The sequence below is a fragment of the Anabrus simplex genome, chromosome 7 (assembly GCF_040414725.1).
Source record: "Anabrus simplex isolate iqAnaSimp1 chromosome 7, ASM4041472v1, whole genome shotgun sequence".
Lineage (NCBI taxonomy): Eukaryota > Metazoa > Arthropoda > Insecta > Orthoptera > Tettigoniidae > Anabrus > Anabrus simplex.
In genome coordinates this window covers 309720913-309781860 of record NC_090271.1, presented here as the reverse complement: position 1 = coordinate 309781860, position 60948 = coordinate 309720913, and the positions used below count along the sequence as shown (strand labels likewise).

General features: G+C 40.9%; 1 protein-coding gene across 2 annotated transcripts; it reads left to right on the top strand.

Annotated features, from left to right (window-relative positions):
* Positions 1 to 6574: 6574 nt before the first annotated feature.
* Positions 6575 to 46553, top strand: LOC136877608 (uncharacterized). Of its 2 annotated transcripts, none has more exons than XM_067151773.2 (2): positions 6575 to 8000; positions 44777 to 46553. In XM_067151773.2, the coding sequence occupies exon 1, from the start codon at positions 6591 to 6593 to the stop codon at positions 7962 to 7964; it is 1374 nt and encodes a 457-aa protein (XP_067007874.2). In that variant the 5' UTR covers positions 6575 to 6590; the 3' UTR covers positions 7965 to 8000; positions 44777 to 46553. The 2 variants fall into 2 exon arrangements, 1 of the variants encoding a protein (XP_067007874.2); XR_011018607.1 differs by lacking the exon at positions 6575 to 8000 and adding an exon at positions 29437 to 30718.
* The last annotated feature ends 14395 nt before the right edge of the window (positions 46554 to 60948 follow it).

Here is a 60948-nt window from a genome sequence, read left to right as displayed (position 1 = left end):
TGATATCACCCTTATTAATCCTCGTATTGAAATGATGCACATGAGGAAAAAGGCTTAGAAATTAATTTCCATTAAGGCAGGTAAATTTACATTAAGTTTGGTTGTGTATATTTTGTGGGAATGCAAAATCACGGTTCTGTTTCGTATAATCCCCCAGTCAATTCAGGGATTTAGAAACAATATTTGCCCTAAAACCTACCAAAGAACAGGTGGATTCTAAATGTAAAGTTTGGTGGAAATATATCCAGTAGTTTCCAAGTTATAGACAAACAGACAAACAAACAAACAGACAGACACCAGAACTGAATATATGCAGATGGTCATTATTACACCTGAAACGGATAACTGTACGGAAATTTCGCCAAAATTGTCAATGTACAGACACACTCTAGAAGTGCAGACCTTTATTTCGATATTTACTGCTTTGAAACTGTACGACGTATCTACAAACGGACTTCACCATCAGACGCCCCTTTCAGTGTTCTACATGGTTGGTCCTATGACATCTTCTCGTATCTCTTATATTTATGGGTTAGATTGAGTTAGAGTCATTGAATGGGGTGAAATTTTGTACAGTTTTCACATACTACTTTATATTTTTGATACTCATGTGACAGCTAGAATCATAAAATTTGGCTGTAACATGGCTAATGGTCATGTCAATGTGCGTGCCGAATGTCACGATTCTACCTTTCCTATAAGTGTGCCAAATGATAACATATACGTGTAAAAGTAAAAAATCAACTTGAAATCGAGAAATACAGCTGTATTTAACGTATTAGGGATAGAAATATGACGAAAAGTCATAGGACAAAAGTTGTAGATCTCTCCAAAATGAAACGCCATTTGCTTTCTGACTTGTGATACGACTTACTGATTAGCCACCAATTACCCCGAAACGAAGGTCTGCACCGTCGTTAAAATTGCATCCATATTTCGGAATTTTCCTGGGCCAAAAGTTATACATTTGCATAGCTTAGAATATTTCCTCAAAGAAAAGAGTGTCCAGCATTCGGGATTATCACTCGCATACATACGTCGTAATTAAGGAAAAAAATAATACAGTTTAGTAAGTTGAAATTAATAGAAAATGGATTATAACTGAGGACATCCGGATGACGACAAATATGCAAATACCAAGTGAATGTATTGGAAAATCAAATGCTCCTCAATAAATTATGCCGGTGTGAGTTATGGATATAAGAAAGCGGTAATCGGAGATAAATTTAGGCGCAGGGATTCTTAGGTAATCAGATAAGAAGATGAATATTTGTGTTATTACTTAAGCTATTCGAGGACGGTTATAACCTCCAATGATATTCCGCCAATATCTCGCAGAATGGCCGATTGACGGCTCTCTTGCTTTCTACCCAAGGAACAACCACGAATTTAAAGGAATGATGAGGAAAATGGCAATACGTTACTTCCCTGCTGGCAAGCAGTCAGAGACGTTGCCATTGTAACCCATATATTCGTTGTCTGTCTGTCGGTCACTCAATGCAGAGCATGGTATCGGCAGAAAATAGTAAATTTCTCCGTCATTTGAAGAGTAAGGTAAATTATGAACATAACGAAAGTTGTTTATAATGAAGAGGTCTTTCACATACGGTCAACAGAGTTTACAGAAAATCAATAGTATAAGAGAAAATGGAGGAAAACCGTTCCTATAAAACCCCCGTCTTTTCAAAGATTTTAAAATGATATGCATATCGAAACCTTCCCCGGGATGAGTATACTCTAAATATGAAGTTTGGTTGAGATCTATCCAGCCGTTTCGACGTGATGGTGGAACAGACAAACACAAACAAACAGACAGACAAACAAACAGACATGAAAAGTAAACACCACTGATTCGGTCTTGAGTTGATCTAAAACGGATAAATATTTGAAAATTTGGCAAAACAAAAGGAATTACAGACAGCGGACCGAATACAACTTTATTTATAAGATATGGATTGTTACAAATAAAATATGCATACATGTTTCAAATCCACTGTGATTTCTGAATTTGATGTTTCGTTTAAATAACTAATCTACTGAATTTGTAAATACAGCTTAGAACGAGACTGAAATCCTTCCTCATGTTCTTGGTTTCTGCCTCAAAGGGGGACTCTTAAGAAACAACAGGCACAATAGACTAAGAAGAAGGATACCTGCCTGCTTTAGAAATACAAACCGTTTGGAAATTTATGAAGAAGTAACCTGTACATGAACTGAAGGTTCCATTAAACGAGAGGACCTTGTAGTCATTCATAATAAATCTAAGGCTGGTATTACACTGTCAGAGAACCTCGATTCAAAAAACTTGGATCAAAGAAATTTGACAATTTGATAAAAAGACTTCGATGAAAACCATCTTGGATCAGTGTTTGACGAGATTATCCATTGCGATGAAAGAAGCTCAGCGATATGGAAAATTAACTTTCAAGGGCCATTATGATTAAAAAAAATTGTTTTTCTCAGGACCGAATACTTGGCTGAACAGATTAAGGCAATTACTGAGAATGTTACATTTGTATTTTCTACGCCTGGTGAAACTTAATGTTACAAGTACAACTAGAGCGGAAACCTGCTCAGAATCCATCTTTGTTTACACAGCTTTCTCGGAAAGAAGACTGTGGAATTTGTCCAAGATATTTAATGTAGTGTAATAGCATATCTTTGATTACAACATGGCGTCAAACATTGATCAAATTATTTGATCATTACGAAAAGCAGCCCAAAGAGGTTTATACAGAAAATAAAGGGACTATGAGTCTTGTTTTCGTGAGTTGTGACACAAGTAAAAACTTAATAATTTTGGAAGTAGCCTACTGGTAAGTTGTTTGGTGCGCGGAACAATCACGAATTTATCTATGAATATTTTTAAAAAGGATTCGAATCCCTACTAATGTTCTACAGGAAATGTAATCTGCGATTTTGAGAGATTCACTCCAAAAAGTACAAAATCACCAGTACAATTTAAAAAAGTTATTTGAATAAATAGAATCCATGGTGGGGTAGCTGCCAGAAAATAACAAATATTGCAACAGTTTAACAAATTCGGAAGAAAATTAATGAAATGTATTTTATTATTGTCAGTAGGCTGAACCTTTGTGGTTTTCCCTAGTATCTGGACAGATATCCTAAATCGATTTTCGCTTTTATTTCTATAGAAACCTCACAAAAATTATTAGAACACCACAAAATACGAAAATCATTACAATTCTATTTTTTTTCTACATTACATCACAGCCTTCTGTAACAGTTCTAACGTCAATCCATAGTCCTTCTCTTTCATACAGCCAACTTAGTTCACACGAAATACCTCCTCCTACCTTTCAGTTATACCACAATTGAAACAATGCTTGTCACAAAGTAAATTTCGAAGTTACACAAGTTCAAACGTAAAGGAACTTTTATCTTTTTCTTCGAGAGTTCGTAGTGACCACTGGTGAAACGTTCTGCTCATTAGCGACAAGAACGGAAGGATTTTCATCTTTGTTAGCATTAGCGACAGCACAATTCGTATCCTGACCATTATCGTGAAAATACTGGTCTCGTTCTCAAATTTTCCATCAATGCGGTACTCAGTAAACGATGATGCTTCTAAAATATAAAAATTATGGTCGGGGATACAATTGGAAAGAAGGACCAGTACCTCGCCCAGGTAGCCTCATTTGCTATGCTGAACAGGAGCCTTGTGGGGGGATCGTTTTCCATGTAATATTATTAATAATAATAATAATAATAATAATAATAATAATAATAATAATAATAATAATAATAATAATAATAATTAGTGGACCCATGCTGTTCCGCATCATTCGTTATTATTAGGTAAGATAACGTGTCTGTACGTAAAATTGATCCATGCGTTTCCCGGGTACTTTTTTGAATGTGCACTTTTAGGTTTATTCTGTATTACCTGTGAATTATGTGCCAAGTGAATTTTTGTAGATTTCTATTATTGTGAGATTGATTTACAACTTACGAAATATTTTATAGTTTTGAAGTTGATGTTGCATATTTAATTTTAAAGTTTCAGTTTCAGATTACCTTGTTTCGCGTGGAAGTTTGTCCTCGTTCCATCTTATATTGTCGGGAAGTAGGTGTCCCCTTCACATCAGTAATAAAAAGTAATAATTGTACGTAGTCCTTCACTGTTGTGGCGCCAGGCCTCATGGCTAAATGGTTGGCGTGCTTGCCTTTGGTCACAGGGGTCCCGGGTTCGATTCCCGGCAGAGTCGGGAATTTTGACCATAATTGGTTAATTCCCCTGGCACGGGGACTGGTTGTGTGCGTCGTCTTCATCATCATTTCATCCTCATCATGACGCGCAGGTCGCCTATGGGAGTCAAATCAAAAGACCTGCAACTGGCGAGTCCAAGTCTTCCGACATATCCCGGCACTAAAAGCCATAAGTTACGCCATTTCATTTACTGTTGTGGCCAGCCGAGAATTGAACTTCCTTCCGCAGGAGGTAACAGAGATATCAAACCACAGATTTAAAAGTAGATGCTCAAAATATCTCCATGAGACGAGCTCGTAGAGCGACAGTTTCCTTCTTGTCCTCCTCCAGATTCTTCTTCTTCTTCTTCTTCTTCTTCTTCTTCTTCTTCTTCTTCTATCACACATCAGTAGTGTTAGAGAGTACTCAGCTGGGGTTCCCTTCATAGTTATCCTTATCCCGAACCCCATTTTGTAATGTTTTTCGCCCACAGTATTAACATGAAAACTGTAACATATGTCAGTGTGAGAGCCGGGCTGAGTGGCTCAGACGGTTGAGGCGCTGGCCTTCTGACCCCAACGTGGCAGGTTCGATCCTGGCTCAGTCCGGTGGTATTTGAAGGTGCTCACAGCCTCGTGTCGGTAGATTTACTGGCACGTAAAAGAACTCCCGCGGGACTAAATTCCGGCACCTCGGCGTCTCCAAAGACTGAAAAAGTAGTTAGTGGGACGTAAAGCAAATAACATTATTATTATTATTATTATTGTTATTATTATTATTATTATTATTATTATTATTTCAGTGTGAGAAATTTTTGGAATTTGATAAATTAATTGTAAATAATAAGAGGTATTTTTATTATTATTAGATGTGACTGCCTGTTGCCATTTCTTGATGGATGCAGTACTTTTGTATCCATCTCTTGGCACAGGCCAGAGCAAAGTGTAGCTTCCACTGAAGTCCCAGTCTCATCCATGGCTGTGACAATATGGAAGCTGCTGGGGTCTGACTGATGTTGAGTAATGACATTAGAGCACATCCAGTTCGTCTGAGTGTTATGAAGGGTGTTGCTCATAGGGCCAGTCGTGCTACAATAGCATAGTCTGCCCCAGCGAGGAAAGCAATGGCAAACTACCTCACTCCTCATCTTGCCTAGTATGCCTCATTTGGGCTCTGCCATTGGTTTTTGCAGCTTCCCTATAACTGCATAGCCTTTGGTGGTGCTATTTGAGGATCCAACCAGCCTCCGGGCTCATGACCTAACAAACAGATTAGATGTGAAAAAGACCAGAAAATTGTTCACGCAAAGCTCACTTAAAAGTTGTGCATTTCCTTCTTTGACAGGCTGCCTTCAGTTTTTCTCTCATCGTGGTTCTTCGTTCTTCTGTCCACTTGGCTCCTGTCTTCTTGCGGTTTCTCTCTGACTCTATATTATCATTGTAATTCACTGTATTTTAATTTCTTCGTAGGTGTTATATTATTGTACTCAGGAAGCAAAAATGTTCATTTATATTGTATATTATTATAGATATTTTATGTACAGTAGGATAACATAGTAGCATAGTAATTTATTTCAGTCTCTTTTTTTCATTTATTCATTATTTTAATGTTTTTATTTTACGTTATTTATGTATTTCACTGGGTAAGTGTGAGACAGAGACACGTGTCCCTAACTTAGCCAGTTAAAATAAACCATACCTATCAATTTACGTGTTGCGCTTTAGATGTGATGTGCACGATTCCAGCTGTCATTGGGACTGTCTCCGATTAGCCAAGACAACCCGAAAAATGAGTATTCAACATTAAACTCGGTATTTTGGACATTTTCTTTTCAACCCACAGAGTCACAACTAATATCAGCTACCACAAGAATTACGGATACGATATTAATATCGGTAAATTTCGATGATTTTTACATGTCGTTCCCTCCCAGCCCACAACCATTGGGGTGATAGAAGTGTCACCCCCTCCCCACAGTATTTTTTAATTCAAATACATAGTCAAAAGTGTACTAAGTTTGGTTGAGAGCATTGCTGGAACATACACACGTACATTCATTATCTCGGTCCTTGAAAGGGTAATTAGAAAATGAAAAGATTATGAAATTAACAGAATGGCACGAAATCTACTTTCAGAGTTACCTGCATATCTCATGGGTCGAGTAATGCAAATCGTGGGCTAGCGACAGGCTTATGTAATATTGTGTGAGTAATAATACTCTCCCTTATGTAACATAGGATAAGTTCTAGATGTGAAGATAACATTCATAGAGTTACAGAGTAAATCAAACGCATAAGACCTTAATAACGCTCGTTGCTGATTTAAAAGGCCAAACCTTGAGAGCCAATGAAGCAGTCGCACTGCTCCACACAGTATCACCATGCCTAGCGAACAGCTGCTCTCTGAGAAGGAATGGACCACCGTGGTGAGGCGGGAGCTAGGAGACGCACAAGACTTCAGTATCATTGATGTTGACGCTGGACCTCTCAATGACAAGATAAACGGCTTCATGGGAGATCACATCCGAGTAGTGGTCACAGTATCAGTCATCAACAAGGAAACCAACAGAGCACAAGAGCGAACATTGAAATTCTTTCTGAAAAAACTTCCAAGAAAATACGAATTTCAGACTGATTACGTCATCTCAAGTCTTGTTTTCGATAAGGAAACAAGTATGTATGCTAATGTTCTGCAGAACTACAAAGAAGTTCTTTCGGACGTTCGAGAGAATATCTTGGCCTCTGCTAACAACGATGACCGAGAAGAACTAACTGGCAAAGAAACATTATGGTCTTCTAAATGTCTGTTCACGGGTGACGAAGTTATTGTCTTGGAAGACTTGGCAGAAAAGGGATTTCGCATTTCAGGATCGGCTTGTGTTATGGACTTCAACCACTGTGTTGTCACTCTTCGGGGATTGGCAGCAATGCATGCTGCTTCTTTCATCGTAGAGGTTAGGAAGAGGAAGATGTTAGGTGATCATTACACGCTTCTTGATGACTATTCTACTAGCCTGACCGAAAATTTCATTGTTAACGAAGGTGAAAACCGTGTCAAATTTTGGTTTCTATCCTCTCTGGATGCACTAAATAGTTTAGTTCCTCACCTGACAAAATACGGCAAGCAGTCTAAGCACTACCAAGAAGTGAAGCAGAAATTCCGAGCGACCTGTGAAAATATAGTCAATTTCGTGAAACCATCTAAGAAGTACAAGAATGTTATATGCCATGGGGATTTATGGTCAAACAACATTATGTTCAGCTACGATGAGGATCAGGAAACTCCCCGGGAAGTTCGGTTTGTTGATTTCCAGATGGTACGCTACGCACCGCCGGCGACAGATGTGATGATGTTCCTACAAACCAATACAGATCGCGAGTTCCGGAAGGCACATTTGGAGGAGCTGCTGAAGTTATACCATGAGGAGCTGAACTCTGAATTGCGGCGTTATGGACTGGACATCACTGATGTTCTGGCATGGGAAGTGTTCAGGGAGAGCTGCAGCTACTATCAGCGGTTTGGGCGCATCATGGCTGCTCTGTTTCATCACTTTATTCTGCTGCCCACCGACATACTGAACGATGGTATTGGAGGACCTGACGGCTACGACACCTTTGTGTGTGGAACCCGAGAAAAGGAAGTTCAACGGGCATTCTGCGAGTGTGAAGGCTATCGTCATCGCCTGAATGCAGATCTGGAGGAGATCATTGAAAGCATGATACTTCAAGACGACACAATTCTAAACCAGGGGTGACAATGAATCACACAGTTCGTTATCAAGTTACTACAGGTGAGAGGAATTTTCAATAATATCTGAGAGTTAGTCATTTTATTATGAAATTAGTCTTCCTCCAGAAGCTATCTGAGTTGAAAATTTCACTATCACTGCTGATCGGCATATAGGGCAGTCGCCCAGGTGGGAGGTTCCCTAACTGTTTTTCCTATCCTTTTATTGAATGATTGCAAAGACATTTTCAATTAACTGAACATCGACCTTGGTAAATTATTCTAATTCCTAACTCCCCTTCCTATAAATGAATATTTGCCCCAATTTGTCCTCTTGAATTCCAACTTTATCTTCATATTGTGATCTTTCATTCTTTAAAAGACACCAGTCAAACTTCTTCATCTACTAATGTTATTGCTTTTCTTCGGATTTTTTTCCAGTTCTCTAATCAAGTAATCCTGGTAAGGGTCCCGTACACTGGAACCATATTCTAGTGGGGGTCTTAGCGGGGACTTATGTGCCCTCCCATTTACATCCTTGCTAGAACTCGTAAGAACCGTCATAACCATGTACAGATATCCCATACTACTGCACTGGTTAATCCCTTTAGAACAGGTGTTTCAAATTAATAATAATAATAATAATAATAATAATAATAATAATAATAATACTCTAATATATAAAAATTAATGTTTGTTTGTTCGTCTCGAGTGGACTCAAAAGCAACTGGACCCGTTTCGCTTAACATTTCGCAATTTGTTCTAATCACTCCTGAGAAGGTTTAGGAAGTGTTTGAACGAAATCCGATAGGTAAATTTTCATGATGAGTGATTTTATGTAACTTATTTAGTTACAATAAGCCTCCGTGGCTCAGACGGCAGTGCGCCGGCCTCTCACCGCAGGATACCGTGGTTCAAATCCCGGTCACTCCATGTGAGATTTATGCTGGACAAAGCGGAGGTGGGACTGGGTTTTCTCCGGGTACTCCGGTTTTTTCCTGTCATCTTTCATTCCAGCAACACTCTCCACTATCATTTCATTTCATCTGTCAGTCATTAATCATTGCCCCAGAGGAGTGCGACAGTCTTCGGCAGCCGGCACAATTCCTATCCTCGCCGTAAGTTGTGGTCTTCTTTCATCCCATCCCTGACCCGGTCATTGACTGGAAAACAGGTTGTAGGTTTTCATTTCATTTAATTACAAAGCCGAAAGAATATCTGGATCGATCTTGCTGGACAGCGACTTAGTCTGTATCATGACAGTCTGATAAGAAATGGTGTATATGGGAGGGTGGGAACACACCGCCATGTTTTATGAAGTACTTTTCTACATCTCTTCCTAAACCAAATTACTATAAGTGAGAGGAATTTTCAATAATATCTGAAAGTTAGTCGTCCAGAGCAGGTGTTTCAAATTAATAATTAAAAATCCACAGCCTGTTTTCAGTCATTCGACCGGGTCAGGAATGGAATGAATGAAGCCCCGTCTAGCGGCGAGGATAGGAAACGTGCCGGCTGCCGAAGCCTGTCGCACTCCTCTGGGGCAATGATAAATGACTCACAGATGAAATGAAATGTTAATGGAGAGTGTTGCTCGAATTAAAGATGACAGGGAAAACCGGAGTACCCGGAGAAAATCCAGCCCCACCTCCGCTTTGTCCAGCACGAATCTAACATGGAGTGACCGGGATTTGAATCACAGTATCCAGCGGTGAGAGTCCGGTGCGCTGCTGCCTGAGCCACGGAGGCTTCTCATATTAATAATAATAATAATAATAATAATAATAATAATAATAATAATAATAATAATAATAATAATAATAATAATAATAATAATAATAATAATACCGTATTCTAATATATAAAAATGAATATTTGTTTGTTCGTCTCGAGTGGACTCGAAAGCAACTGGACCGATTTCGCTTAAAATTTCGCAATTCGTTCTTATTACTACTGAGAGGGTTTATGGAGCAATTTTAACCAATCTTGTAACACTTATGACTATCTGCAGGCAAACACTGTAGGGGTAAGACATCCCTAGCACCCCTACGGGTGGAAGTGGGAAGGGGGTGGCATATAAAAGTATTCGAAAAATACTGTCGTATCCATGATTTCCTGGGTCGCTGAGATTAATAGTGACACACTGGATACCACTTAATTCAAAGTTCGGACTCCATCGGCATAGGGGGTGAGAAAAAAATGTCCGAAAATGACCTAGATGATGCATGTACAATATGTGTGCATGTTCCAGCTTACCACTCGACCAAACTTGGTACTAATAATATCTACTATGTGGAAAATAAAATACTGCGGGGGAGGGGTGGGGGCGTGGGTGGAGGTACGGGCGAAATATACCCCTAGCACCTCTAGAGGAGTGGGTGAAATGTGAAATGCAAAGTAATCGAAACGACCGATATTAGCGTGGAATTCATAGTTTGCGTGGTCGCTAAGATGACATGTGAAACACTGGACGCCGTGTAAGTCAAGTTCACCCTCCATCAGAATGGGGATTGAGAAGGGGTGAACAAGAATACGTCCAAAAAGACTGATATTTGTGTTGAGTCCACAGTTTTCGGGGTGCCTAGCCTGACTGGTTATAGTACCAGTAACAGTGGTAATAATATACTGTACATCATATCTACAGCACAAGGCATAAATACATGCAGTTGTAACTTATTTTTATTATTTGTTTGAAAGGATCATCTACTTCCCAGAAAATCTGGGCAATCACAAGGAAACAGTGTAAAGCGAAATTTTAATCTCAAACAGTTAAACACATAACAATAACTCTTAATTTACGAAAGAAAAACTATGTCAACGTCACTATAAATACATCTACAAAAAATCACTTCAAACAGTTAATACAAATCCTAACGTTAAACATTCAAATAAAGTGCCAGAGCACAGTCGGGTACTACAGCCCGTAATAATGAATATGATGATGATGATGATGATAATAATAATAATAATAATAATAATAATAATAATAATAATAATAATAATAATAATCTATATACAGTATATAAAATAAGAGTTTTGTCTGTACATTGCTCAGAATTTAAAAAGCATGGCATTTCTATATAAGTCATGTCCACAGTAACAAGGAAACGCACTTTTATAATTTTTCGTAATTTCTGTCTGTCTGTCTGTCTGTCTGTCTGTCTGTCTGTCTGTCTGTCTGTCTGTCTGTCTGTGTGTACACGAATCACGAGAAAACGGCTGAGGGGAATTTAATGAAAATCAGTATACAAAGCCGGCGAATAAGTCGCTGTAATTTAGGCCATAAATAATTGTATTCACCCTGATCGAAATGATAGTTTTTGGGAAGGCCTAAAATTTAATTCTCAAATATTTGTTATTAGTTGTCCCATCTTAAAGCAAATCGAGGAATAAGTCGCTATAATCTAAGCCATAAATAATTTTATTCACGCTGAATGAAATGGTAGTTTAGGGGAAGGTCTAATTCTGAATATTTATGTTTTTAGTGGTCGTATCGATAAATACTACTACACGACTAACGTTGGCATATATAGTATTAAATTTACGATCATTCATGTCTGATACATTGTTGCCGTACCGGCTATGATCACAGAGATATTCATGAATTTGAATTTCTCTTACTAAGTCCATATCAGCGCCGAGTCACGAGAAAATGGATAAACGGAATTTAATGAAAATCGGTATGTAAAGTTGGAGAATAAGGAACTACAGTCTACGCTATAAGTCATTTTATAAGATGCCTAATATCACAGAGTCGAAAGAAAACTAAACGTGAAGGCCTACCATATACCCTAGAAAGCTGATAAAATTGTTCAACAATAACATTACATTGACCATTGTTTATTGTGATGTGCTTTTTGTATTCTGTAGCGACTAATCTCCGATAGACAGGATTACTGATGCGTACCAAGTATTTTTTTAAATTTGCTTTACGTCGCACCGAAACAGATAGGTATTATTGCGACGATTAGGTAGGAAAGAGCTAGGAGTGTGAAGGAAGCGGCCTTGGCCTTTTGCCTGGTGTGAAAATCGGAAACCAAGGAATACGATCTTCAGGGCTGCCGACAGTGGGGTTCGAATCCACTATCTCCCAGATGCTAAGGGCCTCTAACTACACGGCCAACTCGCCCGGTTGTACCGAGTGTAACAGCCTGCCTGAATATTGGCAGGAAGTAGCTGAGGAGTTAAATATCTTCTTTAACATGTCAATCCTCTGGTTCATAAATTTTCTGATACTACTGGTACGTAACACACTGGTTCATCATAGCATTCTAGAATATTCAATCCCTATTCTGAGGCACGGATTGGAATGAGCAGTGTGCATATTTAACGGAATAATGACAGAGGAGTGTTCACGACTATCTGCGGCCTGGTCATTGCAGCCCTGGAACTTTGGACTGTTAGATCGGCACCGTAGTTCTGTTCGTTAAAAGTGAGAAAATGTGCGGTTTTTCATTTGATCGAGTATTTTTTTTATGATAGCATTGCTTTTAATCGCCACATTCCAAGTGACGTTTTTGTAATGACCTATGTTGATTTAAGTTAGGAAAACCACAAAGTCAGTTTTTCTGAGAATCCCGTAGCGAAGCACGGGTACATCAGCTAATAATAGTAGTAGTAGTATAATTGGATGGTTCTGCGGCACCTCCGCCGCCGCACGCCTCCTCCTCCGCCGCCGCCGCCGCCCGCGGGAAATTTGAATTTTGGCGGGAAATTTGAATTTTGGCGCGAGATTTGAATTTGTAAACAAAGCCACGTGCTTTTTGACAGCTGTCATCGACAACAACGCATCGCTAACCTCACTGCTGCCATCTTGACGGGCCTAAACCTCACTAGTGCCAACTTAACCTAACTAGCATGAGGTAAACAAAGCCACGTGTTTTTGACAGCCACGTGCTTTTTGACAGACAACAACGCATCGCTAACCTCAGTACTGCCATCTTGACGGGCCTAAACCTCAGTAGTGCCAACTTAACCTCACTAGCATGAGGTAAACAAATCCACGTGCTTTTTGACAGCCACGTGCTTTTTGACAGATTTGTAAACAAAGCCACGTGCTTTTTGACCGACAACAACGCATCGCTAACCTCAGTACTGCCATCTTGACGGACCTAAACCTTAGTGGTACCAACTTAACCTAACTAGCGCGAGGTAAACAAAGCCACGTGCTGTTTTGACAGCTGTCATCCGCCATCTTTAAACCACAAAGCACTGTGCTGCCCTCTATATCGCAGTAGCTGCAAAATTCGTCACCTGTCATCGGCAGTGCTGCCATCTTGACGGGTCTAAACCTTAGTGCTACCAACTTAACCTAACTAGCGCGAGGTAAACAAAGCCACGTGCAGCTGTCATCCGCCATCTTTAATCTATAGAGCCCAGTGCTGCCTTCTTTAGCTACTTACCTTTGAAATGTGGTGGCGGATAATTTGAAAAATGCTTTTTGACAGCAGCCATCTTGCATCGCAAACCTCAGTGCTGCCCTCTATGTAGACAAATCCACGTGCTTTTTGACAGCTGTCATCCGCCATCTTTGAGCACTGTGCTGCCCTCTTTAGATGTTAAATTCTTCACCTATCATCGGCAGTGCTGCTATCTTGGCAGGCCTAAACCTTAGTGCTGCCAACTTAACCTTACTAGCGTGAGATAAACAAAGCCACGTGCAGCTGTCATCCGCCATCTTTAATCTATAGAGCACAGTGCTGCCCTCTTTAGCTACTTACCTTTGAAATGTGGTGGCGGATAATTTGAAAAATGCTTTTCGACAAGCAGCCATCTTTAATCCAGAGAGAACAGTGCTGCCCTCTATGTGGTGGCGGCAAATTGAAAAATTCCACGTGCTCTTGTTTGAAAACAAACTCACGTGCTTTTTTGACAGCTGTCATCTGCCATCTTTAATCTATAGAGCACAGTGCTGCCCTCTTTAGTTTGAAAATGTGGTGGTGGTAAATTCCACGTGCTCTTGTTTGGAAACAAAGCCATGTGCTTTTTTGACAGCTGTCATCCACCATCTTTAATCAACAGAGCACTGTGCTACTATCATGCGGGCAATTTCATCACCTGTCATCCGCCATCTTTAATCCACAGAACACCGTGCTGCCCTCTTTATGGCTACTACCTTAAGCACGTAGTAGCGGGCAATTTGAAAAGTTCTGTTAGCTATCATCCGCCATCTTTAATCAAGAGAGCACCGTGCTGCCATCTTTAGCTAGATACCTTTGAAATGTGGTGGCGGCAAATTGAAAAATTCCACGTGCTCTTGTTTGGAAACAAACTCACGTGCTTTTTCGACAGCTACCATCCGCCATCTTTAATCAACAGAGCATAGTGCTGCCCTCTTTAGTTTGAAATGTGGTGGCGGCTAATTCCACGTGCTCTTGTTTGGAAACAAAGCCACGTGCTTTTTTGACAGCTGTCATCCGCCATCTTTAATCCAGAGAGCACCGTGCTGCCCTCTTTATCGTAGTAGATGTAAATTCGTCACCTGTCATCCGCAGTGCTGCTATCTTTAGCTAGATACCTCTGAAATGTGGTGGCGGATAATTTAAAAAGAGAAATTCTACAGCGGCCCTCTCTCGACGCTAATTGCATAAGATGGCGGCTATACATGACTCCTTAAGGGTGCTTACGCAAGATGGCTGCTATACACAGGTTCTTATGAGACGCCCTTGGGATGCTTGCTCAAGATGGTAGTTATACATGGCTCCTTATGAGATGCCCTAGGGATGCTTGCGCAAGATAGCGGCTGCTCTTATGGGACGGCTTAAGGGTCCTTGCACAAGATGGCTTGAGACGCCCTAAGGATGCTTGCGCAAGATGGCGGACGCAAGATGGCGGCTATACACGACTCCTTATGAGACGCCTTAAGGGTGCTTGCGCAAGATAGCTGCTGCTCTTAGCTTAGAGGCTAACGTGTCGTGCTAGTTCGATTCATTAAATTTGGGGCTTAAATGCATAATGTTAAATATCTCGAAAACGGTGCATCGTAGAGCAAAACGGACAAAATTTTTCTACCCAATACCTCGGTTAGCAGTATAGGGAACAAGTAAAACATAGTCTAATGATGAGATCAACGGTTCGGTTCTAACTTAGGCCCTTTGGCATTAGCTCTGTTTCAGCTTGTAATGAAGCAAAATTTTTCCACCTGATACCTAGGTTTGCAGTATCAGGAACAAGAAAAATCATAGCCTAATGATGAGATCAACGGTTCGATTCCTACTTAGGCCCTTTGGCATTGACTGCTATCTATTTCTATAAGATGGCGGCTATACATAGCTTCTTATGAGATAGCTTAAGAGCGCTTGCACAAAATGGCTGCTGCTCTGATGAAGAAAGCTAGCTTTGCATCATGCAGGTATTTTTTTACAGCACTATACCTCATACCTTTGAAATGTGGTGGCGGGTAATTTGAAAAATTCGACGTGCTTTTTATTCACAGCGGCTATCTTTAGACAATAGCGGCTATACATAAGCTGTTAAGGCCTCCTCTTATGTCAAGGAATAGCTCTATCGAACAAGTTTAAACCTACATCGGAATAGCTAGAGTAAGCACGTGCTGCAGTGATGACGTCATTAAGCATGTTTAGACTTGCAAATCACAGAAGAAACGTAACAAGGCTGGAATCGAAAACTGCACTCTATGCTGTTAACTTTATCATGTGATCGGAACATTGATTGAAGTGTTTAGAACACTAAATAAGTAGAACCGAACACTGTACTCGATACAACATGTCAGGGGATACCTTTGTTCTAAGAAGATTAGATTACCGCACATTCCTTGTAGGGCTAATAGGCTAAAGGGCTAATGGGCAAAAGGGCTAAAGGGCTAAAGAGCTAATGGGCTAAAGGGCTAAAGGGCTAGGGTGCCTCTCCTCTCTTTATCCGGGCTTGAGACCGGCTCTACAACTAGAGGCGGAGTTAACACCCTAAGGAAGGGTGAATGTTGGGAAATAATCTATACGAATATAGCTACTCGATCGACTAGATGGATGACTTAGGTGAGGATAAGCGCTTACTTAATAATACCAACACGACGTAATTCATGCTCTATTTCAAAAATATCTTCTTTGTACTGTGTGTAACCAGCATCATGATAGGCTCTTAGCAGTTGTAAACGTTTTACCAGTACGTTGGGGTCTTTACAGTAGCTTATATCTACATAGGGTAACAGAGGCTTGTTGTGAACTTTGAGTCTATACGCAGACAGTTGATGTGCAGGGACTTGTTTTGATATAATACGTGCTTCAGCAGTAGCGTTTCTAGGTACAAACATAACTTGTTTCGATAGCGATGAAGCGTTGAAATTTCCTTCTTCTTTACCTTGCATCTCTTCTTGAGATGTTTGCACTTCGACAGAACGTGTAGTAGGCTTAGGAAATGAAGTAAAATCATCAAGCTGTAATGGCAATGAATTTTCTTCTTCTTCTACTTTCCCTTTACTACTGTTTTGATCAACATCATTATCCTTATTATCATAATCATGATCTTGCCTCTCTTTATCTTGAAGTTTGTGCTCAGTAACAGAACTTGCAGCAGGCCTAGACAACAAGGGAGAATTAAAAATCTCTCGCAGAGGTGTACCTTTTAAACATAAATCAGTGTTTGCTGGAATATGGTCGAGCTCTTTGTATTTCGTTCCCGATGAAGCTACATTACACGCGGCTTCATGACGTTGAGCGTTGTATGCGTTCTTGAACTCTCTTCTACAATGTTTGCATTGAAAAATCGTCCTACATGATATCTCATGACGTCTCCTGTGATAGCTTCGGGAAAATGCTTTTCCACACTCTTCGCAAATATACCTAGAAATAGGTTTTTCCATGACGGACTTTTATCTTCTGCTAACAGATTCTTCTTTAAATCTACTCGACATTTGTTACTCTCAACTTCGATGATGCGAACAGCTTAGCGATTAACAGTAAACTAACACAAAAGCGTATAACCAAGGTAGCAACAGTAAGGTTTAAGCCCATCAAGATGGCAAGAGTGAGGTTAGCGACGTTCTGCTGTTGGATTTTAAATTCCACGCTATAACATGCATAAGGTGGCAGCCTTGAGGTTTACTGCCGTAAAGATGGCAGCAGTGAGGTTAGCGACGCTCTATTGTCCTTCAAAGTGAGGTTAGGGTCCGTCAAGAAGACAGCTGTCAAAAAAGCACGTGGCTATGTTTACCAAACAAGAGCACGTGGTCGTGACGTCACGGTCACGTAGTATGCTGCTTCAGCATGCAAAGTTCAATGTCTACACCTACGTAGTTAACACTCTGCTATGTTCACAAAATTTTTACACATAACTATTCTTTATGCTTTAAGTTCGTGCACATAGGTTATGTTAAGATAGCAGCATAAGTGCAAGCGATGGTCGCACGCTCGCGTAGAGGTTGTTTAGTACGATAGTTGATGTATGCATTATCAAAAGGTGATATGTACACGCTTTTAAACCTTGCTATTCTTACTGCTACTATGTTCGCAAGATTTTCAAACATCGCTATTCTTTATGCTTTAAGTTCGTTCGCTTAGGTCATTCTAAAGTAGCAGCGCAAACACATGTGAACGTTGTACATTCTAGCGGGATGTGTTAATATAGTTGATGCATGCAAAATCGAAAGGTGTTGTGTACACACTTTGAAACTTAACTATTCTTCGTGCTTTAAATCCGTGCACATAGGTTATGCTAGGATAGCAGCAAAAACTAGCGGGAGAAGTTTTGTACTCTAGTTGATGCATAAATAATCGATAGGCAATGCGTACACGCTTTAAAAACATTGCTATTCTTACTGCTGCTGCTATGTTCACAAGATTTTTATACATCAGTATTCTTTATGCTTTAAGTTCATTCGTATAAGTTATACTAAGTTAGCAGCATACTTATAAGGTTGTTGCACGCTCTAGTGGAAAAGGTTTAGTAAGAAAGATGATGCATGCAAAATCGATAGGTGATGTGTACACGCTTTGAACTTGGGTATTCTTTGTGCTTTAACTTCGTGCACATAGGTTATGTTAAGATTGCAGCACACACACAAGCGATGATCGCACGCTGTTGTGGAAGAAGTTTAGTACAAGAGTTAATGCGTGAAAAATTGACAGGTGTTGTGTACACGCTTATTCTTTGTGCTTTAAGTTCACGCACATAGGTAGCAGCACACAATTGCGAACGTTGTACACTCTAGCGGTAGACGTTTAGTACGATAGTCGATGCATGCAAAATCGATAGGTGATGTGTACACGCTTTGGAGTATAGCTATTCTTTGTTGCATGCAAAATCAATAGGTGATGTGTACACGCTTTGGAGTATAGCTATTCTTTGTGCTTTAACTTTATACACATACGTTAGCAATACATGCAAATCAATAGGTGATGTGTACACGCTGTTAAACATCGTTATTTTTTGTGCTTTAAGTTCGTGTATAGGCTATGCTAAGATAGGAGTACAATCTAGCGGAAGAAGTTCAGGGTGATATGTACGCGCTTTGAAACATGGTTATTCTTTGTACTTTAAGTTCATGCACATAGGTTATGCTAAGATAGCAGCACAATCTAGAGGAAGAAGTTTAGTACGAAAGTCGATGCTTGCGAAATCGATAAGTAATATGTACACGCTTTGAAACATGGCTATTCTTTGTACTTTAAGTTCATGGGTATAGGTTATGCCAAGATAGCAGCACAATCTGGCGGAAGAAGTTCAGGGTGATCTGTACACGCTTTGAAACATGGTTATTCTTTGTACTTTAAGTTCATGCACATAGGTTATGCTAAGATAGCAGCACAATCTAGAGGAAGAAGTTTAGTACGAGAGTCGATGCTTGCAAAATCGATAGATAATATGTACACGCTTTGAAACATGGCTATTCTTTGTACTTTAAGTTTATGCGTCTTAGTTATGCTAAGATACCAACACAATCTACCTGCAGAAGTTTAGTACGAGATTCGATACATGCAAAATCGATAGTTGATGCGTACACGCTTTGAAACATGACTATTCATTGTACTTTAAGGTCATGCGTATAGGTTATGCTAAGATAGCTGCACGATCTAGCGGAAGAAGTTTAGTACGAGAGTCGATGCATGTAAAATCGATAGGTGATGTCTACACGCTTTAAAACATGGCTATTCAAACTGCTGCTCTGTTCCTAAGATTTTTAAACATAGCTAATCCTAATGCTGCTCTTAACGACGTAGAGCTAAGGATTGATTACGTGACCGTGACGTCACGACCACGTGCTCTTGTTTGGTAAACATAGCCACGTGCTTTTTTGACAGCTGTCTTCTTGACGGACCCTAACCTCACTTTGAAGGACAATAGAGCGTCGCTAACCTCACTGCTGCCATCTTTACGGCAGTAAACCTCAAGGCTGCCACCTTATGCATGTTATAGCGTGGAATTTAAAATCCAACAGCAGAACGTCGCTAACCTCACTCTTGCCATCTTGATGGGCTTAAACCTTACTGTTGCTACCTTGGTTATACGCTTTTGTGTTAGTTTACTGTTAATCGCTAAGCTGTTCGCATCATCGAAGTTGAGAGTAACAAATGTCGAGTAGATTTAAAGAAGAATCTGTTAGCAGAAGATAAAAGTCCGTCATGGAAAAACCTATTTCTAGGTATATTTGCGAAGAGTGTGGAAAAGCATTTTCCCGAAGCTATCACAGGAGACGTCATGAGATATCATGTAGGACGATTTTTCAATGCAAACATTGTAGAAGAGAGTTCAAGAACGCATACAACGCTCAACGTCATGAAGCCGCGTGTAATGTAGCTTCATCGGGAACGAAATACAAAGAGCTCGACCATATTCCAGCAAACACTGATTTATGTTTAAAAGGTACACCTCTGCGAGAGATTTTTAATTCTCCCTTGTTGTCTAGGCCTGCTGCAAGTTCTGTTACTGAGCACAAACTTCAAGATAAAGAGAGGCAAGATCATGATTATGATAATAAGGATAATGATGTTGATCAAAACAGTAGTAAAGGGAAAGTAGAAGAAGAAGAAAATTCATTGCCATTACAGCTTGATGATTTTACTTCATTTCCTAAGCCTACTACACGTTCTGTCGAAGTGCAAACATCTCAAGAAGAGATGCAAGGTAAAGAAGAAGGAAATTTCAACGCTTCATCGCTATCGAAACAAGTTATGTTTGTACCTAGAAACGCTACTGCTGAAGCACGTATTATATCAAAACAAGTCCCTGCACATCAACTGTCTGCGTATAGACTCAAAGTTCACAACAAGCCTCTGTTACCCTATGTAGATATAAGCTACTGTAAAGACCCCAACGTACTGGTAAAACGTTTACAACTGCTAAGAGCCTATCATGATGCTGGTTACACACAGTACAAAGAAGATATTTTTGAAATAGAGCATGAATTACGTCGTGTTGGTATTATTAAGTAAGCGCTTATCCTCACCTAAGTCATCCATCTAGTCGATCGAGTAGCTATATTCGTATAGATTATTTCCCAACATTCACCCTTCCTTAGGGTGTTAACTCCGCCTCTAGTTGTAGAGCCGGTCTCAAGCCCGGATAAAGAGAGGAGAGGCACCCTAGCCCTTTAGCCCTTTAGCCCATTAGCCCTTTAGCCCTTTAGCCCTTTTGCCCATTAGCCCTTTAGCCTATTAGCCCTACAAGGAATGTGCGGTAATCTAATCTTCTTAGAACAAAGGTATCCCCTGACATGTTGTATCGAGTACAGTGTTCGGTTCTACTTATTTAGTGTTCTAAACACTTCAATCAATGTTCCGATCACATGATAAAGTTAACAGCATAGAGTGCAGTTTTCGATTCCAGCCTTGTTACGTTTCTTCTGTGATTTGCAAGTCTAAACATGCTTAATGACGTCATCACTGCAGCACGTGCTTACTCTAGCTATTCCGATGTAGGTTTAAACTTGTTCGATAGAGCTATGCCTTGACATAAGAGGAGGCCTTAACAGCTTATGTATAGCCGCTATTGTCTAAAGATAGCCGCTGTGAATAAAAAGCACGTCGAATTTTTCAAATTACCCGCCACCACATTTCAAAGGTATGAGGTATAGTGCTGTAAAAAATACCTGCATGATGCAAAGCTAGCTTTCTTCATCAGAGCAGCAGCCATTTTGTGCAAGCGCTCTTAAGCTATCTCATAAGAAGCTATGTATAGCCGCCATCTTATAGAAATAGATAGCAGTCAATGCCAAAGGGCCTAAGTAGGAATCGAACCGTTGATCTCATCATTAGGCTATGATTTTTCTTGTTCCTGATACTGCAAACCTAGGTATCAGGTGGAAAAATTTTGCTTCATTACAAGCTGAAACAGAGCTAATGCCAAAGGGCCTAAGTTAGAACCGAACCGTTGATCTCATCATTAGACTATGTTTTACTTGTTCCCTATACTGCTAACCGAGGTATTGGGTAGAAAAATTTTGTCCGTTTTGCTCTACGATGCACCGTTTTCGAGATATTTAACATTATGCATTTAAGCCCCAAATTTAATGAATCGAACTAGCACGACACGTTAGCCTCTAAGCTAAGAGCAGCAGCTATCTTGCGCAAGCACCCTTAAGGCGTCTCATAAGGAGTCGTGTATAGCCGCCATCTTGCGTCCGCCATCTTGCGCAAGCATCCTTAGGGCGTCTCAAGCCATCTTGTGCAAGGACCCTTAAGCCGTCCCATAAGAGCAGCCGCTATCTTGCGCAAGCATCCCTAGGGCATCTCATAAGGAGCCATGTATAACTACCATCTTGAGCAAGCATCCCAAGGGCGTCTCATAAGAACCTGTGTATAGCAGCCATCTTGCGTAAGCACCCTTAAGGAGTCATGTATAGCCGCCATCTTATGCAATTAGCGTCGAGAGAGGGCCGCTGTAGAATTTCTCTTTTTAAATTATCCGCCACCACATTTCAGAGGTATCTAGCTAAAGATAGCAGCACTGCGGATGACAGGTGACGAATTTACATCTACTACGATAAAGAGGGCAGCACGGTGCTCTCTGGATTAAAGATGGCGGATGACAGCTGTCAAAAAAGCACGTGGCTTTGTTTCCAAACAAGAGCACGTGGAATTAGCCGCCACCACATTTCAAACTAAAGAGGGCAGCACTATGCTCTGTTGATTAAAGATGGCGGATGGTAGCTGTCGAAAAAGCACGTGAGTTTGTTTCCAAACAAGAGCACGTGGAATTTTTCAATTTGCCGCCACCACATTTCAAAGGTATCTAGCTAAAGATGGCAGCACGGTGCTCTCTTGATTAAAGATGGCGGATGATAGCTAACAGAACTTTTCAAATTGCCCGCTACTACGTGCTTAAGGTAGTAGCCATAAAGAGGGCAGCACGGTGTTCTGTGGATTAAAGATGGCGGATGACAGGTGATGAAATTGCCCGCATGATAGTAGCACAGTGCTCTGTTGATTAAAGATGGTGGATGACAGCTGTCAAAAAAGCACATGGCTTTGTTTCCAAACAAGAGCACGTGGAATTTACCACCACCACATTTTCAAACTAAAGAGGGCAGCACTGTGCTCTATAGATTAAAGATGGCAGATGACAGCTGTCAAAAAAGCACGTGAGTTTGTTTTCAAACAAGAGCACGTGGAATTTTTCAATTTGCCGCCACCACATAGAGGGCAGCACTGTTCTCTCTGGATTAAAGATGGCTGCTTGTCGAAAAGCATTTTTCAAATTATCCGCCACCACATTTCAAAGGTAAGTAGCTAAAGAGGGCAGCACTGTGCTCTATAGATTAAAGATGGCGGATGACAGCTGCACGTGGCTTTGTTTATCTCACGCTAGTAAGGTTAAGTTGGCAGCACTAAGGTTTAGGCCTGCCAAGATAGCAGCACTGCCGATGATAGGTGAAGAATTTAACATCTAAAGAGGGCAGCACAGTGCTCAAAGATGGCGGATGACAGCTGTCAAAAAGCACGTGGATTTGTCTACATAGAGGGCAGCACTGAGGTTTGCGATGCAAGATGGCTGCTGTCAAAAAGCATTTTTCAAATTATCCGCCACCACATTTCAAAGGTAAGTAGCTAAAGAGGGCAGCACTGTGCTCTATAGATTAAAGATGGCGGATGACAGCTGCACGTGGCTTTGTTTACCTCGCGCTAGTTAGGTTAAGTTGGTAGCACTAAGGTTTAGACCCGTCAAGATGGCAGCACTGCCGATGACAGGTGACGAATTTTGCAGCTACTGCGATATAGAGGGCAGCACAGTGCTTTGTGGTTTAAAGATGGCGGATGACAGCTGTCAAAACAGCACGTGGCTTTGTTTACCTCGCGCTAGTTAGGTTAAGTTGGTACCACTAAGGTTTAGGTCCGTCAAGATGGCAGTACTGAGGTTAGCGATGCGTTGTTGTCGGTCAAAAAGCACGTGGCTTTGTTTACAAATCTGTCAAAAAGCACGTGGCTGTCAAAAAGCACGTGGATTTGTTTACCTCATGCTAGTGAGGTTAAGTTGGCACTACTGAGGTTTAGGCCCGTCAAGATGGCAGTACTGAGGTTAGCGATGCGTTGTTGTCTGTCAAAAAGCACGTGGCTGTCAAAAACACGTGGCTTTGTTTACCTCATGCTAGTTAGGTTAAGTTGGCACTAGTGAGGTTTAGGCCCGTCAAGATGGCAGCAGTGAGGTTAGCGATGCGTTGTTGTCGATGACAGCTGTCAAAAAGCACGTGGCTTTGTTTACAAATTCAAATTTCGCGCCAAAATTCAAATTTCCCGCCAAAATTCAAATTTCCCGCGGGCGGCGGCGGCGGCGGAGGAGGAGGCGTGCGGCGGCGGAGGTGCCGCAGAACCATCCAATTATACTACTACTACTACTACTACTACTACTACTACTACTACTAATAATAATAATAATAATAATAATAATAATAACAACAATAATTACTGGACCTGTGCTCTTCCGCATCATTCGTTATAATTTTGTCAGAAAACGTGTCTTTATATGAAACTGTTCAATGTGTTGCCCGGGTACATTTTAAATTCTCCTTTTAGGAATTTTATTACCTGTTAATTATGTGTCAAGTATCATCATCACCATCATAGGTTGTTCTGCTATCCGGCAGGTCCAATCATGGCTGTGACCTCATATATCTCTGTCTTGTGCCCTTTTCTTCACTTCTGTATAATCTTCCTTTCTTTTTCTAATGTTGTCTAATAACTGATATTGTCTCCTTGCCCTTCCTCGTTTGCCTTTCATCATCCCTTCCATTGCTACTCGTAGAAAATTATTCTGTCTTAGATTATGCCTTATCCAATTTTCTTCGTTTTTTGGATTATGGTCAGCATGCTCCTCACTTCTCTAACTTTCTTTAGAACTTCCTCATTTGATATTCTATCTTATCAGTTTACTCCTTCAATTTCTCTCCAAATCCACGTCTCAAATGCCTCTATTCTTCTCTGTTCCTTAATGTCCATGTTTCAGCGCCATATAGAGCTATACCCCATACGTAACACCGTGCAAGTTTCTTGCTCAGATATTTCTCTAGCGGGCGACTAAACAGTTCCTTCTTCTTGTTGAAGCTTTTCTTGGCTAAGGCAATACGAGCTTTTATGTCTGTTATAGAGTGAAGGTCTTCAGTCACGATACTTCCAAGATAAACTTATTCAGCTGTTCAATAATTTCTCCCCCTATCTTGATTGTCGCTTTTTCACAATTACCTCCAAGTATCATGAATTTAGTTTTCTTTTTGTTTATGCTCATTCCATACTCTTTACACTTTTTGTTTAATTCTCTCAGCATTTTGGGGAGGTCCTTCACATTTTCAGCTATTACTGCCATATCATCAGCAAATCTTATGCATTCAGTTCTCTTACCTCCAATGTTGACACCTCTTTTACCATCCAAACATTCACGAAAATTTCCTCAAAGTAAATATTAAAGAAAGTTGGTGACTAGCAGCAATCCTGTCTAACACCTCTCCCCAGACTGATTTCTTCTGTTAATTCTCCTCTTATTCTCACTCTTGTTTGGTTGTAATATACTGTAATTCCTTGATCAGTCTCCTCTCTCTCTCTCTATTCCACTCCATATTTCTAAGTATCTCCAAGAGCTTACCCCAACTCACTTTGCCAAGTGTATTCTCTAAGGCTACAAAGGCTGTGTACACTTTTCGATTCTTCTCTATGTACCTTTCTCCTATGATTTTCAGTAAACCAATGGCATCCCTTGTGCCTTATGTATGTTAAATTTATGGTTTTCATTTTTATTATTTTGTTTTGCGTGGAAGTTTTTCCTTGTTCAGCCTGGGAAGTAGCCCTAGTTGATCCCTTCAAATAAATAATAACTGTACGTATTTACACGTTGCGCTCTAGACATGATGTACAGGATTTCTAACTGTCATTGGGACTATCACCAATTAGCATAGCGACCCCTAAAACAGTGGATTCAACAATAATTTTGGACTTTTAGACATTTTCTTTTACCGGGCGAGATGGCCGTGCGGTTAGGGGCGCGCAGCTGTGAGCTTGCATCCGGGAAATAGTGGGTTCGAATCCCACTGTCGGCAGCCCTGAAGATCGTTTTCCGTGGTTTCCCATTTTCACACCGGGCAAATGCTGGGGCTATACCTTAATTAAGGCCACGGCCGCTTCCTTCCCACTCCTAGCCCTTTCCCACACCATCGTCGCCGTAAGACCTGTCTAATTAATTTCGTGTGGCTACTTCTAGCCGAGTGCAGCCCTCGTAAGGCAGACCCTCCGATGAGGGCGGGCGGTATAGGTAACTGCGTGTTATTGTGGTGGAGGATAGTGTTATGTGTGGTGTGTGAGTTGCAGGGATGTTGGGAACAGCACAAACAGCCAGCCCCCGGACCATCGGAATTAACCAATGAAGGTTAAAATCCCCGACCCGGCCAGGAATCGAACCCGGGACCCTTTGAACCGAAGGCCAGTACGCTGACCATTCATGCCAACGAGTCGAACCATAAGACCTGTCTGTGTCGGTGCACCGTAAAACCACTAGGAAAAAATAAAAATAAAACAAAAAAACATTCTTTTCAACCCTTTGGACCCTCACGCCAATGGAGGCTGAACTAAGACTTAAACGCCTTCCATAGAATCACAGTTCATCTCACCGACCCCGAAAATTATGGATTCGACACGAATATCGGTCGATTTCGATGATTTTTACATGTCACTCCTTTCCAAACCCCCAAATGTAGGGGTGTTAGGAGTGGCCTACACCCGCAATATTTTTAATAATGTTATTTGCTATATGTTCCCCTAACTACTTTTACGATTTTTGGATACGCCGAGGTGCCGGAATTTAGTCCCGCAGGAGTTCTTTTACGTGCCAGTGAATCCACCGAATCAAGGCTGACGTATTTGAGCACCTTCAAATACCTCCGGACTGAGTCAGGATCGAACCTGCCAAGTTAGGTTCGGAAGGCCAGCGCCTGAGCCGTCTGAGCCACTCAGCCCGGCCAGAGTATATTTCTTCAGATAGTAAGTCACAGTGCCTTTGCTGACAAGACCTAGTGTTTACAGTGCACTATGTCTTCTGGTATGGGCTGGAGCAATTTTGTTACTTCCATTGATCTGTCTCAGTCTTATCCTTGGCTTTGGCAATATGGAAGTGACTGGGGAATGTGTGATGCTAGTAATGCCATTCCTTATGGAGCCAGTCCCTATTATGAATGGTTTAAAAACGTTTCTTATAGGGCTTGGCAGACTGATGTGTAATAGCAATTTCTGGCTCAGTGAAGAAAGCAATGGGACACTATCTCACTCCTCATTTCCATACTACGCCTCTTCGGTGATGCCTAGGCAATGAATGGCAGCTGATGGTAAGCTCTTGAGGACCTAACCAGCCTTCGGCTGAGGATTGAACATACAGTAAGTCACAAGTGTACCAAGTTTGGTTGAGAACTTTGCTGGAACATACACATGTTTTTTCATGAATTCGGTCATTTTGGACATTTTATTTTTCACCCCTTTTCACTCCCAGTGCCCATGGAGTCTTAAGGGACATCCGGAGTGTCGCTATTCATTTCAGCCAGCCTACCCCAAAATGTATGGATTCGAAACTAATCTTGGTCGTTTTCGATGACTTTTTCGTGTCACTGCCCTCCCAATCCCCAATCGTAGAGATGCTAGGGGTGTCTTACCCCATATTCTTTTTTCCTAAATATTAAGTCGTATGAGTACCAAGTCTGGTTGAGAGCTCTGTTGAAATACAGTACATACACATACATTCATAATCTCGGTTTTTTGACATTTTCTTTTTTACCCCTATTCCCCCAATGTCTCTGCACTCTTAAACGACATCTGAAGTGCCACTATTCATCTCAGTGACCCCGAAAAAAATGGATTCGACACTAGTATTGATCGCTTATGATGATTTTTTTTATATTACTCCCTCCCAACCCCCAACCGTAGGAGTACTAGGGTGTTTTGTGTGCCAATAGATCCTTTTCCAGATAGTCAGTCATATGTGTACAAAGTTTTAGGTTTGCCTATAGACACCTGTTATTTTTAATTGTTTAGTTTCGGCGATATCCCTACGTAAATATGTTGCTCCTTAGCTGTGTATAACCCGCTAACTACAGAGTGTACTGTGGGCTAGGGGCAAGCCTTCGCCTGCAATTATTAGAGTGGTCTTTTAATTATTTGTTTTTAGGATTACTGAACGTTGACTGTACTTACAGACCTATCAGCGCCTGATGATTAACTGGCAGGTAATTCCGGAGAGAATATAGAAAGAAGAATGAATCAAATCGGTCCACTGAAATGAAATGGCGTATGGCCTTTAGTGCCGGGAGTGTCCGAGGGCAAGTTCGGCTCGCCAGATGCAGGTCCTTTGATTTGACTCCCGTAGGCAACCTGCGCATATTGATGAGGATGAAATTATGATTAAGACGACACATAATCCCAGCCCCCGTGAGATCGAAATGAACTAATTATGGTTAAAATTCCCGGCCCTGTCGGCAATTGAACCCGGGACTCCTGTGACCAAAGGCCAGCACCCTAACCATTTAGCAAAGTAGCCGGACATGGGCCCAGTAGAACGGCTGGACGGACCGGACAAAGCTGATTTTATTAAACGCTTTTGATATATAAATAATATTAATAAAATAATAATAATAATAATCTTTCTTTCTTCTTTCTTTCTTAATCTGTTTACCCTGCAGGGTTGGTTTTTCCCTCGGACTCAGCGAGGAATCCCACCTGTAGCGGCTGAAGGACAGTTTCTTGGAGCGTGAAACTTTGGATCGGTGGATACAGCTGGGGAGGAGGACCAGTACCTCACCCAGGCGGCCTCACCTACTATGCTGAACAGGGGCCATGTGGGGGGATAAGAAATAGGAAGGGATAGACAAGGAAGAGGGAAGGAAGCGGCCGTGGTTTTTAGTTAGGTACCATTCCGGCATTTGGCTGGAGATGAAGTGGGTAACCACGGAGAACCACTCCGAGGTTGGCTGAGGTAGGAATCGAACCCACCTCTAATCATTTGACCTCCCCAGGCTGAGTGGACCAAGTTCCAGCCCTCGTATCACTTTTCAAATTACGTGGCAGAGCTCGGAATCGGACCCGGGCCTCCGGGAGTGGCAGCTAATCACATTATCCACTACACCAAAGAGGCGATCGTAATAATAATAATAATAATAATAATAATAATAATAATAATAATAATAATAATAATAATAATAAAATGGTGTATGCTCTTCTACCAGTTAGTACCGTTTCTCGATACAAGGTCGGGGATGTGGTGAGATGAAATTACATGTCAAGTTTTACGGACGAATACCCTTCCTGATTGTAACCTTATTTGAGGAGTTAATCAAGATTAAATGGCTGATGTTGAATGAAACTGGGTAAAGAGGGCGAAACGAATCGGCTGGGGCATATTTATCGGAAATGTCCTCGTATTTACCTGGAAATGCAAATGGGAAACCATTCTCAGGACAGCCGACGGTGAGGTTCGTCTCCCGAATGCAGAGCTATGTTTCATAGTCGTAGTGCGTTAACACGCAAGTCACTTCACTAGGTTATGACAAGAACAAGAGGGAGCTGATGACAACCATGGCATCCATTAGAATGTTCCTCATGTTTCCGAACCGAATTCTTAATCAAATGTGTCAGCTTCATGACAATACCAGTATAAGAACGAACAGAAAGATTGTTGAGAATAAGGTGAAGGTTCTTTGAAAGGGTATTTAGAAGGAAAATATATTATGAAAATGACAGAATAACATGAATTCTATTTTCAAATAACATGCATGTCTCTAGGGTCGAAATCTGCAAATCAAGTAATAATGCATTTCCTTTATGTAATATAGGATCAGTTCGAGATGTGCAGATAACATTCATAGAGTTACAGAGTAAATCAAACGCATAAGACCTTAATAACGCTCGTTGCTGATTTAAAAGGCCAAACCTTGAGAGCCAATGAAGCAGTCGCACTGCTCCACACAGTATCACCATGCCTAGCGAGGAGCTGCTCTCTGAGAAGGAATGGACCACCGTGGTGAGGCGGGAGCTAGGAGACGAACAAGACTTCAGTATCATTGATATTGACGCCGGACCTCTCAATGACAAATTAGGCCTAAACGGCACTTTAGGAGATCACATCCGAGTAGTGGTCACAGTATCAGTAATGAATAAGAACCAGTAGAGCACAAGAGCGAAAATTGAAATTCTTTGTGAAAAATGTTCCAAGAAAATACGAATTTCAGACTGATTACGTCACCTCAAGTTTTGTTTTCTATAAGGAAACAAGTATGTATACTAATGTTCTGCAGAACTACACAGAAGTTCTTTCGGACGTTCGAGAGAATATCTTGGCCTCTGCTAACAACGATGACCGAGAAGAACTAACTGGCAAAGAAACATTATGGTGTTCTAAATGTCTGTTCGCGGGTGACGAAGTTATTGTCTTGGAAGACTTGGCAGAGAAGGGCTTCCAAGTTTCAGGATCACCTTGTATTTTGGACTTCAAACACTGTGTTATTGCCCTTCGGGGATTGGCAGCAATGCATGCTGCTTCCTTCATCGTAGAGAATAGGAAGAGGAAGATGTTAGGTGATCATTACACGCTTCTAGATGACTATTCTACTAACCTGACCGAAAATTTCATTGTTAACGACGGTGAAAACCGTATTAAACTTTGGTTCCTATCGTCTCTGGATGCACTGAGTAGTTTAGTACCTCATCTGACAAAATACGGCAAGCAGTCTAAGCACTACCAAGAAGTAAAGCAGAAATTCCGAGCGACCTGTGAAAATATAGTCAATTTCGTGAAACCATCTAAGAAGTACAAGAATGTTATATGCCATGGGGATTTATGGTCAAACAACATTATGTTCAGCTACGATGAGGATCAGGAAACTCCCCAGGAAGTTCGGTTTGTTGATTTCCAGATGGTACGCTACGCACCGCCGGCGACAGATGTGATGATGTTCCTACAAACCAATACAGATCGCGAGTTCCGGAAGGCACATTTGGAGGAGCTGCTGAAGATATACCATGAGGAGCTGAACTCTGAATTGCGGCGTTATGGACTGGACATCACTGATGTTCTGGCATGGGAAGTGTTCAGGGAGAGCTGCAGCTACTATCAGCGGTTTGGGCGCATCATGGCTGCTCTGTTTCATCACTTCGTTCTCCTGCCCAGCGACATAATGAACGATGGTATTGGAGGACCTGGCGGCTACGACACCTTTTGTGTGTGGTACCAGAGAAAAGGAAGTTCAACGGGCTTTCTGCGAGTATGAAGGTTATCGTCATCGCCTGAATGCAGATCTGGAGGAGATCATTGAAAGCATGATACTTCCATAAACAAGTGGTCCGCTTAGGTGTTCTCAAATTACAACAGGTGAGAGAAATTTTCAATGATATCTGAAAGTTAGTTGTTTCATTATAGAATTAATCTTCCTTCAGAAGCTATTTGAGTTGAAAATTGTACTACTCCATTGGTTAGTCCCGGTATCGTTCCGAGCGTTGAGGGCTTAACGGTAGCCATTGGTCTAGCCGTACGTGACGTCACCGCGCGGATAAGCTACACAGGCGAGTCCCATAGCACTGCTGGAAACGTGAGCATTCGAACCAGTCCATCACAATAAAGGTGGATTAACACTTAAAATAACATTAAATTCTAACACCTGACATGATGAAGTGTTTACGACAGTTTTTTTGTTGGCTGCAAGACACGTAGTGTAATATTAATTTTCCTACCTCAGTATCGTAAGACCCATACTAACCTATGGTTTTCCTGCCCAGCCACAAATCTAAAGAAACTTCATAAAATACAGAATCGGGTGCAGAGGCTAATAATTTACCGCTCCATCTTAATTCGGCTAACCTCTCCTCAATAGAAACTATTGCCAAAAGAACCGACTTGATCTTCCTCCGTAAATCCCTCGCGGGCACCATTAACCTTGACCCGTTTCGCCGCCTTTCCCTATCCTGTCAGTCCATCTACAGATACGTTAATCTAGTCCCTCCATTTGCCCGTACCACCTCCTACCAATCCAGTCACTACGGCCGCTCCGCACGTCTCTGGAATGAACTACCACCTTGCCTCTAACGCAGTTCCAAACCATGAAAAAAGATGTAAATCTCTGTGTATACATGGACAGGAGTGAAAGAGAGTGTAAGTGTTGTCGGTGAATGGATTACTGTGCGAGTTGTAATGAAATTATTGCAAATATTACCTTAGTGGGTCTGTGAAGCAACTAAGGTACCACTAGACCATCCATAAAATATGCATGATTTGTGGTAAATAAATAAATAAATAAATAAATAAATAAATAAATAAATAAATAAATAAATAAATAAATAAATAAATAAATAAGTAAGTAAATAAATAAATAAATAAATAAATAAATAAATAAATAAATAAATAAATAAATAAATAAATAATATGATAAAAATTGTACACGAGGTGTTGAATAATATACTGATGATGATGATGCTTGTTGTTTTAAGGGGCCTAACATCGAAGGTCATCGGCCCTACTACTGTAGTACAGCGTATACAGGAAAATCGTTGATGAGAACAAAACAATAATACAGAGTAGGCAACTAGTACTTTCAAATCGTAGTTTAGTGTTGGAAGAACGAATATGTCCCACTGCATGGCTAAATGGTTAGTGAGCTGGCCTTTGGTTCAGTGGGTCCCGGGTTCGATTCCTGGCCGGGTGGGGGATTTTAACCTTAACTGGTTATTTATACTGGCTCCGGGACTGGGTGTATGTGTTGTCCTTAAATAGAACACAAAGGAAAAACAAGGAAAGAACGAGAAAAATAAGAAAACACATCTGTAATTGAAAATAACTAAAAACACGTCCGCCTCTGTGGTGTAGTGGTTAACGTGATTAGCTGCCACCCCAGGAGTCCAGGGTTCGATTCCCGGCTCTGCCACGAAATTTGAAAAGTGGTACGAGGCCTGGAACGGGGTCCACTAAGCCTCGGGTGGTCAATTGACTAGAGGAGGGTTCGATTCCCACCTCAGTCATCCTCGAAGTAGTTTTTCGTGGTTACCCACTTCTCCTCCAGGCGAATGCCGGGATGGTACCTAACTTAAGGCCACGGCCGCTTCCTTCCCGCTTCCTTGTCTATCCTTTATAAACTTCCCATCCCCCCTACAAGGCATAGCGGGTGAGGCTGCCTGGGCAAAGTACTTGTCCTTCTTCCCAGTTTATCCCCAGAACCAAAGTCTCCAGCTCCAAGACACTCTCCTTGAGGTGGTAGAGGTTGGATCCCTCGCTGAGTCCGAGGGAAAACCAACCTTGGAGGGTAAACAGATTAAGAAAAGATGAAAGTGAAAACGAGTAAAATCACATTTAAAAAGAAAAAATGTATTACATTCCGATAGACTTTTCTCTGGCAATATTTTTCTTTTACAATGTAAATTTATTTTCAACTAAAACATATGAATACATTCTACTTCATAACATATTTGACGTTATTACCGGAAACTTAACCATATATGTAACCAGAGAGAGCTCGAGTCGTACTAGCTTCAGATGACGATGATCCAGCCACCAGTGGTTTTTTTAGCAGCATACATTTCAATTTTCTCTATTTTTCGCTTTTGATTTAGGTATCTGATGCTAATAAAAGTTTTGGTTCGTGAATAAAGGTGAACTGCTTTTTCATGAATGCCTGGAAATTTGTAAGAACTCGGAGAAATCATTGTATTAATTACGACTCTACATTTTTATATATTTTTAGGTACTTTCTTCAAGGGCACAACACATCTTAGACTTTTGGTAATCTCAAGAGCCCCGCTGCTCTCTTTCAAGACAATGTTGAGCAAAGCGGTATTCCTTCTCTTCAGGGCTGTTAAAACGGCGTCATTTTTCAGTTTAATAACTCGCAGTTCTTCTTTTAGTATCACGATTTCCGTGTCCTCAGAAACCAAGCGACCGCTGCTCAGCCCGAAGGCCTGCAGATTACGAGGTGTCGTGTGGTCAGCACGGCGAATCTCTCGGCCGTTATTCTTGGCTTTCTAGAACGGGGCCACTATCTCACCATGAGGTAGCTCCTCAATTCTAATCACGTAGGCTGAGTAGACCTCGAACCAGCCCTTAGGTCAAGGTAAAAATCCCTGACATGGCCTGGAATCGAACCCGGGGCCTCCGGGTAAGAAGCAGGCACGCTACCCCTACACCACGGGGCTCGCGTCTTCAGAAACTACTTCAGCAGAATTCCACTGAATGGAGGTACATTCATCCATCTTTATTTTTTCTTGGGTGACAAGGCTTCTATCTTTTACAAAGCTCGCTCAAGCGCTGTTCTCTTCTGCTAGAGCATCTCCATTCGTAACTGGCCAATGATGAATTTTTTTCTGGAAGAAGGCTGTTTGGATCTGAAAGATGTATTATTATTATTATTATTATTATTATTATTATTATTATTATTATTATTATTATTATTATTATTATTATTATTATTATTATTCTCTCAATGCTTGAGGCGCCCAGATTGTTTTACTCATATAAGTGTTACGATACAAACTCTTAAGGTCTACGGTTTCAAAAAAATAGGCTGTTCGAGGAATCCAGAAAGAAGTGGCCGCGATCTGTGATATAGACGACAATCTGATATCTGCCTGGATTTAAATACAACAAACGGTGCAAACCCGCCTATCGCCGGACACAAAAATATTTGAAATAATTTTTGTAGCTTCTAAGATAAACCGATGGCGAAATATAAATAAATATGTCATATAAGGCGGCAATGATAAATACTATAGCAAATATAAATGACAAAACGCAAAGAAATATATAGCGAGAATTCAATTTTTGAACCCTAGACTGTGTAGGAGGGATACTGACTGGACGGTGATCGGTGATTTAAATAAGACTTTGGAGCGGGTATGTGGGAAACTGGGAGTGAGATTTCTAGACCCTAATTTGTTTAGAGAGGTTATAGGGAAATACATTGAGGAAAACGGGGTGGTCTAGGGAGCGGTAATAAGGGTACAGGGAACTGGAAAGCAAGTAGGGATGACATAAAAATGTTAGTGTTGAACTGTAGAAGCACTGTAAAGAAAGGAATATAATTAATTTAATAGATACATACTTACCACATATTGTAATAGGAGTTGAATCATAGCTGAGAAATTATATAATGGATGCAGAAATGTTCTCATGGAACTGGAGTGTTTATCGTAGAGGTAGGATAGGAATGGTAGAAGGGGGAGTGTTCATTCTCGTGAAAGAAGAATTGGTAAGCTACGAAAAAGTTAAAGATGACAAACATGAAATTCTAGGCGCAAGGCTCGTGTCTAAAGATAATAAGCAACTTGATGTTTTTCGAGTGTACAGACCGAGAAAGGGTGGCACAGACACTGATTCGGAATTATTTGATAAGATAATGGTGTGGGTTACTGTAGTCACGTCCTAGTTCATGAACTATGGGCAATGGCTGAGTGGCCTAGTAAGTGGTCCTGGGAGTCGGGATACCAGCTGCTATGGAATGAGAGTGGGTATCTCGGGCATATTCTGAGTATGGCCCTCCTTGTGCTCAGGCGGCTAGGACTATACAATTCACCGGTGGTCCATAACCCGGTAGAGGAGATATCCTCACTTGGACTATGTGCAAGTAGGGTAGCATCCTGTTTCATGAATTCACCGAGCTCAGAATATTTTAAGCAAGCCTCGGACCTATGGGAGTAACGGAGTCCCACTCCCATTTGACAGGCGAGGGACTCCTTGGAAACAACTTGGCGAACAAAATGGAATTCGATGGGGAGCTATCAATATTAATGGGGCTTATGGAAGAAAGAAAGTAGAACTGGGTGAGTCAGCAAAGAGGATGCATCCGGATGTGCTAGGAGTAAGTGATATTCGGGTAAGGTGAGATAACGAGGAAGAGATAGATTATAAAGTGTACTTGACGGGTGTTAGAAAGGGAAGGACAGAGTCTGGGGTAGGGCTATTTATCAGGAATACCACTGCACGCAACAAAGTTTCTGTTAGGCACGTAAATGAGCGAATGATGTAGGTAGATTAGTCAGTTGGAGGAATTAGGACTAGAATTGTCTCCGTGTATTCACCATGTGAGGGTGCAGATGAGGATGAAGTTGACAAGTTTTATGAAGCATTGAGTGACATCGTGGTCAGGGTCAACAGCAAGGATAGAATATTGCTAATGGGCAATTTCAATGCGAGAGTTGGGAATAGAACTGAAGGATACGAAAGGGTGATTGGTAAATGTGGGGAAGATATGGAAGCTAATGGGAATGGGAAGCGTTTGCTGGACTTTTGTGCTAGTATGGGTTTAGCTGTTACGAATACATTCTTCAAGCATTAGGATATTCACCGCTACACATGGGAGGCTAGGGGTACCAGATCCATAATAGACTATATCTTAACAGACTTCGAACTCAGGAAATCTGTTAGGAATGTACGAGTTTTCCGGGAATTTCTCGATGATACAGACCACTATCTGATCTGTAGTTAACTAAGTATCTCTAGGCCTAGGGTAGAGAAAGTGAAATCTGTCTGCAAACGATTAAGGGTAGAACATCTCCAGGACGAGGAAATTAGTCAGAAGTACATGGATATGGTTAGTGACAAGTTTCGAACAGTAGACAGTAAGCAGGTTCAGGACATAGAAAGTGAATGGGTGGCATACAGGGATGCTGTAGTAGAAACAGAAAGGGAATGCCTAGGAACAACTGTGTGTAAAGATGGGAAAAGGCGAGCATCTTGGTGGAATGATGAAGTGAGAGCAGCTTGTAAACGTAAAAAGGAAGCTTATCAGAAATGGCTCCAAACAAGGGCCGAGGCAGACAGGGATTTGTACGTAGATGAAAGAAACAGAGCGAAACAAATAGTTGTTGAATCCAAAAAGAAGTAATGGGAAGATTTTTGGTAATAACCTGGAAAGGCTAGGTCAAGCAGCAGGGAAACCTTTCTGGACAGTAATAAAGAATCTTAGGAAGGGAGAGAAAAAGGAAATGAACACTGTTTTGAGTAATTAAGCTGAACTCATAGATCCCAGGTAATCACTGAAGAGGTGGAGGGAATATTTTGAACATCTTCTCAACGTAAAAGGATATCTTCCTGGTGGTGTATTAGTATACCAGGCAAAGTATTCACCGGCATCTTGAAAGGGAGGGTTGCGATCAGTCGTTGAGAGGAAGTTGGATGAAAGGTAAGGCTTTTTGCGGATGATGTTATTCTCTATAGAGTGATAAATAAGTTACAAGATTGTGAGCAACTGCAACGTGACCTCGAAAATGTTGTGAGATGGACAGCAGGCAATGGTATGTTGATAAACGGGGCTAAAAGTCAGGTTGTGAGTTTCACAAATAGAAAAAGTCCTCTCAGTTTTAATTACTGCGTTGATGGGGTGAAAGTTCCTTTTGGGGATCGTTGTAAGTATCTAGGTGTTAATATAAGGAAAGATCTTCACTGGGGTAATCACATAAATGGGATTGTAAATAAAGGGTACCGATCTCTGCACATGGTTATGAGAGTGTTTAGGGGTTGTAGTAAGGATGTAAAGGAGAGTGCATATAAGTCTCTGGTAAGACCCCAACTAGAGTATGGTTCCAGTGTACGGGACCCTCACCAGGATTACCTGATTCAAGAACTGGAAAAAAATCCAAAGAAAAGCAGCTCGATTTGTTCTGGGTGATTTCCGACAAAAGAGTAGCGTTACAAAAATGTTGCAAAGTTTCGGTTGGGAAGAATTGAGAGAAAGAAGAAGAGCTGCTCGACTAAGTGGTATGTTCCGAGCTGTCAGCGGAGAGATGGCGTGGAATGACATTAGTAGACGAATAGGTTTGAATGGCGTTTATAAAAGTAGGAAAGATCACAATATGAAGATAAAGTTGGAATTCAAGAGGACAAACTGGGGCAAATATTCATTTATAGGAAGGGGAGTTAGGGATTGGAATAACTTACCAAGGGAGATGTTCAATAAATTCCCAATTTCTTTGAAATCATTTCGGAAAAGGCTAGGAAAGCAACAGATAGGGAATCTGCCACCTGGGCGACTGCCCTAAATGCAGATCAGTATCGATTGATTTGATTGAACAGCCAAGGTCATGAGGAGGAGGAAAATGATGTTGGTGAAATTAGGCTTGAGGAAGTGGAAAGGATGATAAATAAAATCCATTGTCATAAAGCAGCAGGAATGGATGAAATTAGACCAGAAATGGTGAAGTATAGTGGGAAGGCAGGGATGAAATGGCTTCACAGAGTAATAAGATTAGCATGGAGTGCTGGTAAGGTACCTTGAGATTGGACAAAAGCAGTAATTGCACCTATCTATAAGCGAGGGAACAGGAAGGATTAGTATACCAGGCAAAGTATTCACTGGCATCTTGGAAGGGAGGGTGCGATCAGTCGTTGAGAGGAAGTTGGATGAAAACCAGTGTGGTTTTAGACCACAGAGAGGCTGTCAGGATCAGATTTTCAGTATGCGCCAGGTAATTGAAAAATGCTACGAGAGGAATAGGCAGTTGTGTTTATGTTTCGTAGATATAGAGAAAGCATATGACAGGGTACCGAGGAAAAAGATGTTCGCTATACTGGGGGACTATGGAATTAAAGGTAGATTATTAAAATCAATCAAAGGCATTTATGTTGACAATTGGGTTTCAGTGAGAATTGATGGTGCAATGAGTTCTTGGTTCAAGGTACTTACAGGGGTTAGACATTTGTTATTCGTAGTTTGCATGGATCATCTGCTGAAAGGTATAAAATGGCAGGGAGGGATTCAGTTAGGTGGAAATGTGGTAAGCAGTCTGGCCTATGCTGACGGCTTGGTCTTAATGGCAGATTGTGCCGAAAGCCTTCAGTCTAATATCTTGGAACTTGAAAATAAGTGCAATGAGTATGGTATGAAATTTAGCCTCTCGAAGACTAAATTGATGCCAGTAGGTAAGAAATTCAACAGAATTGAATGCCAGATTGGCGATACAAAGCTAGAACAGGTCGATAATTTCAAGTATTTAGGTTGTATGTTCTCTCAGGATAGTAACATAGTAAGTGAGATTGATTCAAGGTGTCGTAAAGCTAATGCAATGAGCTCGCAGTTGCGATCAACAGTATTCTGTAAGAAGGAAGTCAGCTCTCAGACGAAACTATCTTTACATTGGTCTGTTTTCAGACCAACTTTGCTTTATGGGAGCGAGAGCTGGGTGGACTCAGGATATCTTATTCATAAGTTAGAAGTAACAGACAAGAAAGTAGCAAGAATGATTGCTGGAACAAACAGGTGGGAACAATGGCAGGAGGGTACTCGGAATGAGGAGATAAAGGCTAATTTGGGAATGAACTCGATGGATGGAGCTGTACGCATAAACCGATTTCGGTGGTGGGGTCATTTGAGGCGAATGGAGGAGGATAGGTTACCTGGGAGAATAATGGACTATGTTATGGAGGGTAAGAGAAGTAGAGGTAGACCAAGACGACGATGGTTAGACTCGGTTTCTAACGATTTAAAGATAAGAGGTATAGAACTAAATGATTCCACAACACTAGTTGCAAATCGAGGATTGTGGCGACGTTTAGTAAACTCACAGAGGTTTCCAGACTGAACGCTGAAAGGCATAACAGTCTATAATGATAATGTATGTATGTATGTATGTATGTATGTATGTATGTATGTATGTATGTATGTAGATAATCAGCCACATGAGGGACGATACAGAGAGGAACGTGATTGTAGCGGATGATCTCAATTTACCAAGTATCAATTGGGAAGGTAATGCGAACGATAGGAAGTATGAGCTACAAATGGCGAATAAGTTGATATGGGAAGGTCAGCTGAGTCAGAAAGTGATGGAACCAACTAGAGGGAAGCATATTCTGGACGTTCTGCTTTTTAAAACTAGATGAACTCTATAGAGAAACCGAACTAATAGATGGTATTAATGATCACGAAGCTATTTTTGTCGTAGTTAAAAATAAATGTCATAGATAGGAAGATCTTAAATATAGGACTATTAGGCAGAACCACATGACTGACAAAATAGGCATAAGCGAGTTTTTAAAATAACTATGATCGATGGAAAACGATAAATAAAAATGTAAACAGACTGTGGGATGGGTTTAAAGCAATTGTTGAGGAATGTGAAAACAAGTATGTACCTTTGAAGGTGGTAAGGAATGGTATAGACGCACTATATTATAACAGAGAAGTAAAGAATCTAAGGAGGTGGAGCAGGTTGGAAGGAAATAGGGTTAGAAATGGATGTGGAAGTAAGGAGAAATTGAAGGAACTTACTATGGAATTGAATCTAGCAAAGAAGAATCTAGCAAGTATACACATTTTAGTGAAAAATTGAAGGGTATGTATCGGTACCTTGTTTTTTCAAGTTGCTTTACGTCGCATCAACACAGATAGGTCTTACGGCGACGATGGGACAGGAAAGGGCTAGGAGTGGGAAGGAAACGTCCGTGGCCTTAATTAAGGTACAGCCCCAGCATTTGCTTGGTGTGAAAATGGGAAACCACGGAAAACCATCTTCAGTGCTGCCGACAGTGGGGTTCGAACCCACTATCTCCCGAATTCTGGATACTGGCCGCACTTAAGCGACTGCAGCTATCGAGCTCGTTATCGGTACTTTAAGGCAGAAACAGGTTCCGAAAAGGACATTCCAGGAAACATTAATGAACAACGGTATTGCGTATGCGAGGAACTTCAGAAGGCAGAAGAATTCAGTCAGCAGTACGTAAAGATTGTTGGTTACAAAGATAATGTCCAGATAGAGGAGGTGACTAATACTAACGAAGTATTAAAATTACCAATGCTAGCAATGAAATTTACAATAAGATAAAAAAGTTAAAATCCAGAAAAGCAACTGGAATTGATAAGATTTCTGGGATATAGTACCATATCTAAAGTACTTATTTGACTATTGTTTGCATGAAGGAGCTATACCAAATGAACGGAGGGTTGGTATAGTAGCCCCTGTATGTAAAAGAAAGGGTGATAGACATAAAGCTGAAAATTACAGGCCAGTAAGTTTGACATGCGCTGCATGTAAGCTTTGGAAAAACATTCTTTCTGATTATATTAGACATGTTTGCGAAATTAATAACTGGGTAGATAGAAGGCATTTCGGATTTAGGAAAGGTTATTGAATTGAAGCTCAACTTGTAGGATTCCCGCAAGATATAGCAGATACCTTGGATTCAGGAGGTCAAATGATCTGTATCGCGATTTACCTATCTAAGGCATCTGATAGGGTAGATCACGGTAGACTACTAGCAAAAATGAGGGCTATTGGACTAGATAAGAGTGACTGAAGGGTGGCTATATTTCCAGAAAATAAAACTCAGAGAATTAGACGAGGTGCAGCTGTATCTGATCCTGTAATAATTAAGAGGGGAATTCCGCAAGGCAGTATTATTTCTCAAGTACAGTGTATCTATTTCTCTTCTAAAAATAAATGTAAAAGTATACTTTGTCGCAAGACAGCCTCTGCATGAGAGGAAGTATTTCATAAAAAAAAAAAAAATATACATAAATATAATTATAAATGATATATGTAAAGGTGTGGAATCAGAGATAAGGCTTTTTGAGAATGATATTATTCTGTATAGAGTAATAAATAATTTGCAAGTTCGTGAGTAACTGCAAGGAGACCTCGACAATGTTGTTAGATGGACAGCGGGCAATGGTATGATGATAAACGTGGTCAATAGTTAGATTGGGAGTTTCACTAATAACAGAAGTCCTCTCAGTTTTAATTGCCGCGTTGATGGGGTTAAAGTTTCTTATGGGGTGTTAATATATGGATAGATTTTCATCGGGATTGTAAATAAAGGGTACAGATCTCTGCGCATGTTTAGGAGGGTATCTAGGGGTTGTAAGGATGTAAGGAGAGGGCATATAAGTCTCTGGTAAGACCCCATCTACCGGGCGAGTTGGCCGTGCGCGTAGAGGCGCGCGGCTGTGAGCTTGCATCCGGGAGATAGTAGGTTCGAATCCCACTATCGGCAGCCTTGAAAATGGTTTTCCGTGGTTTCCCATTTTCACACCAGGCAAATGCTGGGGCTGTACCTTAATTAAGGCCACGGCCGCTTCCTTCCAACTCCTAGGCCTTTCCTATCCCATCGTCGCCATAAGACCTATCTGTGTTGGCGCGACGTAAAGCCCCTAGCAAAAAAAAAAAAAAAAAAAAAGAAAAGACCCCAACTAGCAGTGTATGGACCCTCACCAGGATTACTTTACTCGATAACTGGAGGAAGTCCGAAGAAAAGCAACTAGATTTGTTCGGGGTGATTTCCGACAAAGGAGTAGGTTTACGAAAATATTGCACAGTTTGGGCTGGGAAGGCTTGGGAGAAAGAAGACGAGCTGCTCTACTAAGTGGTATGTTCCGAGCTTTCAGTCCTAGGTAAATAGCAGATAGGGAATCTGCCACCTGGGCGACCGCCAGAAATTCAGATCAGCGGTGGTTAAATTGAAAAGTTTGTTGTTGATCACTTTGAAAGCTTCATTTGTTGCAGCAAAAAATATTGCTTTTTGACACAGCTATACATGATCGGTGAAACGCTGCTAAAAATTTCTGCATACCGTAGATTTAGCTGTGCATCACATACATACACACAGACAAATACTTGCGGATATCACGGACTGAATGTGGCTCCTAGTGTCAGGAACCGAGTTTCGCTTCCTGTGTCACTGTCTTAAAATTGCAACTTGACTGATGCATTACTAGTGCTCTTCTTCTGGGAGAAAAGGTGCCTATACTCACCGTGTAGTTTCTATTACAGCAATTTCACACACTGCTAACATACACTCCGATGTACTGTAACGGTTCAAATCCCGTTACAAGATGATATCTGTATTTTTATTATTGTATGATTTTATCTGTATTATTATTATTATTATGTCAGTATTATTATTATTTTATCTGTGATATTGTTACTATTATTGTAATTATCCGTTTTATTCAATTTTGCAATTGCCTGTTGCTTGCAAGATTGCACTTAGATGCATGCATATATACGTATGTGTAGATTATCATTAAACACCTGTACAGTGAGAATTGTTGTATATATCAGAGATTGGAAGTGACGTTGTTATATTGCTATACCAGTGGCGATTCTGCCAAGTCATCGCCGCGCCATGGCTATGTCATCGTATTTATTTAGCAATGCGCGCACGGAGTTAGTCGCCGCGGGGCTATTTCACCACTGTATGTAATATCTGTCGCGTAGGTGGGAGTATGTCATTGTTATTTCTGGAGATTACGTAGTTGTGTCAACCAACGTCTATATAAGGTAGCTCCATATTGTAGCGTCAGTCATTACTTATACGGATGCAGTACAGTGAAGTAGTCTACTAGATCAAGAGGCCTTAGGTGGTCAGCCAACGAGTGTGAACGAGAGATGGAGAAGACTCAGTGAGCCATTAATTATTGGTCATTGAGAGAGTGAGACCAAATGGTTGGTCCGTCACTTAGTGGAAGACGCGGACGCAAGGCTTACCAAGGAGTCAGAGAGGGCAACCCTGGACCTGCCAAGAGGTCATACCATATTGACTTACAAAGAAGTCAGATGATATGGAGAAGAAGCAGTCGCAAGGATGTATCACCATGTTAGGCGTGACACATCTACAGTAAACACCAGAGCAATGGATTACGTCGTAATTACACTAAAAGTGTTGAAGGTACAGTCAAGTGAATCAGTGAGGGAAATATTTCGTATAAATTGTTAAATGTCCGGTCAAGAAGAATTCAAATTCATGCCTATTTTCTTTCAGTTGCAATGTCATAATTTCATATTCTCATCTGTTTTATCGCAACAAGACTCACTATTTTTTGATATATTATTTAAAGAATATATATTGTTCTATCAAACGAATTCATAGTTTTATTTCATTTACAGTAAAATATCTTAACCTCAAAATTAATGGGGAAACCGAACGCCAATCTCCTTTTCCCAGAACTTATATGGTATGTTGTCAAAAGTAAGCTTATTACCCCACACCCTAGAGATAGTCAAGAGTCTCATTCTATTATTGCTGTACTGAGTGACAGCTGGCGCCCTTCAAATAATGTATGTGTAAGTAAGCAGGTAACAAGTAAGTGTGAGTACAAGGTTCAACAAGTGTGTATTTTATTTAATGAATGTTAATTTTCATAATTTCCATTTTAAATGCAGATTTATATGTTTGTAAATTTATTAAGAGAGTCAGGAACATCTCAGTACCCTCGTCTCTTGCAAAAGCAATCTTTTTTTCGGAAGTGTCCAACAACCTGACCAGTGATTATCAGAATCTGTTTTCTTTCGACGTCGTGAATCTTCAGTCTTGGTTTTGCGATCCTCTTTACCACTTGTATTTTAGGTGATAGTTTTGTGTTTTACATTATCAAAATTACATATGACGATTTAAACTTCTTCAGCCCTCCTTATTTTGTTCAGTGGCATAAAGTAACGACTTATTTGACTCGTTATTATTAATGGTTGCACTAATTTAACTTACACTAGATTTATTGAAACTCCAGGCGGCATGAGTACCAATTTCAACATTCCGATTTTTATGCTACTGGACGATTCCTGTGGCTAATATAATTTAGTTTTGTTACATAAAACTTCCCGTGAGTGCAAGTCAGCAAGGATACTTGCATGCCTTTATTCTTTCTATATATCTTCACGATTCTTATGTTTCAAATTTCAGAGTATGGAGTAGAGTATTATATAAGTCCGACTCCTTGGCTGAATGGTCAGCATTGAGGCTTTCAGTTCAGAGGATCTGGGTTCGATTGCCAGCGGGTCAGAGATATTAATCGCGTAAGATTAATTCTTCCGGCTCGGGGACTCGGTATTTGTGTTTGTCCCAATACACTACACTACGAACCACCACACAAACACTCAATAGTGATTACATCCTTGTACACTGGGTTGGCGTCGGGAAGGGCATCCGGAAACAGGACCAAATCTACATGTGTGACACAGTTCGCACCCGCGACCCCACAGATGTGGGAAAAGCGGTAGAGGAAAAAAAAAAGAGAGAGAGAGATTTACTAAAGAAGTAAATCGTCCGTCCTCCAATGAGGGTGATCATTCAGATTCGGAATGCAGTTAGGTTACAATTTCAATAGGGTTTACAAACATAATAAAAGTGGAAATTTAATTATTAATGCTGTTATTATCTTTTTGTGATTCATATATTTATGATATAGACCATCCTGAATATTTAAACTGGGAGGAATGTTCTTTTACTAACGTTATTTTGTATCGTCTGGGGTATTTCTATTGACCTATTCTTATTTTTGGTTTAGCAGCTGAAGTTTCTAAGTTGTATTCTTTTATGTTTACTTCCAAATCATAATTTACTTTTCCTCATTGCTTGTACTTCTGACTTGAAAAATATAACTCCGTCATCTGCCAATCAGTTATTTCCCTTTTATTAAACAAAAAATGTTCTTAACATGTATTTTTCACCATGTTTCAGATTTGTTACTGATAGAAGCTGACAAGCCTACATCAGGTTGTGAAAGAAGCCTAATATGAAATATGTCAGGAACATCATACTCTAATTATATGTTTGGTGAAATCTTGTAATACGACATGCAATATTATTTTTCTCAATTTATTTATATGAGAAACCAAAACACCAGTTCGTTTCATTTGTGCTGAATGTTTGCAATTGAGTTTTATCAGTCTAATCGATTGAGGCTTACAAAATGCGCTGAGATGTAAAAACACATACTCAAATTTTGATTATTAAACAAATTCAAATTCTTACTACACAGGGCGATTCAGAAGGAATAGTAAGCCGGGCTGAGTGGCTCAGACGATTAAGGCGCTGACCTTCTGACCCCAACTTGGTGGGTTCGATCCTGGCTCAGTCCTGTGGTATTTGAAGGTGCTCAAATACGTCAGCCTCGTGTCGGTAGATTTACTGGCACGTAAAAGAACTCCTGCGGGACCAAATTCTGGCACCTCGGCGTCTCCGAAAACCGTAAAAGAGTAGTTAGTGGGACGTAAAACAAATAACATTATTTAGGAATAGTAAATCTTTGGAGAGACAACAGCGTGGACGATTTCAAGTACGAAATGTCATACGAACATGTGTCCATGTGCAATGTGCGTGGTATTACAGCTGTTTGTTTGATATGCTTATGAACAATGTTAGAAAGAGGATTAAAAGCACACGAACGACTTATTGATGTATTTCCTGGTGATTTTTTTTTTTTTTTTTTTGCTATTTGCTTTACGTCGCACCGACACATATGTCATATGGCGACGATGGGATGGGAAAGGCCTAGGAATGGGAAGGAAGCGGCCGTGGCCTTAATTAAGGTACAGCCCCAGCATTTGCCTGGTGTGAAAATGGGAAACCACGGAAAACCATCTTCAGGGCTGCCGACAGTGGAGTTCGAACCTACTATCTCCCGAATACTGGATACTGGCCTCATTTAAGCGACTGCAGCTATCGAGCTCTAGAGGTAATAATTGACACATGTGGTTGGTATGACATGGGGTTTTATTGACACCAATATAAAGTACACACAATGAAAACAGATGCCGCTGGACAGCAACACGTCAGGTATAAATGACCACACACGCTTACATGAGATGTGGTTTTATTGACACCAATAAAGAGTGCACAAACAAGCTAACAGATGGCGCTGGACAGCAACACGTCAGTGATGCCGCATGAGACCTGTTTGCGGTGACGTGAGAGAGGGTGTCAGATGCGCCTGCAATCGTGGCATGTCATGGTTGGCCTCCCCAGTTCCCCGATCTCAATCCGTGTGATTGAGTTATCTGAAGTCGCAAGTCTACTGCGATCGTCCAACCTCATTAGGGATGTTAAAATACAACATCCGACGGCAATTTCTCACCATATCTACAGTGCTGTTCACAACATTGTCCCTCGACTGCAGGTATTGTTGGTGAATGACGGCCGACATGGTGAGCATGGCTTATAAAGGACATCGTCTTTGCTAACTATTACTTGTGTAACATATGAAGCACCATCTCTATTTTGGTGTCAATAAAACTCCATGTCATGTCAATCATGTGTGTCAATTAATACCTCTCTAACTCCAATATTTCGTGAAGTATTGGCTCGTCGTCTGACTCCATGGCTAAATGGTTAGCGTGCTGACCTTTGGTCACAGGGTTCTCGAGTTCGAATCCCGGCAGGGTCGGGAATTTTAACCATAATTGTTTAATTCCACTGGCACGGGGACTGGGTGTATCATCTGGCGAGCCGAACTTGTCCTCAGACACTCCCAGCACTAAAAGCCATACGCCATTTCCATTTCATTACCTCGTCGAATTTTTGAGCCACCCTGTACAACAGTTCAGTCAAAATAACTTGCGCAAAATCTTCGCATATTATGCAACAGTTCAACACAAACGAAACCTCTCAAACTTACGTCCACACACACTGCAAATTGGACTCTTGTTTGCATGGCCTATTTACCCTGTAGATGAGTAGAGTTCTCAGACATCAGGAATACTTCTCCGTTCTCACATGGTGCCAGCAGCCTTAAGATACTTTTTTCTCTTATGTGGCCGGGCTGAGTAGCTCAGTAGGTGGAGCGCTGGCCTTCTGACCCCAACTTGGCAGATTCGATCCTGGCTCAGTCCGGTGAATTTTAAAGGTGCCGATATACGTCAGCCTCGTGTTGGTAGATTTACTGGCACATGAAAGAACTCCTGCGGGACAAAATTCCGGCACCTTAGCGTCTTCGAAAACCGTAAATAGTTGATATAGGACGTAAAATCAATAACATATTATTATTATTATTATTATTATTATTATTATTATTATTATTATTAACTCTTTATATGGATTATCTACAGTGTCTATTATGCTCCGTGTCTTGAGACGTACTTCCGAGAAGCAGCACTCGCTGCTGGTTGATCTCTGTGTACTGAGCGTGACGTGGAGAGCTCATGACTTGGTCTACCTCTACCGTTCTTACCACCTACACTTCCCTCGAAAAGCAACTGAACAAGTCCTGGGTGTATTAAGATGTGTCCTATCATTCCATCCCATCTTCTGATCAAATTTCGTCAAATCGTTCTGCTCTGACCAATTCTATTCAATATCCCTTTACTCGTGATTCGATCTACCCATTTTACCTTCAGCATTCTTCTGTAACACCACACTTCAAAAGCTTCTATTATTTTTCTTTCTGAGCCAGTTATAATTCATATTTCACTTATATATAACTAGCGAATGTACCCGTGCTTCGCTACGGTATTCTACATTGTATTCGAATATCGAAGTAAATAGTGTACATGCAGTAAATAAGATAGTTTTAAAATTGCATGTCTCTTAGCGTTATCCGAGAAAGAGCATGGGGAGGTCCCCGTACGTTTCCAATGTAAAGTGTTTGTTACGGATTTGTGATATAACGGCAGGCTCACTTGCCTACTGGCATTCACAATCAGGTTGGGAAGTTTACGTTATAATTGCAGGCCCCATTGCCTACTATGCGGACAGAATCGATTTGGGGAGTTTTCGTTAAAATGGCAGCCCCCCTTTCCTACCTCCAGACAGATTACAGTTTTTATTATAATGGCAGGCAATTACCCTACTATCACTCGAAATTGAGTTGTGCAGTTATCATTATAATGACAGGCCCCTTTTCCTACTGCCAGCCAGCGTACTGCCAGTCACACCAAGTTGGTGAGTTTCCATCAAAATAGCAGGCCACTATGCCTAATGCCAGTCACATTTTAGATGAGTACATTTCTTTATAATGGCGGGCACCCTTGCCTACTGCCAAACACAATCGGGTAGGGGAGTTTTAAACAAAACTGCATGCTCACTTACCTTCTGCAAGTCAAATCGAGAAGGGAACTATTCATTACAATTGTAGGCCTTCCTTACTAATGACAGTTACACAGGAGTTGGAGAAGGAACCCTTTCCTACTGCCAGTCAAAGTCGGTGTGGGGAGTACTGATTACAATAGCAGACCGACCCTTTCTCGATCGCTAAATCGACATCAGTGAATATATATAGATCGACATACGAAAGTATATGCGTGTTTACAATATTGAAGACCTTCATTTACAGATTAACTGCTACTAAACGTACGTCATATCGACAAAGGATTATACCATAAGACACGCCGGATTTAGTGGCCTAAATGGCTGGTCCAATGATATGTCATCTATTCTTGGGTCAGATTTAGAAACGTGGAACAGGGTAAAGGTTTTGTAAGATCATCTCACATTACATTACTTTTCGGATAATAATGTGACAGCTACATACGTAGCATTTGGCTCACATATGGCTACTGAGTGGGCCAATTTTCGTGAAGAGTTTGATGATTCTGTATTTCATATAAGTAATTGAAAGTATGAATAATGCATGTGAAAATTCCAAATTGACTTAACATCGATTAATAGAGAAAAATCAAACGTAAAAGGGATACAGATACGGCATAACGTCATAAGACCAAGGTTGTAGATCATTCCAAATTGAACGGAGATTGTGCAATCCGTTACGTGATAGGAATTTCCGAAGGTCTGCACCATCATTAAAATTGCCTGCATATTTCGATATTCTTCGGGGATAAAAAATGAAAAATTTAATGATATAGGATTTTTCATTCGTTACGGGCTAAAACGTATAATTTTGTCAAATTTCAATTATCTTCTTATTCTTCTGGCAGATTATGCCACAATGTGGATTTTGGGCGAGGCGGGTAAAAATTAGGACTTTCAGGAAATCAAAAATTATGGAGATTGTTATTATTACCCCTTAAACGGAAAGCTGTACGAAAATTTCGCCAAAATAGTCAGTGTAGAGGTACACAGTCGTTACGATTTGATTTATATAGATAAGGAATCTGCTCCATGTAAAACACCTTTTGGGCTATGTCCGCTGGACTTAACCTGCAAAAGTGACCATTCATGATATCTCCCTTATTAATCCTCCTGACGAAAAAATGCACATGAAAAAAAAGGTTTAGAGGTGGAATTCCATCAGGTTTGGTCGATTTCCAGTCAGGTTGGTCTTGTTCTGTATATATTGTGGAAGAGTAAAATCACCATTTCGGTTCCTTATAAACCGCCAGTCCATTCCGGAACATGAAATGTTATTTACGTTTAAAACCTACCTTTGGACAGGTGGATGCTAAATATAAATTTTGTTTCGAATGTCTTCAGTAGTTTTCAAGTTGTAAGGAATACGCTTTACACGCACCCGCTCGTGAGTTAAGTCCGATGGGACTTGTACAGAAAAACGGTCCTTTAATGATATCTCCCTTATTGATCCTCGTATCGAAATGATGCACATGAGAAAAAAAGGTTTAGACATTAATTTCTACCAAGGTAGGTAGACTTCCATAAACTTTTGTTGTGTATATTTTTTGGAAGTGCAAAATCACTGTTTCGGTTTCGTATAAACCCCCAGTTAGTTCAGGGATTTAGAAACAATATTTGCCCTGAAACCTATCAAGGACAGGTGTATTCTAAATACGAATCTTGGTGGAAATGCATCCAGTAGTTTCTAGCATTCACGTACATACGGCGTAATTAAGGAAGAAAATAATACAGTTAAGAATGTTGAAACTAATAGAAAATGGATTATAACTGAGGACAGCCGGATAACGACAAATAAATAAATGCCGTGAGTTATGGATATAATAAAGCGCTAACAGAGGAGAAATTTAGGTTCAGTGATTCTTAGGTAAACAAATATGAAGATGACTAATGGTGTTATTACTTAATCTATTCGAGGGCGGTTATAACCTCCAACGATATTCCGCCAATATCCCGCAGATGAGCCGATTGATGCCTCTCTTGCCATCTACCCAAGGAACAACCACGAATTTAAAAGCATGATGAGGAAAATGGCAATACGTTACTTCCCTACTGGCATGCAGTCAGAGACGTTGCCATGGTAACCTGTAGGTTCGTTGTCGGTCTGTCGGTCACTAAATGCAGAGCATGATACCAGCAGAAAATTGTAAATTTCTCCGTCATGTGAAGAGTAAGGTAAATTATGAACATAACGAAAGTTGTTTATAATGAAGAGACGTTTCACGTACGGTAAACGAAGTTTACAGAAAATCAATAGTATAAGAGAAAATAGAGGAAAACCACTGTGGTTTTCCTATAAACACCCCGTCTATTCAAAGATTTTAAAATTATATGCATATCGGAACCTTTCCTGGGATGAGTATACTCTAAATATGAAGTTTGGCTGAGATCTATCCAGCCGTTTCGACGTGATGGTGGGAAAACCACTCTGGTTTTCCTATAAACCCCCCGTCTATTCAAGGATTTTAAAATGATATGCATATCTAAACCTTCCCCGGGATTAGTATACTCTAAATACAATGTTTAGTTGAGATCCATCCAGCCGTTTCGACGTGATGGTGGAAAAACCATTCTGATTTTCCTATAAACCCCCCATATATTCAAATATTTTAAAATGATATGCATATGGAAAACTTCCCCGCGATGAGTATCCTCTAAATATGAAGTTTGGTTGAGATCTATCCAGCCGTTTCGACGTGATGGTGGAAAAACCATTCTGGTTTTCATATAAACCCCCTGTCTATTCAAGGATTTTAAAATGATATGCATATCAAAACCTTCTCCGGGATGAGTATACCCTAAATATGAAGTTTGGTTGAGATCTATCCAGCCGTTTCGACGTGATGGTGGAACAGACAAACAGACAGACAAACAGAAACAATTTTATTTATATAGATTTTTGCACTCGTTCTTCACCCCCTTTCCATCCCCGCCCAAAGGAGTCCTATGAGTCCCTTACACAACAGTATATTTTTTTCCCAGATATTAAGTCTTATTTGTACCTATTTTGGTTGACAGCTATGCCCAAACGTACATGCATAATCTCACTGCTCTAGAATCCTGGAGCTGACGTTGCCATGGTTACGGCAGTTCATTTCTTTATCCGATTCCTAGAGCAGGGGTAGTGTGGTGCCAATATCTCCGTAACGGTTGGTTTTAGGGCCTTAAAACATGGTCTTCGGGCCCGTAGGGCTTACCGAGTTTTGTTCTTTGCGTCAAGAGGATTAAATTGGGCTTTGTCTCGTCCTTATACGACAAATTCGATATTTTGCCTATAATAGTATAAGAGAAAATGGAGGAAAACCGTTTTTCCTATAAAACCCCCGTCTTTTCAAAGATTTTAAAATGATATGCATATCGAAACCTTCCCCGGGGTCAGTATACTCTAAATATGAAGTTTGGTTGAGATCTATCCAGCCGTTTCGACGTGATGGTGGAACAGACAAACAGACAGACAAACAGACAAACAGAAACAATTTTATTTATATAGATGACAGATAAGCATGAGCACGTTGAAAAGTGCAGACTTCCACTTCGAGATTCATATCTCCTAAACGGTTTATGATATTAAGAAACGGTTTGCGCCATCAGACGCCTCATTTATCGCTCTACATGTTTGTTTTTAAACCATTTCCTCGTATCTCCCATATTAAGGGGGTAAATTGAGATCAAATTTTGAATAGGGTGAAATTTGGGTGCATTTTTAACATTTTACATTACTTTTTGCCCACTTATGTATAAGCTAGAATCATGAAATTTGGTACACACATGTCCCATAATCGTGCCAATGTGCGCACACAACGTGATGATCCTATCATTCTTATAAGTGTGTCAAACAATGAAATATACTTGTAAAAATCACCAAATTTACGAACAATCCAGAAATACGGCCAAATTTAACGTATAAGGGAGAGAGATACGACAAAATGTCACAGGACCAAAGTTGTAGATCACTCCGAATTGAAGCGACATTGTGGCATCCGTTTTGTGAAACGACTTACCGTTTAGCCAAAAAATAGCTCAAAAGGAATGTCTGCACAGTCATTAAAATTGCCTCCATATTTCGATATCTTTGGGGGGTAAAAAGTGAAAAATTTGAACATCTTGGAATTTTCCCGTCGGTTAGGGACCAAAAGCTATAATTTCACCAAATTTCAATTGTCTACTTCGTCTGGCAGGTTGTGCCGCCATTTTGATTTGGGGGAATAGGGGATAAAAATGAGGAAATTCTCGAAAATTTTTAAGCCCACGAAACCTATAGGTTATCGTTTTGGATATACTATACGACTGTGTTCTTATGCTGAGCCCAAAATTTGAGCCCCCCCAGCGTGCCCCCTTCAGGGAATTTTGAGAATTTCCGATTTTTCTAGGGATCCTGGGGTCATCAGTTTCCTCCGTACAAAGTTTCAAATTTCTGAGATTTCTGGAAGTGCCTCATTAATTCACGTCTTTTTTCATTTTTAAATATTTATATATACATCGCTCCAGCCCGACTTGCTTTTATATATATAGATGACAGATAAGCATGAGCACGTTGAAAAGTGCAGACTTCCACTTCGAGATTCATATCTCCTAAACGGTTTATGATATTAAGAAACGGTTTGCGCCATCAGACGCCTCATTTATCGCTCTACATATTTGTTTCTAAACCATTTCCTCGTATCTCCCATATTAAGGGGGTAAATTGAGATCAAATTTTGAATAGGGTGAAATTTGGGTGCATTTTTAACATTTTACATTACTTTTTGCCTACTTATGTATAAGCTAGAATCATGAAATTTGGTACACACATGTCCCTTAATCGTGCCAATGTGCGCACACAACGTGATGATCCTATCATTCTTATAAGTGTGTCAAACAATAAAATATACTTGTAAAAATCACCAAATTTACGAACAATCCAGAAATACGGCCAAATTTAACGTATAAGGGAGAGAGATACGACAAAATGTCACAGGACCAAAGTTGTAGATCACTCCGAATTGAAGCGACATTGTGCCATCCGTTTTGTGATACGACTTACCGTTTAGCCAAAAAATAGCTCAAAAGGAATGTCTGCACAGTCATTAAAATTGCCTATATATTTCGATATCTTAGGGGGGTAAAAAGTGAAAAATTTGAACATCTTGGAATTTAATTTTCCCGTCGGTTAGGGACCAAAAGCTATAATTTCACCAAATTTCAATTGTCTACTTCGTCTGGCAGGTTGTGCCGCCATTTTGATTTGGGGGGATAGGGGATAAAAATGAGGAAATTCTCGAAAATTTTTAAGCCCACGAAACCTATAGGTTATCGTTTTGGATATACTATACGACTGTGTTCTTATGCTGAGCCCAAAATTTGAGCCCCCCCCAGCGTGCCCCCTTCAGGGAATTTTGAGAATTTCCGATTTTTCTAGGGATCCTGGGGTCATCAGTTTCCTCCGTACCAAGTTTCAAAGTTCTGAGATTTCTGGAAGTGCCTCATTAATTCACGTCTTTTTTCATTTTTAAATATTTATATATAGATCGCTCCAGCCCGACTTGCTTTTCTGGCAGGTTGTGCCGCCATTTTGATTTGGGGGATAGGGGATAAAAATGAGGAAATTCTCGAAAATTTTTAAGCCCACGAAACCTATAGGTTATCGTTTTGGATATACTATACGACTGTGTTCTTATGCTGAGCCCAAAATTTGAGCCCCCCCAGCGTGCCCCCTTCAGGGTATTTTGAGAATTTCCGATTTTTCTAGGGATCCTGGGGTCATCAGTTTCCTCCGTACCAAGTTTCGAATTTCTGAGATTTCTGGAAGTGCCTCATTAATTCACGTCTTTTTTCATTTTTAAATATTTATATATACATCGCTCCAGCCCGACTTGCTTTTATATATATAGATGACAGATAAGCATGAGCACGTTGAAAAGTGCAGACTTCCACTTCGAGATTCATATCTCCTAAACGGTTTATGATATTAAGAAACGGTTTGCGCCATCAGACGCCTCATTTATCGCTCTACATGTTTGTTTTTAAACCATTTCCTCGTATCTCCCATATTAAGGGGGTAAATTGAGATCAAATTTTGAATAGGGTGAAATTTGGGTGCATTTTTAACATTTTACATTACTTTTTGCCCACTTATGTATAAGCTAGAATCATGAAATTTGGTACACACATGTCCCATAATCGTGCCAATGTGCGCACACAACGTGATGATCCTATCATTCTTATAAGTGTGTCAAACAATAAAATATACTTGTAAAAATCACCAAATTTACGAACAATCCAGAAATACGGCCAAATTTAACGTATAAGGGAGAGAGATACGACAAAATGTCACAGGACCAAAGTTGTAGATCACTCCGAATTGAAGCGACATTGTGCCATCCGTTTTGTGATACGACTTACCGTTTAGCCAAAAAATAGCTCAAAAGGAATGTCTGCACAGTCATTAAAATTGCCTATATATTTCGATATCTTAGGGGGGTAAAAAGTGAAAAATTTGAACATCTTGGAATTTTCCCGTCGGTTAGGGACCAAAAGCTATAATTTCACCAAATTTCAATTGTCTACTTCGTCTGGCAGGTTGTGCCGCCATTTTGATTTGGGGGGATAGGGGATAAAAATGAGGAAATTCTCGAAAATTTTTAAGCCCACGAAACCTATAGGTTATCGTTTTGGATATACTATACGACTGTGTTCTTATGCTGAGCCCAAAATTTGAGCCCCCCCAGCGTGCCCCCTTCAGGGAATTTTGAGAATTTCCGATTTTTCTAGGGATCCTGGGGTCATCAGTTTCCTCCGTACCAAGTTTCAAAGTTCTGAGATTTCTGGAAGTGCCTCATTAATTCACGTCTTTTTTCATTTTTAAATATTTATATATAGATCGCTCCAGCCCGACTTGCTTTTCTGGCAGGTTGTGCCGCCATTTTGATTTGGGGGATAGGGGATAAAAATGAGGAAATTCTCGAAAATTTTTAAGCCCACGAAACCTATAGGTTATCGTTTTGGATATACTATACGACTGTGTTCTTATGCTGAGCCCAAAATTTGAGCCCCCCCAGCGTGCCCCCTTCAGGGTATTTTGAGAATTTCCGATTTTTCTAGGGATCCTGGGGTCATCAGTTTCCTCCGTACCAAGTTTCGAATTTCTGAGATTTCTGGAAGTGCCTCATTAATTCATGTCTTTTTTCATTTTTAAATATTTATATATACATCGCTCCAGCCCGACTTGCTTTTATATATATAGATGCCACGCTCCAGACAAAAGTCTTCGAAAAATTCTTTCTAATTCCTATATCATTAATCGAAGTGAGCACATTTCTTTTCTTAAAGAGGGCTCCCTTGCTTGCGCTAGTGTACATTTTATGTCCTCCTTACTTCTGCTATCATTATTATAAAACCCACGTAACAATATTCTTCTACTTCCTTTAAGACTTCATTTCCCAATGTAATATATCTTGCATCACCTGACTTCCTTCGACTGCACTCCAATATTTTTGTTTTGAATTTACTTATTTAATATTTATTTTATCTTGTACTCCTTCGCCAAGGCTGTGTCCGTACCATTGAGAAATTTGTCCATATCTTCTGCACACTGAGATAAAATAACAATATCATCGAAAAATGTCAGTGTTTTGATTTCCTCTGCTTGGATTTTGATTCCCTTTCAAAATTCCTCTTTCATTTCACCAGCTCTGTACAATAACTGAAAGGGAGAGTGTCTCAAACTGCAGCCTTATATCACACCTTTGTGAGTTGTTGTTTCTTTCTCATGGCCCTTCGATTCTTGCCACCGCAGAATCATATTTGTACAGATTGTAGATACTTCTCGGTATATGATCCCGATCCCCTTCAGGATCTCAAATAGCTTAGTCCAATCAATGTTAGGACCGATAAACCAGAACTGTGCAGTTTTGGGACATGCAGTGCGTAATCTAGACAGTATGTGGTAGTATAAATTATTCTCAAATGCCTAGAAAAGGGCGAGAATGTCAGTAAATTTGTTAGGAAACGAAACTTCGTCCCTTGCAATCGCTGGTGAAATCCTATTGCTTAGGCTTGGACTGATTCACTGACGGTGTTCCTCAGGTTCACTTAACAATTTATCTTTCAGTTGTTGCTCTAGCACAGGGCCTCTCAGGGTGCATGCGCGTGGTGCATGCACTGTGCACGGTGCAAAAGACGACTTGGCTTGGTTGACCAGAGTGCAGACCCCCCACTCCTCGATTTGGAGCCCACTTGCGCCGTAGCGCTCCAAATCCGGGCTGAGTTGAGCCGAGTATAGCCGAGTATAGCCGAGTAGAGCCGAGCATAGCCGAGTAGCCCAGAGACGAAGCGTTGATCCGAGCCATACCGAGCGGCACCGAGCGGTACCGATGCACAGTGCACGGAGCTCTTGCGCCTCGCTCTGCACGCGTGAGATTTTGGGCGTTTGAGAGGCCCTGCTCTAGCACCATCTGATCTCGCCCCCATAGTTGACATATTAATTTGTATGGCATGTAGAATAATGGACGTTATGTATTTAAGTTTTTTACATACTGAAGCACCTTGCCACAAATTAAACACTTTGCCTTTTCCCTTATCCACAAATAAGAGTAATTTTTCCAACATATATAAAATTCGAGGAAGTTGATGGTGTTTCACTCTTGTATCTTTGCCTGGTTAATAGAAGCACTCAGCCGGTGTCCTTGCGTTGCCCCCGTGCGTGTTTGCATTAATACGACTGCACTGCTCACTCTACTACGCTCTATGCGCCTGGCTGGCTTTTATTCCATAATTGCAGCCTCTGTCGGCTGCTGGCCTATTAGATATGTAGTGTTTGCCGAAGGAAAAGGAAGACTACAATTAATTCATGTTTTACCTCACGAATGTTTCCCGGTTGTCAGTACTCATGCAGTCTATACATCTTCTTCTGGCCACCAAAACTGCGGGCACCGTCCCCTTACTTCACAGCAAAGTATTTATTTTGGGACATGGTGAACGGGAATGAGGATTATGTATCTAGCCTTCCGGAGCCGATCATGGGCTCGCATCACCTCCATGCTCGTACTGGCGGCATCCTCCAGAATGCTGACATTTGTACGTTTATTGTGCCAGGTAATTCTTTAGATATTTCTGAGACACATTTTATGAAATATTTCAACCATTTTTACGCGGTGCTTATAGTTTTGTCATCCATGTCCCGGATCCATCTAAGAGAGTTTAGATTTGTAGACGGCAAGTTTGATCGTGCTACTGATGTGATGATAACTGAAAACTCTGATTCGCTTTCTCCTAAATACTATTGCAGCATATTTAAAGCGATGGCGAACTTTCACAACAATAGTGACTTTTGCAGGTAGGTGGTTTTCTTGAAATGGAAAGCAGTGGAAGCTGTATGTTGACTTTTAAGTCGGATGCTCGGACGATCGCTCCTGGAGCCGACTGTTATAAGACTTTAGACTTCTGAATGTTCATCTTAAATTCCGATTTTGATATGGCATTTAGGAGGACTTACAATTCTTCCTGAGATTTAGCATACTGAAGATTAATGATGGACTTTGGAGAGGCAACAGGTAACGGAGGTCTTTGATCATCACTGTCTTGAACGAACATTTTGAAAATTTTCTTTCAACCTCGTTTTGGAAACACGCCGATTAACCGAGAAAACTACCCATGCTATTGAAGGGTTTCCTTTGCGCGTTATTGATGGAAATAACAAAACCCGGGATGGTAGGAATCTGTCATCTTTTAAAATTGAAAGGTAAGTGAGACAACGAAAACATAACACATTTTAATAATTTCCAAAATTTCCTTTATTGACATACCCCTGGAGATTCTGGTTCACCACATATTGCTAGATCCTTACGTGTTAAGGACTACCTGCTTGCAGACTTGCTAGTTCAACGACATTTTAATACTTGAGATATTTTTGTCTCGACAGAAATCTGAGGAACTGGCTATAATAAGCACTGTTTCTCTCAATTTTAGCCTTTCCCGTGCTGTTGAACACATCAGGAAACGAAATATCTCCACCCCAGCCTATCTTCCACGAGTTTTTCATAATGAAGCTTCAGATCGTTGGTGAATGTTCGCTGCGAGGTGTTTCTGGGACCCAGCGCTCGGCCACTCGAGGTGTACGTAGACCATTGCCAGCGAACTGGCGTTGACACTGGTGCAACAGTGAAGTGTAGGCGCAGCAAGCCATTGCACAGGAGCACTTCCTTGTTCGTGATGTGGACAGTATGTCGTATCTTCAGAATTCATCGTAGGCAACGATATTTCACCCCTCTTACTGCCTTTTTTTATAATTCACACCCACCCCTAGGGATTTTAGTGGTACCTTACCCCCATAGAAATTTCTTACAGATAATAAGTCATATGTGTACCAAGTTTGGTTGAGAGGTATGCTAGAACATACACACATACGTCCTTAAACTCGGTTACTTTGGGCATTTTGTTTTCTTCATCCGTTCTCACTCCCTTACCGATTGGGACTAAACTTTATCTTGAACGGTACCCGGAGTGACACAGTTCAAGTCAGCGACACCGAAAACTATGGATTCAATACAAATATCGGCCGTTTTCGGTTATTTTTACATTTCACCCCTACTCCAGGGGGCTAAGTGTCCTTTACCTCAAAGGCATTTTTTCCAGATAGTAAGTCATACTTGTATCAGTTTTAATTGAGAACTATGCTGGAATATACACGCATACGTCCATTTTCTCAGTCATTTTGAAAATTTTGTTTTTCACTTTTTCTCACCCCTATGCGGAAGGAGGCTGAACTAGGACTACTAAAAAAATCCAGAGTGTCACTATTTATCTCAGCGACTCCGGAAAGAATGGATTCGACAGTATTTTCGATTATTTTTACATCTCACCCCGTCCCATCTCCATCCGTAGAGGTGCTAGGATTGTCATACCTCCTGATAGTAAGTTTTAAGTGTATCAAATTTTGCTGAAATCATTCCCCTAGTCCCAAAAGTATCGATTCAACACTAATGTCGACATTGATCTTTCTTACGACTGTCTCGCTTGCATACAGGTTGGTCGAAAAAACATGGACCGGCATTATGAGCGATAGAGCATTCGTCATACTGATAAATAAATTGAAAGAAATAATTGGATACTTCGTCCCGTTGTAATCTTATCAGCTGCTGAAGTTAGCCAATCAGATCACTTCGCGGGCGAAATCAAATGGGCTTTGCGTGGCTGCACGTGACTCAAGACCGGTTTGAGAGCCACAATGAGAAATCAGCATCAAATATAAACACAGCGGTGGTTTCAGCCAGTCTTACGGTAGCATACTTGCTATGACGCAATCCTATCAGCTCGGAGCTCTGTATTCAAACCTCTCCACTAGCGAAGTTGTATTCTTCGACTGGTGCTCTGAAGCCGGTCTTGAGTCACGTGCAGATTTAGCAACAGTGGCGTGCAAAGCCCATTTGATTGGCTAACTTCAGTAGCTGATAAAATGATGATGATGATGGTGCTTGTTGTTTAAAGGGGCCTAACATCTAGGTCATCGGCTCCTAATGGTACGAAATAAGACGAAATGCAATGATAATGTAACAGTCCAAAATTCATCCACTGACCAGAATTCAAAAGGTGGTGATGGAGAATGAATGGATTAGTATGAATTTAAAACAATCAGGAGATTCGACCCGCAATGGCTCTTCTTCTTCTTCTTTATCTGTTTACCCTCCAGCGTCGGTTTTTCCCTCGGACTCAGCGAGGGATCCCACCTCTACCGCTTCAAGGGCAGTATCCTGGAGCTTCAGACTTTGGGTCGGGCGATACAACTTGGGAGGATGACCAGTACTTCGCCGAGGCGGCCTCACCTGCTATGCTGAAGAGGGGCCTTGCGGGGGGATAAGGAGATCGGATGAGGAGATTGGAAGGGATAGACAAGGAAGAGGGAAGGGAGCGGCCGTGGCCTTAAGTTAGGTACCATCCAGTCATTTGCCTGGAGGAGAAGTGGGAAACGACGGAAAAGCACTTCCAGGATGGCTGAGGAGGGAATCGAACCCATCTCTACTCAGTTGACCTCCCGAGGTTGATTGGAGCCCGTTCCAACCCTCGTGCCACTTTCCAAATTTCGTGGCAGAGCCGAGAATCGAACCCTGCCCTCCGGGCGTGGCAGCTAATCACAGTAACCACTACACCACAGAGGCGGACCCGCAATGCCTCACCTTCCCAGAAACTATATTACTGACGAAGGGACTTCTTCCTAAGCACAATCCTGAATTAATGATGCTTGTTGTCTAAAAAGAGATTCAAAATCCAGAACAACGGCCCCTCATAATGGTACTTACCGCTAGTAAAGTAGAACCATGATATTTCTCAAGTTGCGGTACTAATCAAAAGTAGCGTAAGCTTACGGTGTTCCAAACATTATGGTACTACTCACAAGTATTGTACGTCGTACAGGTAACGGAGATCTACGGCGTTTCTCACATAACGGCGCCATTCGTAGGCAACGCAAACCCATGGTGCACCTCACATAGTGGGTACTAATCACAGGCAACGCAAGCCAACGGTATCACTCATGTGGTGGTACTAATCACAGGCAACGCCCAGACCCGTGGTGTTTCTCACATAATGGTGCAAATTACAGGCAACAAAAGCCCGTGATGTTCCGCATATAGCGGTACTAGTCACAGCTACTGGAATCCCACAGTGAAACACTCTCTGCTGCTACTAATTACAAACCTTCAGTGTACCTAACAGTGGTACTACTCGCATGTAAAAGCGACAAATGGTGTTCCCCGCGTGATGGTACTAATCACAAGTAGTTTCATGGTTCTAATTGAATCATTCCTTGGTCGCCCCTTTTAGTCGCCTCTTACGATGGACAGGAGATACCGTGGCTA

What these genes read in the sequence shown, in the direction of transcription:
- LOC136877608 (XM_067151773.2), top strand. Translation starts at nt 6,591, where the DNA reads ATGCCTAGCGAACAGCTGCTCTCTGAGAAGGAATGGACCACCGTGGTG.